The sequence below is a fragment of the Falco punctatus genome (assembly GCF_963210335.1).
Source record: "Falco punctatus genome assembly, contig: scaffold_133, whole genome shotgun sequence".
NCBI lineage: Eukaryota > Metazoa > Chordata > Aves > Falconiformes > Falconidae > Falco > Falco punctatus.
Window position 1 is genome coordinate 141843 of NW_027660265.1, and position 61158 is coordinate 203000.

At 52.4% G+C, this 61158-nt stretch overlaps 1 protein-coding gene across 1 annotated transcript; it reads right to left on the bottom strand.

Moving 5' to 3' along the window:
* Positions 1–14714: 14714 nt before the first annotated feature.
* On the bottom strand, positions 14715–60636 carry LOC308057311 (hydrocephalus-inducing protein homolog; the record flags this gene model as incomplete). The annotated part of the gene is made up of 46 exons (XM_080411446.1): positions 14715–15052; positions 16238–16459; positions 16801–16943; positions 17528–17791; positions 18377–18485; positions 19027–19219; positions 20180–20331; positions 20944–21179; positions 21537–21741; positions 22383–22497; positions 22820–23058; positions 23337–23505; positions 24002–24101; positions 24979–25078; positions 25939–26137; positions 26651–26823; positions 26928–27087; positions 28432–28551; positions 28796–28978; positions 29157–29437; positions 29598–29858; positions 30304–30933; positions 31705–31864; positions 32729–32870; positions 33358–33541; positions 33864–34364; positions 34524–34620; positions 35552–35969; positions 36594–36764; positions 37914–38082; positions 38358–38597; positions 39672–39821; positions 40040–40411; positions 40497–40624; positions 41467–41603; positions 42607–42740; positions 43459–43589; positions 44110–44287; positions 45972–46109; positions 46982–47191; positions 47853–47957; positions 49890–50312; positions 55769–56197; positions 57025–57168; positions 58923–59066; positions 60169–60636. Coding segments are annotated over 46 exons (9792 nt in total), but the record flags the coding sequence as incomplete, so codon positions are not given.
* Positions 60637–61158: the final 522 nt, after the last annotated feature.

Consider the following 61158-nt stretch of genomic DNA (forward strand, 5'->3'; position numbering starts at 1 on the left):
AAGACTTAACCCTAACACCTAAACTTAAGACTTAAGCTAAGACTTAACCCTAAGACTTAATCCTAATACCTAACTCTAAGAGCTAACCTAAAGACCTAACCCTAGAGACTGAACTCTAAGTCTTAACCCTAAGACTCAACCTTAAGACTTAACCCTTTGAATCTATCCCTAAGACCTAACCCTAATACCTAGCCTAATGACTTAACCGTAAGACTGAACCCTACGACTTAACCTAAAGACTTAACCATAAAACTTAACCTTAAGACTTAACCCTAAGACTAAATTGTAAGACTTAGCCCTAAAACTTAACCCTACATATAACCTTAAGACTTAACCCTAAAACTTGACCCTAAGACTCAACATTAAGACTTAACACTAAGACCTAACCCTAAGACCTAAAATAATGACCTAACCAGAAGACTGAACCCTACGACTTAACCTAAAGACTTAACCATAAAACTTAACCTTAAGACTTAACCCTAAGACTAAATTGTAAGACTTAGCCCTAAAACTTAACCCTACATATAACCTTAAGACTTAACCCTAAAACTTGACCCTAAGACTCAACATTAAGACTTAACACTAAGACCTAACCCTAAGACCTAAAATAATGACCTAACCAGAAGACTGAACCCTAAGACTTAACATTGAGACTTAACCATAAGACTTAACGCTAAGACTTAACCCTAAGACCTAAACGTAAGACTTAGCCTTGAATCTTAATCCTACGACTTAAGCCTAAGACTTAAACTTAAGACTTATACTTAAGACTTAAACCTAAGACTCAATCCGTAAGACTTAACCTTAAGACTTAACCCTGAGGCTTAAGCTTAAACTTAACCCTGAGACTTAATTCTAAAACATATCCCCAAGACAACTCTAAGACTTAAACCTAAGACTCAATCCATAAGATTAAACTTAAAAATTAACCTTAAGACTTAAACTTAAGAATTAAACATAAATCTTAACGCTGACACTTAACCCTAAGACGTATCCCAAAGACTTAAACTTAAGACTTAACCCTAAGACTCAAAGCCTAGGACTTAAGATTTAACCTTAAGACTGAACACAAAGACTTAACCCTAAAACTTAAATTTATGAGTTAACCTTAAGACTTAACACTAAGACTTAACCTTAAGACATAACCAGAACACTTAAATTTAAGACTTAACCTTAACACTTAACCGTACGACTTAACCTTAAGATTTAACCCTAAGACTTAAATTTAAGACTTATCCTTAAGACTTAACCCTAAGACTTAAATTTAGGTCTTAACCTTAACAGTTAAACCTAAGACATAACCCTGAGACTTAAACCTAATACTTAATCTTAGAGACTTAACCCTTAGACTTAACCTTAAGACTTAACACTAACACTTATAATTAAGACTTGAGCTTAAGACTTAACCTTGTGACTCAACCTTAAAAACTGAACCTGAGACTTAACCCTAAGACTTAACATTAAGACATAACCTTAAGACTTAACCGTAAGACTTAACTCTTAAGATTAACCTTAATTCTTACCCTTAAAACTTAACCCTAAGACTGAACTCTAAGCCTTAAGCCTTACACTTAAACTTAAGACTTTATCTTAAGTCTTTACTCTAAGGCTTAACCCTAAGACTTCATCCTATCTTAACTTAAGACTTACCCCTGAGACTTAAACTTAAGACTTAACCCTGAGACTTAAAGATTTTAACACTAAGAATTGACCCTAGGTCTTAAATTTAAGACATAACATTAAGACTTAACCCTAAGACTTAACCTTAAAACTTAACCCTGAGACCTAACCCTAAGACTTAACATTAAGACTTAATCTTAAGACTTAACCAAAAGATTTAACCTTAAAAATCAACCCTAAGACTCAACCTTAAGACTCAACATTAAGACTTAAGCCTAGGACTTAACACTAACACTTAACCCTGAGACTTAGCCTTAAGAAGTAACCCTAGGACTTAACCCTGAAACTTAACCTTAAAACTTTAACACTAAAATTTAAGACTTAACCTTAAGACTTAACCCTGAGATTTAACCTTGTACGACTTAACCCTAGGACTTAAATTTTAGACTTCACCCTAAGACTTAACCCTAAAAGTTAACCTTAAGACTTAACCCAAAGACACAACACTGATACTTAATGTTAAGACTTCACCTTAAAACTTACCCCTAAGACTTAACCCTGAGACTTAATCTTAAAGATTTTAACCCTAAGAATTAACCCTAGGTCTTAAATTTAAGACTTAACCCTAAGACTTAAACATAAGACTTAACCCTAAGACATAACGCTGAGACTTAACCCTAAGACTGAACCCTAAGACTTAACCTTAAGACTTAACCCTAAATCTTAACCCTGAGATTAACCTTGAGACTTATCCCCAAGACTTAAAATTAAGACTTAAACTTATGACTTAAAATTATGACTTAACCATAAGACCTAACCCTGAGATTAAATCTTAAGACTTTAACCCTAAGACTTAATAGTAATACTTAACCTTAAGACAAAACCCTAAGACTTAACCCTAAGACATAAACCTAAGACGTAAACTTAAAGATGTAACTATAAGTCTTATCCTTAAGACTTAACCCTAAGACATAACTCTAAGACTTAATCTTAAGTCTTAACCCTAAAACTTAACCCTAAGACTTAACCCTAAGATTTAACCATAAGACTTCACCTTAAGACTTAACCTTAAGATTTAACCTTAAGACTTAACCCTAAGACATAACCCTGAGACTTAACATTGAAACTTAGCCTTGAAACTTAACCCTGAGACTTAACCCTAAGAATTATCCCCTGTTGCGACGGAGGGAAGACACAGTCACTCAATATGAGTGATCAGCAGACTTCATTTATTGTCCCTTACAGTCACCTTTTATGCCTTCTTATAATTAGCTCATACATATTACAAAAGTTAAGCTCATTATTGGTTAGTTGCCTAAATACCAAGCCCGCCCCTAGTTTCTCTTCTGTAGTTACCTGTTCCCACCTGCAACATTCTTTTCCCACTGCAGTCTTCCTGTTATTGTGTAACTTTTGCTTTACTTCAGATAAGCTGAGAGCGATGTGCATTTTTGTCCAGCCAGCTGGACTATGTCTATGAGACCTTTTTCAGCTAGCCAGTTATCCACAATTCCCCCGTTTTTATTTTGGGCGACATAGGCTTGGTTGACCATTTTCAATAACAGTGTTTTAACACAGGAAAATACACAGCCAACTTATAAAATCTCAGTTCAGAAGGATAATTCCAGAAATACTTGAAAAATAAAGTTAGCTTGAAGCTTTAATTTAGATGCTCTTTCTGTTCCAGTGATATAAAAAGTTTTAAAACTTCAAAGGTAATTTTAAAGTTCTGAACATGGACTAATGCAAGCTCAAAACCCAAAAAGAAACCAAACTGATGTTTGACTAGGAATATTTGCAAATATTTTAGTGGAAAATCCCTGACCATTAACAATTTTCTGTCCAAATAACAACTGCCCTTATGCAACCAACCAGTCCATACATTTTCTGAAGAATACCTCATTGATATCAAAGAATTAACAAAGGGAAAAAATTAGTTCTCAGCTATATACATTCATAAGTGGATTTTTCAACAGTTACATACAGATTTACACACTAAGCCATAATGGCTTGTAGGTGATACACACAAGAAGAGTACCTTGCTTATCTGTCTGAATGTCTATGCTAAATTTGACAACTATGCCACAAGCCAAGCCTACATGGGTGCTGTGTGTTATGCACGTTCCTTAACAAACAGAAGTATAATAGACAAATTCCCAAGATCTAGTCCCCAACCTAATTATATTATTTTGTAGCCAATTAAGGAAAATAACACAAATGTGCATATCTACGTGTGCACACACCTTTTAGTTCAGAACCAATCCGTGATAAAAGGCCTTAGCCTTATGGCATCATCAAATCTTAACGAGTACAGTAATTAAAAATGCAGTCTTACTGTAAGTGCGATTTATGCTGACATTCCCTCAAATGCTACACGTGAGTATTTCTCACTCAACTGCCTCAAGTTAAAATAGTAGTATTTGTTAATATGTATTGAAAAATCATTAATTCTCTACAATAGCAGTTGACTTCCATAACACTATGGAAGCAAAAGAGGCTTAAGATGGGTTTTCTGAATACTAACAATTTATTTTAGACTGTCTAAACTGAGGTCTTGAAAGATTTCACTCTGCCAGACATAGAAACACTGTTGCACTCCAGTTGTGATATCCCTTTTCCCAAGTTGTCACATGCACATCTCGCTCAAGCAACATTATTGTTAAAGTTTCTCTTTGCTACATAAATGCATATTGCACTTGTAGATATAAAAGACAGCACCCTTACTTAGATTATTATCTTATTACCTCATAACTCTTAGTATACCTTGTATCTCTGATTTCATCACTTCAAAAATTCACCAGGAGCAGATAAAACCACAGCATGAGACCAAACTACACCTTAACTGCTGATTCAAATAAAGGCATTCTCTTCAGATATGCCTAATGTTTACAAATAATTTTGGCTGGTTTTGATCAAAAAACTATTATTACAATAATGATCAAAAATAATAATCCCGTTTGCAAAATGCCTTTAAGCCAGCCTCCTAGTCCCAACCAATTTCCACATTCAGAATACAGCATAAATACAGAATACAGAATAAATTATCTCCATCAAGGCAAAAAGGCTTCATTTTAAACACAGAGATGTTTGCTAGTTCAAGGCAGAAACCCATTTCTTGTAGAGGACATCTGAAGCACTTTTTTTTTTTTTTTTTTTTTTTGTGGGCTTGTAATCAATTCCGTATTTTTCCTTGAGAAGCTTAAGCTGTTCCTCTTGTTTCAGGAGTGTTTTCAACTCTGATTTGTCGAATAGGTCCGTATTTCCCAAATATATCATACATTTCCTCCGCTGTGATTTTATACGGCAGGTTCCGAATATAGAGGATCCGATTGACCTCTGGGGGCAGCCAGATGTTAGCTCGCTTGGCCGCTTGCATCGCCATGGCGACGATCGGAGGGGGGGGGGGGGGGGCGGGGGGGGTGCCGCCTTGGAGAGAAACCGTGGCCGGGAAGGGGCCTGCCGGGCTGCGCGCCGCCGCTCGCCGCTGCCGCGGGGGTCCCGGATGCTATCCCATACGCTAATAACCCGGGTAATTCCTTGTTACAATCTATGTCCTGCACGCTCCGCTTCTCTAAAAAGCATATGAGCGAATCGTACGTCGCTTGTCTCTCCACACCTTCGTTAGCGCTGCTGCAGCCTTTGCGAGACTTCGGCGACGCGTGGCCGGCGGGACCCTCTGTAGCTGCTCCCGGGCGCGGGGACTGTGCCCTGCCGCCTCCTGCGCTGCTTTCAGGACCGGTACCCGAATCTCTGTCGAACCATGGCTCGCAGGTTCAGACCTCTCTAGGGTCCCTGTTCGGGCGCCATTTGTTGCGACGGAGGGAAGACACAGTCACTCAATATGAGTGATCAGCAGACTTCATTTATTGTCCCTTACAGTCACCTTTTATGCCTTCTTATAATTAGCTCATACATATTACCAAGCCCGCCCCTAGTTTCTCTTCTGTAGTTATCTGTTCCCACCTGCAACATTCTTTTCCCACTGCAGTCTTCCTTTTATTGTGTAACTTTTGCTTTACTTCAGATAAGCTGAGAGCGATGTGCATTTTTGTCCAGCCAGCTGGACTATGTCTATGTGAACGTTTTCAGCTAGCCAGTTATCCACAATCCCCAAGACTTAAACTACGGACTTAACCTTTAAGACCTAACCCTGACTCAACCCAAAGATTCAACCTTAAGTCTTAACCCTGAGATTAACCTTGAGACTTAAACCTGAGATTAAACCGTAAGACTTTAACCCTAAGTCTTAAACTTAAGACTTTAACTTAAGACTTAACCCTGAGATTTAATCTTAAAACTTTAACCCAAAGACTTAACCCTAGGACTTAACCCTAAAACTTAACCCTAAGACTTCACTGTAGGACAAGGCCTCAAGGACAGGAGTCCAAGTACTGATAGCCTGATGAATAGAGACTTGTTAGAACTTGCAGGGCACAAGCCCTGGGAACCAAGGAACAAGCCAACTGCAGACCCCTGAGCCGTTACAGCTGAGGAGGCAGCCAGGCGGACAGAGAAACAAGTAGCCAGATAAGGGAACGGATGGCGCCGATATGTAACTTTGTTAATCAAGAAAGCCGCCTAGAAAGAAACTCCTTAACTTTGGAATAGAAATTATTGCTATGTCAAGATAAACTAATAAGTTCCTATTGTTCTAACGGTGTGCCTTAAATATCAACCAATCAGTGTTTTTTACGCTTAAGATTTAACCAATCAGTGTGTAATATGTAGAAAGTAGAAACGTATACAAGTGTAAGAAAATCACTAATAAACCGACAACTTGCTTGCATCAAGCTGCGTCCCGTCTCTTCATTCGCTGCAAATTGGTGACCCCGACGTGATCTGGTGAAGGATCTGATGTGGAGGGACTCTCGAATCGCCTGACTGAGCAACATGCAATGGATCCCACAGAACTTTGAATGATCCGCTGAAAGGAAGCGGGAGCCGGCCTGAAATCCCTCCGGAGTTGAGAGGTGAGCTGTGGGAAATCCGTAATGGGGAATCAGGTTTCGTCCCCAGAAAGAGACGTTTATGAGCTTATGAAAGGTCTCCCTAACAAACATGAGAAAAGTATTTCTGAGCATGACCTTAAAGCAATGCTTAAGTGGGTGCAAGTAAATATGCCTGCAGTGACTGCAACTACAATTTTCACGCGGGAACTTTGGGACGACACAGGGGTGAAATTGTGGGATTCTGCGACAAAAGGCAATACTGAGTCCCACCATCTGCTCTCTTCGTGGAGAGTTATTTTTGAGACTCTGAAAGCACAAGAAGAAAAGGCAGAGGAAGGAGAGGAGGAGGAGTCGCAAGCTCCTATAGCCCTGTCCTTATCAGCCTCTAAATCACAGTGCTCCAAACCCCTGGGTATCAATGCAGTGGAGTATCTGTCAGAAAAAGATCCCTTTGACCCACCACTGGTAGAGCCTGAACAAGAACCTGATTTATACCCTCCTGATCTACGTGATGTGTGGGCAAAAATAAAGAAACAAGCCTTAAAGGAGGGGGATCTAGAAATGGCTGAAACTATAGTTGCTCCGGTCTTGTATTCTCAGGGTCGGGCAGGGGGAGCACGATGGGAGGCTCTTTCTTTTTCGGTTGTTAAAGAACTGCGCCGCACGGTTACGGAACATGGTATTTCTTCTCCCTATTTTATAAGTCTGTTATCTTCTGTGTTTGATACTTATGTCATGACTCCTCATGATTTGAAATCTTTAGCACGATTGCTGCTAACCCCGACTCAGTACACGTTATGGGAGTCGCACTGGAGAGGGGGACTGCAAGCACTCCTGCTCACGTACGTTAACCATAATGATGCTGCATCAGCTGCGCTGGCAATAGAGCATCTTACGGGCACCGGTGCACGTGCTGATCCGGTAGCGCAGGCTCAACACTGCCCCCGTGCGGCTCTCGAGGCAATTAGAGAAGAGGCGAAAAAGGCTTTTTTCCAGGTCCCTGACGTACAAAAGCCACAAAAAGCTTTTACTAACATCACTCAGGAGTCTCGAGAACCTTATATGCAGTTTATTGATAGACTAAAACAGACTTTGGAACGTCAAGTAGATAATGCGGAAGCTCGGGATATATTGCTAACAAAACTAGCTGTTGAAAATGCTAATGTTGATTGTAAAAGGCTACTGAAGTCTCTTCCCAACCCGAACCCCACTCTGGTGGAAATGGTGGAAGCATGTAACCGAATCGGTACGGTTGACCACAAGTTTGAAGCTATGGCTGCTGCTTTTGCAGCGATGTGTGGTGTGGGGAATTGCTATGGTTGTGGTAAGCCTGGTCATCTAAAGAGAAATTGTCTTGCTCGGGCTGCGGGGAATAAACAACAACCTCCTGGTTCTGGATTTTGTCCGACATGTCAGAAAGGGCGTGATTATGCTAATCGATGTTGACCTAAGTACGACTTCCAGGGACAACCGATACAGGGAAACCGACCACGGAGCGCGGGGCAGCGACACGCGCAGACACAAGTGCCACAGCTGACATTTCAACATCCTTGGAGAGAAGCACCGACACCTCAAGTCTCTGTCCAGCAACCTCAGGCAGCGCCAGATTGGACCTGGCAACCTCACACACAGTAACACTGCTCGATTCCTTGGTTCATTTATTATCAACAAATGTCAAAGGACCATTACCCCCCGATACACAAGCTCTGTTAATTGGTAGATCTTCCACAACATTGTCTGGTCTCTTTGTTTTACCAGGTGTTATTGACTCTGACAGGGTGGACGAAATCAAAATCATGGCACGGACTCCATTTCCACCTTGTACGATACCTCAGGGTAGTCAAATAGTGCAATTGATTCTGATTCCAGCAAGGGTAAACTCCCTTATCACTGATCATCCTCCGCAGAGGAGAGGAGGTTTTGGATCCACAGGGTTACCTCACATTTTGTGGGTACAATCCATTTCTCCACAGTGGCCTATGTATCAGTGTACCCTTATTTACAATGACCAACAAATAGCACTAAATGGGATCATTGACACTGGAGCTGATGTCACAGTAATTTCTCAAGCCAAATGGCCTCCGCAATGGCCACTGACTAATGTCTCTCAGACACTGGCTGGGATAGGGGGACCGGTAACAGTCGTCAGAGTTTGGAACTAATTCGAATTCAAGGACCAGAGGGACATGTGGCTTCTGTTAAACCTTTTGTGCTGCCTGTCCCTATGGTTTTGTGGGGACGTGATATATTGTCACAATGGGGAATGTCCATCCGTACACATTTTTAGATGGGGCCATTGAAGTGCGCGACACCCTGAAAATAACTTGGAAGACTGATGTTCCTATTTGGGTGGATCAATGGCCCCTTCCTTTGGAAAAACTTCGCGCACTTCAAAACTTTGTCTCAGAACAACTGTCCCAAGGACACATTGTACCTTCTACTAGCCCATGGAATTCACCTGTTTTCGTTATTAAAAAACAAACTGGCAAGTGGTTCTTGCTCCATGATCTTAGAAAAATTAATGATGCTATGGAAGATATGGGAGCCCTCCAACCCGGGCTCCCGTCCCCGACTATGATCCCTTGACATTGGCATCTAACTGTCCTAGATCTTAAAGATTGTTTTTTCAGTATCCCGTTACATCCAGATGATGCCCCGAAATTTGCCTTTTCATTTCCAAGCATCACCATGCAAGCTCCATTGCAGAGATATCAGTGGGTTGGACTGCCACAAGGTATGAAAAATAGCCCTACAATGTGTCAATGGTACGTTGCAAAAATACTCAGTCCTGTCCGAAATGCTATGCCTACTGTGTTATTGTATCATTATATGGATGACCTTTTAGTGGCAGCACAACATCACAAAGTCATGGAGAAAGCTGTAGCCCTTGTCACAGATGCCGTGAATTCGGCAGGTCTCTCTATAGCACCAGAAAAGGTCCAGAAGTTTCCCCCTTGGAAATATCTGGGCTGGCGAATAAGAGCACACACTATTGTTCCTCAACCATTGCAGATCAATACCAATGTAAGAAACCAGCATGATGCACAAAAATTACTGGGAACAATAAATTGGGTTTGACCACTATTGGGAATTTCTAATACAGACTTGGGTCCTCTGTTTGACCTACTAAAAGGGGACACTAATCTTTGTTCTCCACGTAATCTTAACTCTGAAGCAGATACATCTTTACAAAAGGTTGCCTCAGCTATCGCTTCTCGACAGGCCCACCGATGGGCCCCTGAACTGCCTTTTTACTTGATTATTTTAAACCCTGCTCGACAGCCTCATGCCCTGATATTTCAATGGGACCTTCAGAACTCAGACCCCCTGTCGATTACTGAATGGATCTTTTTACCTAACCAGTCTACAAAAACTATTTTGACACAACATGAAATGTTTGCCTCTCTGATTGTTCAAGCTAGATCACGCCTGTTAACCTTATCAGGGAAGGATTTTGTCTGTATTTGTCTGCCAATAACAACAGTATACTTACAATGGCTTTATCAGCAATCAGACACCTTTATTATGGCACTTGCCGACTATACGGGTCAAATAACTTCCCATCCACCTTCACACAAACTGTTTAACATTGACTTTCGTCTGATGTTAAAACCCAAAAGAAGCAAACAACCCTTACAGGCATTTACTGTCTTTACAGATGGATCAGGCAAATCACATAAATCTGTTCTCCTATGGTGGGATGATCAACGGAGACAATGGGACTCGGACATAGAGACAGTCTCCGGTTCACCTCAAATAGTAGAACTGAATGCAGTTGTTCGTGTTTTCCGAAAATGGAACGTACCACTCAACCTTGTTACTGATTCCACTTATATTGCAGTTGTTGTTACACAAGCCGAAGCTTCTGTGCTGCGGAATGTTTCACATTCACAACTTTTTACCCTGTTACAGGAACTTATTTTCCTTTTGGACTCTCGATCTGCACCTTATTTTGTTATGCATATTAGGTCTCATACCTCACTACCTGGTTTTCTTGCAGAAGGCAATCGACGAGCTGATCTATTGACGTTACCAGTTCAAGTATTGCCAGACCACATTGCACAAGCTAAACTAAGTCACTCTTTTTTCCATCAAAATGCTGGAGCTCTTAAACGACAGCTTGACCTTCCTTCTCAACAAGCACCAAATATTATTGCTGTTTGTCCTGATTGTCAAAAACATTCTTTCCCATCAATTGCTGCAGGAGTTAACCCTAGAGGATTACAAAGCCTACAATTATGGCAAACAGATGTCACACATTATTCTGAATTTGGTAACCTTAAATATATCCACTCTTCCATTGATACATTTTCAGGTGCCTTGTTTGCCTCTTGTCACACAGGAGAAAAGGCACGAGATGTTCGTAGACATTTAATGCGTGCTTTTGCTACTTTGGGTATTCCCTTAAAGATAAAGACAGATAATGGTCCAGCTTATGTTTCAACAACTATAAAAACCTTTTTTGCCCTATGGGTTATAACTCATATTACTGGCATTCCTCATTCCCCCACTGGTCAATCTCTCATTGAACGGTCTCATCAGTCGCTAAAACATCTATTACAACAACAAAAAGGGGGAATGGGAATGGCTATTCCAGAGGAACGGTTACAGAAAGCATTGTATGTTTTCAATTTTTTAAATTGTTCTTTAATAGATAACAACCCACCGACAGTTCGACATTTTACTGCAAATACCTTCTTCAAGGCACGGGTTAAAGCCCCAGTATTGGTTCGAGATCCAGAAAAAGGTAAAATTATGGGACCATATCCTCTTGTTACATGGGGAAAAGGTTATGCTTGTGTCTCCACAGAAAAAGGACCCAGATGGATCCCAGCAAAGAATGTACGACCTTTCCGTGAACCTTTACCGCAGACAACTGATACCGACACCGACCCTACAGAATGAAATAAAAACTGTGTGAGGATTTCTGTTTTGCATTAATGTCAGGTAACCAAATTCAGGATGTAGCATCTAGATTTCACTTTTTACAGCGCTTGGAACGGACAATATCGCCCTGGATTAAACCACTTAACAAAGGTAATATGTTTGGACCAGTCCAGATCCCCAACGCACTGACGGCACCACTAGCAGATATTATCTTCCGTTACATCGACTTTCAACGACACTGTCATGAACCAGATTGGACAGCGTCTCGATTTCTACAGTTATGTTGCTATGAACATGGACCATCTTGTCGACCGTGGATCAAGGTTCATCGTGAACTCTGTGATCACGATCGCTGGTGAGTTGTAAGACTAAGGGACAGATGGGGTCATTGGATGTGTTCTGAGTGTAATAATCAAATATTAAGGTTTAATCGTATACAGTGGGCTGAACGTTTTATGGGAAAACCTCTTTTGGAATTAGAGGGAGTTACAGGGTTAGGTTCTGAGATTTTGCCAAACTTAGTTTTTGCAAATTTTTTATCATTGATTGAAAGCCTAGAAGTACGGGCTATTGCACGGTTGTTGTTTCAATATATTGTATTAGCAAGCAGAATTTATAATATTAACAAGAACATTACTGTAGGATTAGAGTGTGGACAATCAATTGCAGTGCCTCGGTCATGGACAGTACGACCAGAAGAATGGCTGGTTGTAAAACGACGATGGAAAAAGAAAAAGAGAAACAAGTGTTGTCAGTAATATGGATAATGATGTTCATACCTGGACCTTGGCCTATTGAAGGTGGCTCTTATCCCCCTTTTCTACCAAAGGTAAATGTTTGGGTCACGTTGGCGAACTTGACTGGACAGGATACTCTGTGTCTTGCTATGGCCACTCCGGATCAGCCTTTTCCCACATGTCTTGTGGGCTTACCATTAGATGAATGGCCTATACCTAGGGACCTTCAAAGTCTTTTTCCACCCAAAAACGTATCAAAAAATGTGACAGACAATTGGGATGTATGGATACCCCATCTCCCACTGGCCACTTTGGAACCACAAGAAATTGAACTCCTTGGTTCTGTAAAAATGGATTTTTGCATAAAATTTAACTACATGGGAAAGAATCAATCTAGGGCATGGGACGTTTCCCCTACTCATCCTGTTTTTAGAAATGCAAGTATCTGGTGTAATTACACTGCTAACGACTTGTCTAAATCTAGCAATGCTCTGCTCTCACTACCTGCTGGAGTATTTTTTATTTGTGGTGATAGAGCATGGCCTGTCATTCCTTCTCATATAAAAGGAGGTCCGTGTAGCTTAGGGCGACTTTCCGTCCTGACTCCTAACACATCTATGATTTTACAACATTGCTACTCTCGAAGGACAAAGCGTGGCGTTCATGCATTTGCCTCCGACTGTGATGATAACATGCAATTTTGGTCCTTTGGCCAACGCTTTATTGCATCTCTTCTGTTGCCTGGAGCTGCTGCAGGAAAGGCTCTGGCAACATTAGATAAGCTTGGCTGTTGGCTTGCCAAACAAACTAATGCCACAAGCAGTGCCCTGTCTGGTCTTTTATTAGATGTTGATAGTGTTCGCCACGCGACATTACAAAATAGAGCTGCAATAGATTTTTTGCTTCTGGCACAAGGTCATGGTTGTGAAGAGTTTGAAGGGATGTGTTGCATGAACCTTTCAGATCATTCGGAATCAATTCATGCTAGCATCCAAAGATTGAGGGATGGAGTTTCTCGCCTTCAACAAAGTGATACTTGGGATTGGTTAGATAAACTGTTCAGTGGTTGGGGCATTTCAGGATGGTTAAGAAGTTTAGTGAAGATGATTATATATGCTTTAGTTGCTTTTTTGTTTGTTTTATTACTTATACCTTGTCTTTTACAATGCTTACAAAAATTAATAACTCATTTGATTTCAGGGGTTCTTTTTGTGCAACAGGAAGGGGGAGATGTAGGACAAGGCCTCAAGGACAAGAGTCCAAGTACTGATAGCCTGATGAATAGAGACTTGTTAGAACTTGTAGGGCACAAGCCCTGGGAACCAAGGAACAAGCCAACTGCAGACCCCTGAGCCGTTACAGCTGAGGAGGCAGCCAGGCAGACAGAGAAACAAGTAGCCAGATAAGGGAACGGATGGCGCCAATATGTAATCAAGAAAGCCGCGTAGAAAGAAACTCCCTAACTTTGGAATAGAAATTATTGCTATGTCAAGATAAACTAATAAGTTCCTATTGTTCTAACGGTGTGCCTTAAATATCAACCAATCAGTGTTTTTTACGCTTAAGATTTGACCAATCAGTGTGTAATATGTAGAAGGTAGAAACATATGTAATTGTAAGAAAATCACTAATAAATGGACAACTTGCTTGCATCAAGCTGCGTCCCGTCTCTTCATTCACTGCAGCACCTTACCATCCAGACTGGGTGGAAGCAGCTCCCCAGTGTGGCTCAATGCCCTTTCGTCCTCCACAGCCGCCATCTGGTTGTATTCCAGGGCCACATTCCCCATGTTGGACAGCATGGAACTGAAAAGCAAGAAGGAGGAGTGAAAAGACAATGACCAATAAATACAAAGCAAGTAGAAAAGTAACACTGTATGGTGAGCTTCTGGTACCCCTTCCTTGATGCTCAGGAGTATCTTTGTCCCCAGGCAACTCTGCCACGTCTAGACCACTGCCCTGGGCTACCCAGAGACAAAGTGTTTCAAAGTTTGGAGGTTAAAGAGGAAAGGGCAGGCATGGTGCCCAGGAGACTTAATCCAAGGGTCTTATTCTGGTCTTTACATCTCAGTTTGACATTATTTTGACTGCAAACCTGTCCTCGAGCAGATGAGGACAGGCAACACGCAATGGAAGCAAATCCATGGTTGCTGTCAGCAGAAAGGCATGGCAGAATTGAACCTTTCCTGGCACGCCTTGGCAGGACGGTGGCCACCAACTCCTGCTTGGCTTTACGTGCAGATACGCAGGCCCCAGCACCCTGCCAGGACTTGGACAGGATGAAACAATACATGATTTGTTTAAAGAGAAGAACAGCAGGTGAGACTGAACACAAAGCCCTAGAAGGGACTCGAGTCCACATGTGAGGCATCTCCAGGCACCCAGGATGTGTGGAAGCTGAAACCTCAGAACCAGCAGGCAGCAGCACACACACCCCTGCCCCCACCCCCCGCCAGGCCTAATCACCCAGTTAGAAATTAGAAGAGGTTTATTAAGTGGCCAAACAATAAACATGTCAGTGTTTTATTTTTTTGCCTTTATTGGCACTTTATTGCCTTTATTTTCACCAGACCACGAGTAGAAGGAGAAGCAGAGGCCACCAGAGAGCACGGCACAGCTCCGGCGAAGCAGGCACCAGGTCAGCCCTGGGCAAAGGCAGCTCCCACGCACGGGTCCCTGCCTGGCCTCTGGCTCTCACGTGAATGTCCTCGTCTGGAAGGGCAAGGTCTCCTTGCACTGAATCGTGTCCGTATCCAGCTTGAGCTCAGCGTAGTCGACAACAGCACTGAGGCAAAGCTCCACCTCACGGCTGCTCTCCTCCAGGACAGTGTGAGCTGGTTCTGGGTCTGTCTCAATCACCTCCAAACAGGAAAGGGAAGAATCACTGAGCAGAGCCTAGAAAGCCCGGCTGAGCAAGAGGAGGCTTTTGGCCTCCAAGATCAGCCACGTACAGGGGCTAGAAAGGACCATTCCCATTTATTTCCCCGGGAAGGTGACAAAATTTAACCCTTCCATTACAGTGTTTGTTTCTACCGACTGAACACCATAATCACCACCATGACTGAGAATACACCCATGGGGACAATGACTGGGTCATAGGTACCTGTCCCTGTGTTTCAACCCTGTAGAGTGTCAGACCTTTTTCATGGCCCGCTACAGATCCAGCAGGCCTCTAAATTAGGATTAAGTTCCCCTGTGGGAGTTCTGTGGATGGAGAACCCCAAGACTGAACAAAACCAGAAAGCACCTTTTCCCTCTTGTCTTAGCGGGAGGTGCTTTCCAGACACCATGTGTGGGGCAACAGCCACGCTGGTGAGGGCTGGGGACGGGCGTTTTGGAATGGGGACCAACTCACTAGGAAAGCCTCCGACTGCTGCTGATGATGGGGAAGAAGAAGGGGTTTACAGCTCTTAAAAAGGCTCAGAAACTAGGGAGGAACACGTGCCAGGTACGTGTGTGTGGCACTTTCTGGAGCGATGCTTCTCCAGACTGCTGCACGACTGCCACGCAGCACCTGGGCTGCTCCACAATGAGATATCCCACACAACATGGGCACCACCACCAAAATCTCTGCTATCGGTGTAGGCAGAGCTGACAGCTCACCCACCATGTGCCGGTGGGCTGGCCAGCGCACACACAAGAGCACCAGTGTGGCTCTCCACTCCAAAACAAGAGTCAGAGTGCAGCGCCTTAAACTCCTTGTTGGTGAAAAGGCACTGAAGTCGATGAAGAAATTTTAACACCACAAAACGTGATAAAATCGTAAAATGTGCCCTCCCGTTCAACACAGGTTGCAACACTTCAGCTTTTGGCAGAGACCGGTAGTTTGCATGTGGCTAAACGTGTCTTGTCAAAAGACCTCCCCATTTTGTGTTGGTGTCACAGGTCACTGCATCTGCCTCTCCCCCAAAACGCACTGCGGGTGAACCTCACGGGTGGATTAAACGTCAGGAGGACGCAGGAGCTGCTCAGCCAGCAGAGATGGTGGCCTGCCAGGGTTTTTTTGTAGCAGCTCCGTTAGCTTTTCCTGTTTGCGTTTCTTACCTTCTTCTTCACAGGCCACATGGCTCCTGGGCCCCTCATGGTGGTATCCACCCACTTGATGGTGCGCAGGCAGTCATCCCAGTCTTTAATCTGCTCCGGCGGCAGCGGGAAGGTGATCCTAGCCACCTTGCACTTCACAGGGTGCATTTTGAAGGTGACCGCGACATCCGATTTCAAGGTCACTGTGATGGCCTTAGCACAGCCAGCATGGAGGTGTCCCACCTAGGGAGAACCAGAGAGCCAAGACCTAACTGGAATCACTAGCAAGGGCAGGACTGACAGCAAAGAGATCGATCGATGTGGTGAGCAGCTGTGCCAGGAATCCGTCTCTTACCGTGTATTCATCTGGGGTTTGACAGAGGAAAATACAAAAGATGCCACCTCCCGTAACACTGAGCCTTTTCTGTGGGGTTGACAGCCCCGTGCCAGCTAAGCCAGGGATTGCAGCTCCTTTGTGGCACTGAAACAGGCTCTCACCGGTACATGGTGACTCCCTGCCAGCTCCTGGGAACCCGCCGGGCAGGGCTGGAGCAATGGGAAAAGGCAGAGCCATCCAAACTCACCTTGGGGGAGAAGTGAAATGGGGTGTCTGCCAGCCACTCAAACCGCATCGCCTCCGTCCTGCTGCGGTTGGTGATGGTGAAGGTCACGCTGTAGGGTTTCCCGATGTGACAGTCCCCGAACGGGATGTGATTCACTCTGGCAGCTGCTAGGAATGAGAGCAGGAGGTCTCAGTGTGCCTGAGGTCCATCCACCCTCCTCACATCCACAGAGACAGGCGTGGCCAACTCTTCCTTGCTCCAAGCCTTCCTCCCTGGGGAGACGCAGTTCCCCATCCTACCGCTTCCATGGAAGCACCCTGCCACATCCCTAAACCCGTGGCTGTGGCTGTGCAGAGCCACGCAGCACAGCATGCACTGCCCCTCTGCACAGAGCCAGCACGCTCCCAGACCGCCAGGCCAGGGGGTGACAGCACAGGCTGCGTATATCGAGGGCACAAATCATTAGACACGGGCTTCATCTCCATAGCATACCATGGGCTGGCAGCCCTCCTTTTGGAGATACTCAGCTGAACGCGGGTATCTCTGACCCTTCCCTGCTAGCCTGCAAGCTTCTCCCTTGACAGACGATCTTCTCTTCTGCTCTCAAGCTGCCTCTTAAGCCTCTGCAGGCTACAGAAGGCAGCAGGATCTGGCTGCTAAAGCTGGACCGCAGGTGCGCGGCACAGGGTGAGCAGAAACGTCTGTTTTCCTGTTCCTTGATCCACCTGGGCAGCCTTTCCTCTCTTACCCTCAATTACGTCTTCCTCTAGATTGCCCTCAGCATTCTCCTCCTCCTCACTGTCTGCCACCAGTCCGTGGATGTTATCTAGCGTGAAGTCATCCTCGTAGCCTTCGCCCACCAGCTGAATGTCGGTCTCCTCATACGGGTTGTTCACCACCGACAAGTGGATCCTGCCTTCCACGCGTTGGGCCAGGGTGGGTTTGAAAAGCACGTCAAACTCTGCTAATTCCCCACGGAGCAGGACCAGGAGAGCGGTGTGAGGCTTCCTCTCTGCACAGCAATGAAATCAGCGACAAGTGATACAGCTGTACCGCTGAAATATTTCTGTGGGGCGTAAGGGGTTGAAACCCAGCTACCTCTAAGCACAGGTTCTCCCACCAATGGTGCCAGACCCTCCTCCTATGCTCACAAGGCTACGACAGCACCACGCGTATCACTGCTGAAGTGTCTTAAACACAGGTTAACACCCAGCGCTCACTCAAACTGCAGTCAGTCAGCTCCTGCCACACGTAAAGCTGAGCCAAAGAATGGGTTTGGCTTCTGTTGGCTGGCTGTGGGCTCAGGGGCTGCCTCCATTCAGGGTGCTACTCCCACACGCAGCAAAGACCTCAGATGGTCCGCTGAAGTGGTGACAGCCCCCCGCAACTCAACCCACCATGTCCAGAGGAACAGAAAAAACTTCCAACCACTTTCTAGGAGGAAGCCGTGCGCAGAGTCCACATGAAAAGCTGGGGGTACGGAGAGCCCCAGCGAAGAAACAACATCTAACATTTGGCGGCTGCTTGGCCAAGCCAAGAGCAGGGCACACAGTTCTCCCCTGTGTGGATGACCGCGCTTCACGCTTACTGGATTTACCTCCTGCAGGAGAGTCCTCCTTCACGCCCTCAGCTTGGTAGACGCATTGTGTGGTGGGCCTGGCTTTCAAGAAGAAAACTCCCGCTTCATCCAACAGGTCTATCGTCAACTGAGAAAAAGGAACACAGAGCACAACCACACTGCTGTGGGTACAGGGTGACACGTGGGTTGGCACCGTACTGGTGCTGGTCCAGCACGGGGCATCCAGCATGCTTCCCCGCTTCAAACACAGCTCTTAGCTAAACTTACAAAGTTCAAGTAAAACTAGACAGAAAAAAGAAGCGTTCAGAGGCGCTGGGATACAAAAGTAATGAACAGAATTTTTCATTAAAGTGTAGTAAAATGGGATCAAATACAATCTAATGCAACTAGGACATCACACGTGCCCACCCGAGAATCAAAGCGTGAGAAGAGAGATGGGGGGAAAACACCCCACCAACTTTCTTGCGCTGTATTTAACTGAAAAGGATAGGCTAGTCAGAAAAATTGCATTTCCAAGAGGAACTCTCTTCCTGGAAATTACAAGTCAGTCATTTGCTTAAAAAGAATTTCTGAGAGCTGTTTCCAGGTCTGCCATGCTTCCTGGGACCTTTTCTCCACGAGACAAGCACTTGTTCCCAGACCAGAGCGTTCCCTGAGCAGGTCCTCACCTGGACAGGTAGGGTGCCACCATTATGAAGGACCAGAGGGAGTTTTTGTGAATCACCCAGCAACAGCTTCTTAAAGACCAGCAGAGGGTTCCCTCTCTTACTGTGAAGTACCGGGCGCAGGACTGTCACCCGAGGCAGAGTCCCATCTCCACTGACACGGAAGGTCAGGCTTTGCGCTTTAATTGCTGCAGGGCTGCAGGAAAGGCAGAGGAGAGATCGTGACGGCCGGCACTAACCAATTTCCCACCTGGCAAGCAACAAAGAGGGGCCACCCACTGTGTTTTCCCTGGCTGGTGCTCCTGTACCCCACGACACAGGTCTCCTCCACCCCCCTCCTCCCAATCCAATCAGGGCCATTCACAAGAGCTCTGAAGAGCCAGAGCCTTCCAGAGTAGCAGTTAAAGAACATGTCACTGAATCGAATCATGCAGCACAGCAGGTAAATAATGAGGCGACAGGTGAGACATGGCAAATTCACTGGCTGCGATGATATGAGACACATGCAAAAAGCACGAGCGCAGCATGGAAATAGTATAAAAGCAAGAAGGGAAAAATAAATGGCACCATCAGTAATGATTATTTCCAAGGACGCTAAAAAAGGAATTGCATACTAGAGCAGAAAGCTGACTTGTCCTGACTCAGCCACTAAACGGCTGGGGAAGAGCCGGTCAGAGCCCTGGTACACACGTCCCAGGACAGGGGAACTGGGCTCCTCTTTTAGAAGGGCTCCAGTCGCTCCTTTGACAGAGAATAGCTTAACATACCCCAGGTAATCACATACAATCATCTCATTTTAACAGAAACAAGGAGGAAATAATGCACGCTGGCTGGCTGGCACAGAAACGGCTTCATCTAAACCTTTGTCCTTGGAAAGCCCCAGCTCAGCTGTTGCACATCTCCATTTCTTGCTGATTCACTAACTCCCAGCTGGCTACCAAATGCTGCACTGTCTTCACAGTCACTCGCAGAGGCTAAGCTATAACCCCTTCTCTTTCTACTCTGTCTAGTAGTTACCGCCTCCTCTATTCTCTAATGCTAAGCACTCTGCCTAAGGCTACCGAGAGCATCAGGGTTAACAAGAGGTCGGGGTCCTCCCAGAGGAGGGGCACCCATCAGGCAGGTCCCCCCGCCCAGATTTCACAGGGGGAGTTACCTCGCCAGGACATCGAGGGAAGCCTCAAAAGTGCACTGGTAGCTCTGCATCATCTGTGGAGTGAAGGTCACCGTAGCAAAGGCGTGGGAGCAGCTGGGCACGCACATCCGAACGGGATCCACCTTGAAAATGTCACTGATGGGGCTGTGAAACTTGGGGGAACCCACAGAGCCGTGTTAGGAGGAAACATCCTTCAGTGTTTCGTACGCAGTCTTATTCTTATATGCGTCACCGGGAACAGCCCCAGACAGCGTGTCTCCCTTCCTGCTTGCCCTGGGCAGGCTCCTTCCATCGCAGGGGTGACTCCAAAGCGGTGCTGACCTTGCACAGGGAGCCCAGGAGCGCAAAAGCTGGCTTTGAGCACTGGGCAGCCACCCCAGCACACAAGGGAGGGGGGCACTGCACGGAAACCCCGCAACTAACCTCAAACTGGCCTTTAAAGAGAAGGAAAAGGCCAGGGAGCCTGAGGGAATGGTCTGCTTTGAGCCCAGGCACGTCAGGCCAGTAAAGGCCCCCTCTGAGCGGGCTTCCAAGAGATGTGCAGAAGGGTTTGGGTCTCCCACCAAAGACCCAGCCAGAGCGGTGAGCCAAAGCCTTGCTCGAGACGTGCCAAATTCAGAACTGCCACCCTGGCACTGCTGCTCCCCCCTGTAGCCTGACCTGCACGGAGCTGGACTAGGGCGGGCAAGAGGAAGCAACGAGTCTGGAGAACAAGGCAGCGCAGCCTGTAAAGAGCAACGGTCACCTTGGCCTCTTGTTCTTACCTCACCGGCGATGGGTTTGATGGAAAGGACCACATTGCAGGGGACTTTGTTGACATTGTGGATCTTGAAGCGAGCTGTGGCCCGGTGCCCAACCCGAACGTCGGTGAAGATAAACTTGTTCTCATCTCTGACATACACACCCTTGTCTCGCACCGTCTGCGGGGTCTGGCAGAGGTTGACGTTGCTGCAGATTCGATGCTCCTCAAAGATGGACTCGATGTCATCAACCACAAATGCTGCGGAGCAGAGCAGAGGGAGGGCTGAATGCTGAATTCCTGATGAATTTTTCGGGACCCTGCTGGCCTCTCGGAAGGCTTGATAAACCCTTTCTGCCCAGGTCACTGCAAAACCCAGCCTTGGGCGGGGAGTCGGCTGCGAGGATGGAGCTCAGTCCCAGTCAAGGAGTATTGCTTTCCTTTTATCCTTCCATGCATCCCTCCCAGCCTCTCCCCGCTGGCTGACTTGAAAAGAACTGGAACCTCTGAGGATTTTAGGGTTTAGCTTCAAGGTCAGGGCGCCTCTCTAACCAAGCAAGAAGTTCAGGTGCTGACCAGCAGCAGGTCTGGCTGTGGGAACCTGTGGACGGGGCGTACCTGGGAGGCAGGACTCAGCCAGCAGGGTATAGGGGATGCCGAGGGGATTGTCCTGGGGGTCTCTGTCGCTGATATCGATGCGCAGGTGCTCCTCGCACGTCCCCAGTGATTCCGCAGAGCAATCCACCGTGATCATCTGCTGGCCCCCAGGAGGGATGGAACCAAAGCCAGGGTACACCGTGAACATGCCTAGAGTGAGGCGAGCCTGCAGAGAGTCCCAGGAGAGGCTGACGTCCAGCAGCCCAGCCTTGAGCATCCCCAGCAAGGAGTACGCCACTCCTCAACCTCCAGCCAGGCCGAGCCCCCAGTCCCAGGGCAGGGAGGGATGACTCCACGGCCCAGAGGCAGCCCCAGGACGAGAGGGACAAGCCAGGAGGAGCTGCAGGCCTATCCTGGCTGGCACAGAGGACGGAGTTTGGGTGTAAAAGGTGAAGGTGCTAGCTGGGATCCTCCAGCCTCAGGGGTAAAACAGGAGAGCAGAAATAACTGTGAGAAGTGACGGGAGGGAAGGGAGGGGACTGGGAAGACGAAAACACAAGGTCATCTGGTATCTATGGAGTGGGACTTCAAACAGGAACGTGCCCACATCTGTGGTATTCACAGTCCTATTTTGACTAGCAGCCACCAAAACACGGGACCTGCTCCTCTCTCTTGACCCCACAACTCCAAGTCTGAGCCAGAGCACGGGACTGTCAGTGCAACTGAGCAGCTCCTGCCTCTGCTTGTGGCTGGGAGATGACGGACCTCCATCGTGCAGACCATGTCCCACCCCACGGTGATGAGCCCCCATCAGCGTCCTCCCCCAGCACCCGCAGCAGTGTGTCTTGGGGAGTGGGAGCCACCCACCTGCATGGAGGGGCTGGCAACCTTCTGCAGCGAGCGCTTGCTTTTCTTGGCTGAGGAAGTCCTTTGGTGTAAGTTCTCACTCTTGCCAGAGTGGGCAGATTTCATTTGACATCCACTAAGAGCAGAAAGCAGAAACACCCATCATGCTGAGCCCCCACCCTGCCTTCCTCTGAAGCCAAAGCTGACCTTCCCCTCCCCACAGAGGAAAGCCTCCCTGCCCCTCGCAGCCCCGGCGGCACCTCCTGCAGCTTACAGACAGCTCAGCTGTATCACCAGCTTTGCCTGACACACGGGGACACTGAGGCACTTTTCCACTCCCTGTTCACAAGCAGGTGACGTGAACTGGACAATAACCCAGGTGTCTGGGCTGCCTGTCACACACCAGCCACGCTGTCGTGCCTCCTCAGGCAGGACAGGTGATGCAGGTCTTCTCTCACCTTTTCTCTTGCAATCGGGATGCGTCCTGGTCTGCTCGGTAGATGAGGAATTTAAAGTCAAGGCTGCCTTTGTTCTCCAGCATGAAGGTGCAGGTTTTCCTGCTGCCCTTCACCACGGCACCGAAGTTGATGAGCGAGGCGGGGTGAATGCTGTACTTGCTGAACACAGCTTTCGCCGACACCCTCACTGGGATGACGGCGACGGTCTCGCCTCCTCCGCAGATGCTGGGCTCCATCACCTGCAGCCAGAGGAGGGCTTGGTAAAACCAGCAAAGAGGCCAGCCTCTGACTCTCTTCCCTGATCCCATCCCAGGTCCCCATCAGCTCATCCTCCCTGTTTCAACGCCTCCTCCGGAGCCAGACTTTCAGCTCCGCTTAGGAAGCATCACAATGTTTTCTGAGACATTGCTGTCACCTACGAGAATTACCCAGCTAAAGCCCTCCTTCCAGAAGGCACCTGTCCTGCTCACGCTCCCAAGACGTGCTGTGCCACCACTGCCTGGCTGGGGCAGCTCACCTGGTAGTGCAGGATGGGTTTGTCCTCGATATTCACTTCCGTCTTGGGGTGGAAGAACACCTGGACCTGCACAGGGCGCCCGGAGGCAGCCAGCAGGCCCTTCTGCGGCTGGATAGTGAAGTGGCTTGCCAGGTCTGGTATGGTGGTGCCTGCAGCTTTCAGCTGGAAACTGGGGAGAAAGGGAAGGAACAAAGACCTCTGCAGTTAAAAGTACAAGTGCCACCATCACAGCCAGGACTTGACATAAGACCATAAAAAAATTAAAAGGGAAAGAGTCCAGCTCTGCTTGGGGAATCTCAGATCTTGAGAGAGTGCAGACCATCATGAGTGTTGCAAACTAACCTCGACAGCCAATTTTCTCATCCCCTCCTTTAAAGAGTCATAAAGAGAAAGGAGCTGCCCCTCAGAGGAAGGCAATGGATCTCAGCAGTGAGTGGCTTCAATTTCAGGGCCTCTCCTTCTGGTTCCTGCTCAGCTGTGAAGGACTTCTGGTGTGGGGCTGCATTCTCCCTTAAAGTCTTTGAGATTAGGGAGCCCGGGCTTTTTATTTAACCAGACCACGAGGCAGCCAGCACGGGAAGCGGTTCTAGCCATGGGCAGGAGGAGAAGGCAGGCCTGGGCAGATGGTGGCACCACGCGTTCACAGACCAGGCAGCTGGACCCACCTGTACGCAATCTCGTACTTCCCCTTGTTCCTCAGAGTCAGCACTTGCTTCGCATCATCCAGGACTTTCAGGACTCCAAAATCCACGGTGCCACCTGCACCTGCAGAAAACCCGCAGAGCCAGGCAAGAAACGGGGAGTATTAGTGAGCTGCTACAGACCACACCAAGTGACAAGACAGATATTTCAACACTTCCAGGCCAATTTCAATTGGCCTCTCAATACTGAAATGGGGCTTATAAGAAAGGTGGGGACAGGTGTTTCCTGGGGGGCTGTAGTGACAGGACAGGGGGCAATGGCTTTGAACTGGAGGAGGGGAGATTTACATGAGCTGTTGGGAAGAAATTCTTCACTGTGAGGGTGGCGAGGCACTGGCAGAGGCTGTCCGGAGCAGCTGTGGCTGCCCCACTCAAGGCCAGGTTGGACGGGGCTTGGGGCAACCTGGGCTAGTGGAAGGTGTTCCTGCCCATGGCAGGGGGGTTGGGACAAGACAATCTTTGAGGTCCTTTCCAACCCAAACTGTTCTATGACACCGGGAGTTCTCAGGCAGCCCAAAACCCTTCTCAGGAAGTTTCCGTTCTTGGAAATTTTCTTTAGCTACTTTGCTGCCCTTGCTCTTCTTACTCAGAGAATATCTGCAGGGTTTAGCAGGTGAGGAGCTGGGTTTCTGTCTTCTTGCTTCCAAGCACTGATCCAACAACCTTATGTGCCCTGCTGAGCCCTCAGGAGCTGCCAATTGCTCGCTCACATCGCTGTGGTTTCTAAGCCCCCAGACCAACCTGCACACTGCAAAGCTCAGGGGCGAGAGACTCGAGGCTGGCTGTGCCCTGACAGCCCTTCACTCCACTCAACTTGCAGGATACGCGCTTTATGTGACCGGGCCACGCTTGCATGCTACCCCATCCCAAGCGCTTTGGTTGCTCACCTGCCAAGGCAAGGCAACGCACCCAGACTGCTTTGTTTTGGGGCATCCACTGACCTTTAGGAATGTTGATGATTGGAGCAACATCATAGCCCTCTGCAGAAATGAGGATATTTTCAGTCTGCACAATCCCCAGGATGTTTTCTGCATCTGAAACCTGAGGCAGCGAGAAACGAACAGTGCTTAGACCGTTCTCTTAAATTCTTTTGGTAGACAACATACGAGTCCTTGTCTCTGCTGGCTGCTTCCACCATGGCCTCCCCTGCTTGACAAGCACTTGTAGATTCCCAAACTCTCCCAACCTGCTCATCTCACGGGCTGACCCAGCGAGATGCTGCTGCAGTAAGAAGCCCTACCAGCCCAGCTCGGCACTCCTTCAGCAGGGAGTGCTGCCGCGGAAGCACCCGGGGAGACACAGCGATGGAAAAACAATCTCAAGAATTGTGAGGTGTCCCAGAGCAGGTGGCATTGACCGTCAACCCTCTCCCCTTCAATCACCCAGCATCCTCACTGAAGTGCAGCCCCCAAACACGGGGAACAAAAGCCCAGGGTGACAGCTTGTTGCTCTCCGTTAAGAGCCCCGGACAGGCTCCAGCATGGGCGCAGGGAGCACGCCGAGGTCTGGACAACCAAACAACAGCATTCAACCACACACAGCGGCAAGGTGGCTGTAACGCGGGCTCAGGACACAGCGCCTGGCTGTCTGGGCTGACGCAGATGCTCAGGGATGCACCATGTGCTCTGGTGAACCCAGGCTGAGGCAGCAGAAGTTGGGGTCACAGCAGCCTTGTGTCCCTCAGGTGCAGCTCTTCCTGGCCCGGCAGCACACATGCCCCCTGAAGCTCAGCTATAAGAGCAAGTTCCTTGCCGCTAAGGGCCTGCCCCCCCGGCGATGCGGGTAGAAAGGAACCTCGGGAAGGCTCATCCTTTGTCCCCCTCTTTGCAGGGAACCCTTCAAGCACAGCCTCCACCCCAAAGATCTCGTTGCCCTGCCAGGGAGGGCACAGTCCCCCTCACCTCCAGTCGGATCTTCTTCTCAATGTTGAGAGCCTTTGTGGGCTTGAAATACAGATGCACGTCAAACTCCGTGCGCGGACCAACGATGCCCTCACGTTGTGACACGGAGAAGTCCTCGCCCAGGTTTTCCAGCCCACAGAGCCGCCAGGCCACAGGCAGCAGGGTGCTGTTTTGCAGGACCAGGGTCTTGCTGTCCTCCCTGCAGAGGCAGAAAGACACCCTGCACCAGCTGCTCGATGGTCAGGATAGGCCTTGCAACTGAATGCATCTTGGAGCAGCCCTATGCATTAGTTTATATATATATCTTTATCTATACACATCCAGTATTTATAGTATCCATAACATTAGTTAAGTGTTTTCTCTGTGTCACAAGTCTCAGAGGTGAGGTCCTGGGGAAGGGCTGGGTGCTAACGGTGTATCCAACAGAAGGGACATAAGGAGGAGCAACTGCACTGCTCTCCGAACCAGCAGACGAGATACAAATGAATCAAGATGCCCATTGCACCACGTTGCTGGGGGGCTACAGAGCTTGCGGCTGTCCTGAGAGAACCAAGCCAGCAAGCAACGGTGAGCAAGAGACCGGGAACTGCTGGCAGAAAGAGGGACGCCAGCCCAACATCCAGCCTGAAGGGCCATGCAGCCAGCCAGAGAGGCTGAAGGGGAGCTCACCGACAGCACCCGTCCCCAGCAGAGGGGCCGCGGGATGACTGACCTGTGCAGAAGCAGCCTGTTGAAATGCACGCGCTTGGGGCTGACCCTCAGCTCCACCTTCACCCCCTGGCAGCACAGGGGGAAGACCACCGGCTCTGGGTTCTCCTTAATGCGGCAGACGAGCTTGTCTTCCACCAGACCAGCTGAAGTGGGGTACGCCCAAATGCTCAGCTTCTAGCCCCGTCCCCGAAACAAGAAATACAGAAGAGCACTCAGTGAGCAGGAGGAATGGCTCCTGGGCACTTACACCAGTGCCTGCCCTACCTGCTGTCCCCTACCTGCTTCTCGTTCGGTTTCAGCCTCATGCTGGGAGGTTCTACAAGGAACGTGTCCACCTTGAGAGCGCGCTCAAAGGAGAAATGAGCCTCTACTTCCAAGGGGGTGACGTTGAGGATGGTTATCGTCTCACAGTTGCTGGGATAGTCCAGTGCCTTGTACCTGTCCGCAAAAGGGGAGAAGGCTGCAGAGGAGACCGTCGCCTTCATCCCACACCAAGGAAAGCGCCATGTCCTGGCAGCGGGAGGCTGCACTGCAAGACCATGTTCCAACAAGCAGGCCAAGAAAAAGGATCATTTTCAGGGGCACACTGGATGCTATGTGTCTCCATCCTTGCGTTACTTTGATGTCCACCCCTGTACTTGGTGCCTCCAGCCCAGACACGTGATGATGCACAGGCCACTTAAAGAGCATTTTACAAATTAGAAATTCAAAGATGCCTGGAAAAACAGAGGTACTGCAGGCACGTGGGTTCTCCCCCTTTCTTTGTTGGGTTTCCTTCCCTGCAGGGTAGAAAGAAATGCTCTTGGAAAGAGCTTTTAAAAATAGTTTAGCTTTTGTCTTCCAAAACAGTCACGAGATTGCCTTGTATTTCACAGGTTAGCTCAAAGCCTGAGGGAAGGAAATAGAGAGGATTCATTCCCAAGAGGAATGCTGAATTTAAAAAAAACGTCCCTTCCCTCGGGTATGGAGCAGATTTGGGAGTTAAAGGGTTAAAAAGCACAAACAGAAACCCAAGGCCATGCAGCAGCCTGACTAAAGATCCCCTTTTGGTTTTTGAACTGTTTTGATTTCATTTGCTTGGGTTGTCAAAATACCACTAGCTCTCCAGAGCTCCCATGAAGAGGACAACTTAATTTCTACTATTGAAAAAAAAAGCTATGTTAAAAATAGAAATGCGCCAGCAGCTACAATGGCAACTTTTTCAGGCAGACTTTGTCCAGCATTGAGGACGGGGAAACAGAATTTCCATTTTCATTCCTCTGCAGATCCCCCACGCCCCCATATCGGCAGGTCGAATCATAAGGCCTTACTAATATTACAAACGGATGAATGTTTTACAAAACCATCAGCAGAGTAATTGCTTGTTCAGTCCACCTGTAGAGCTCAAAGCACTTTTAAAAAACACCATAAAGTTCATTTCGTAGGTGGCGAAGCTGAGATGTGGCGGGGGGACACAAGCTGCTCCAAGTGACCTTCAGGCTGGAAGCAGCACATGGCTCTGGCCACCAAGGCACCCACCAGGGAGGAAGATCAGCTCCGTCTCTCCCCTGCTCCTCCAGGACTCACTTGCCCATCATCTGCTCAAGTTCACACATCTGTGGCCCTTCAGCCCCCTGCATCTCCCAGGCAGGTCTCCACCTGGGCCTGCCCTGAATTGTGCCTCTGGGACGGCTCGTCCCCAGACGTGTCCGTGACAGCACGAGGCCCTGGAGGTGCCATCCCAACGTCCCATGCTGTGCAGGCAGCACATCAGGATGCTCGCTCAGGGCGGGGAGCACGTACCAGTCTCTTGACTTCCCACACAGCAGCGGTCCAAAGTGGAAGACACCCGTCTCCGTGACATACTGCTTGAAGACAATGTCATCGTCTCCCTTGCTCTTCCTTCGGTGGGGAAACACCAGCCTGGGCAGAGAAAACAGGGAATGAAGAGCTGTGAGATGCTCCAAGTAGAAAACCTGGTCAGAAAGCCGTAACCCTTACTGGTGGCCGCGGTACCAGTACGCCCAGCTCCAGGCATGGGACAAGATGCTGGGCGGCTCAGGCAGCACGCTCTGCCCGAGCCAGAAGGTCACCGGGGTACAAGGGGCAGCCCTGGCTCTGAGCCCAGGGGGGAGCAGCGTGGGAGGCTCCCAGGGGCAAGCCTTACCGTGGGTCTTGGCTGATGGTGGGGTACAGGCAGGTGCCCCTGCAGGGCAGCTGGTACAGTCGCTTTGTCCCCAGGATCTCGAAACGCAGCGTCTGCTCAAACTGGCCCAGCACCGTGGAGCTGAAGTGGACCTTCAGTTCCACCTCGCCGCGGGCAGGCACTATCCACCGGCAGCTGCTCAGCCTGGCAGTTAAAGAGAGGGCTTCAGACACGGCTAATGAGCAAACAAGACGAGGAGGAGGGTTGTGGACTCGCCATCCCACGGAGGCACCAGCAGAGGGGCCCTGAGGAGCTGGGGATGACAGACCTCACTTGACAGGGTGGCCGCGAAGCAGAAGGATCTCCTCAGCCCTCAGCTCACCTGACATGTCTCGGCGGGGATGGGACCGTGTCCTCGCCGCTTTGGTGCGCCCCAGGAGAAGATACGGGTCCTTCCCTGTCCAGCCCCTGGAGACATCTCCTGCCCTGACTGGAGCTCTGCTTCTCTCTCGCAGCCTCCCAGCTGCCCGCAGCTTTCTCCTCGCTCGACTGGCTCCTCACAGGGGCGACCTGCTCCTCTGCGGTCTGAGCCACAAGGGGAGGGAGAAAACAGAGAGGTGAGACCTGCCCCGAGACATCCCCCTCCGGGAAAGCAAGCTGTGGGTTTGTTAACAATTAGGGGAAGCACTAAATAAACAACCACATCTGCCCAGGGACTTGGTCTTCCTCATCAGGTTTAGTTTTGCCTACAACACTCTCCTTGCCCAGGACCTCAAGGCAAGGCGAGGGCTTGAGGGGTTTTTTTAAACCGTTATTCTCATCTTACAGACATCACAGTGATCCTTCCCCACCCACCCCCCTGCCCTGGCACCTTCACTTCGGGCACAACGGGGGCATCCACGAGACTTACGGCAGCATTCTTGTCTTCTTCTGCAGTGGCGCCTTCTGGCACAACAAAGACAAAGTGCTTGAGGGCTTCTCCTGCTGCAGGGGCCATCCGCTCTGCCGGGTAGTGGATCACGGAGTAGAAAGCAGTAGGGGGAATGGGAAGCCCGGAGGGACCCAGTCCAAGGCTATCCAGGACCTAAAGCGTAAGAGAAAACCCTGTTTGTACCCCTGTCACCTTCATCCTCACACTCACTCCTTAAAGGCACGGAGCTTTCGGCAATGTGGTGGGGCTTTATTTATATGGGGCACAGCGCTTCTTCATGCCCAGTGGAGTGGGTCCAGAGCAGTGCCAGGACCTACAAGTGGGACCTCGAGAGAAACCTCTCCCCGGAGTGACTCAGCTGAAGGAAACCTGAGCTGCCCTGCCCTGGGACCATTTGCAATGATTTCCAGGCTGGGAAATTCTCTCAACAGACGGGATGCTTGTACAGAGAGCACTCCTGCTTCCCACCCACCTGAGGGATGGTGAGAACCTCCCCAGCCATGGGGCTGCTGCGGAGCCATTGTGGAACATCATCGGTGGCCTGGACCGGGGCCCAGGAGCACGGCAGGCTCAGCCTCCGAGCCTCACAGGGCTCTACCTGCTCTGCCGCTGGCAGCTCGCTGCTCTCCAGGATCTTCCTAGTCATATCTTCTGAGCCCAGCACCTGGATGTCCAAGCAGGGCATCCCGACACCCTGGCCTCTGGCTGACCCTTTTGCACCTTCCCCTTCCAGCTGAGGTATTCTGGCATCCTCAAGAGCCTTCAGTTTTGCCAGATGCTCTTTCTCCAGCCTCTCCTGATGCTCCTTCTCTCTGTCCCTCCAGCTCCTGGGGCTGGATGCGTGCTGGGGCTGCTCTTCTGCTGGGTGCCGTGCGTCCTCGTGGTTCAGGGGGAACAGCAGGATACCCTGAACCCTGTCCCAGGATGCCAAAATACGCGCAACATCCCTCTGCGACGTCTCGTAGATATTAAACCTCAGGGCCAAGTTCTCGCTGTCACTCTGGGCCTCATTTTTTGTTTCCCCCTCTTCCAGGTCTGTGGGGTGTGCAGCCGCTGCCAGGTGGGCATCCATCAGGGTGACCTTGCTCTGCTTTTGCTCATCTTCCTTTGTGCAGCGTGCAACAGAGCCCAGGCGCTTCCTTACAGATCGTGTCTTGACCACCCCCTTGGTGACCTCCGACCTCTGGCTGTTGGATGTGTTGGTGTTGCTGGTGGGACTGTTCATGCCCTGGGCAGGAAGAGCAAAAAAAGCAGGGAGCATTTCAAAGCACTGACTCAGGTGCTGTAGGGCAGCAATGATCTTTACAATAGCACCCCAAACCTCGCTCCAGACCTGTGCTAGGCACCCTACAAATCCCAGTTCAGAACATAGCTGGTACCCAGTTTAGCTCAACAAACCAAACTCTTCAGTGTCAGACTGATGAGGGGTCCTGCAAACCAGCTGAGGAACAGAACAGGTTCCCAAACCAAGCAGAGAACTTAAGACACCTCCTTACTCCCGTGCAGTCCTCTGGGTTCATTTCTGGTGCGCTGAGCATCCCTGTGGCTGGCTGATTCTTTGCAAAGTCTGCCTGCTTCTTTGCAAAGTCTGCCTGCTAATGAATACCTAAGGCCTGGGGGCATCTCCTGCCAGACATGTAGGAAAAGACCCCACATCCCAGACAGATCATGGCTCACAGGTGTAAGTCACAGGCAGAGTGGGAAGAAACGCTGGACTAAAACTACCTAGGGCTTCAGTAGTCAATATGTGGAGTTACATGAAGCCAGGACTCAAAGGCAGCATGATCTTAGTAGAGCAGCTCTAGCAGCAAACCCATGGGAAGACACCCCGGTGCAGCAGCAGCACGATCAGACCCCGGTGGTTGTTTCCCAGCGCAGCCCCACATGTTGCTCCTGCCAGGTGCTCGTCCCCAGCACTGCGTGGGGCTCCCTGAGGCACGGCGCAGCTCCGTAGGAAGGTCCCCAGGGCTTTCAGTCATCTCTGTAAACAACCACGCACCTGCCTGACATCAGGCCGGCTTTCCCTCCTCAAAGCATTCTCTTGGTCTTTTCCAGTCTTTCTCTTCCCCTGCTCAGAATTCTTCAGCTCTTCCTCCTTCAAGCGTTCCAGCTCCTGCTGACGCTTTTCCTCAAGCTCTCGAGCTAGCTGCTCCATCTCCCTTCAGCAAGCCAAACAGAAAACACGCCCGAGAGTCACCACCAGAAGTCTGGGCTTGCCGCCATCCCAGCTGGTCCTGCACTTCATTCCCTGACCCTGAGGCCAGGCAGAACCGTTAGGCCATCTCTGTGGACCTCCCTCAGCCTGGGGAGGCTGGGAATATCCCAAGTGAGGAGAGGTGGGAGGGGACCTCCAGGGCCAGCCAAACCTCAGCCTTGCTTCATAAGGGCAGCCTGGGCTGAACGAAGTGCGGAAACACACGCTCGCTTTAAGCGGGTCCCCCTCCCAGTTTCGGACTTAGCCTGCGCATCCTCCTCAACCCCTGCGGCCTCCCCTCCTGGGCTGCTTTGCTGGATCAGAGCTTCTCCCAGGCTGACCTGCTGCTGCAGCTGAGGGTGAGCCCAAGAGCCACCGGCTTCTATGGCCGGTGTCGCTCAGGAAGGAAAAACCTGGGAGATCAGCAAGGACTTCCCCTACGGCAGGACTGGGATCTAAACCAAGCCAGCACGGCTGTGCCTCACACCAAGCCACACCACAACCCCTCTGGTGTGGGGAAGAAGGGGGTGAAGATGAGAATCAACGTAATTAACTTAGAGACACTTCTAAGGAGCAGCGGCCAGGCAAGCCCAGAGCCCAGGTGCCGGCAGCCACCGTCTAAACCCGCGGGCTCCCCGCTCAGCTGGAGAGAAGATGTTCTCTCCCGGGAGGAAGGGCCTTCCTCTGCTGGGAACCTGGGGGTGGAACTGCCCACTTGGAGCAGACCCTTTCGGGCCTTCGCTCCGTGACCCCTCTGAGCTCAACCGAGGTCTCCGGAGCAGGAAAACCCTGCAGGGGCACCCTCCTGGGGAGTTACAGGCGCACAGACCTCTGCCTCCTCTTGCGCTGGACTTGGCGTATCTGGTTATGAAGCTGAATTTTCTGCTCCGCAGTGAGGGCATCATACTCATCCTCGTCCATCTCCCAGAGACGTTCTCTCTCCCTGCGGGCAGCTTCTTCCTGCTCCCGTCCTTCAGCCAAGGCCAGAGGAGAAACCATTAGCAGAGCTTGCTGTTGGGGGTGAGCTGCCAGGATTCACAGCTGTGTCCCGAGCCAGCCGATCATCCTGCCAGGAGGTGCTGGGGAGCTCACAGCCCTGCTCCAAAATTCAGATCAGCCCCTGAACTATCAACAGTTCACGGCGAGTTCCCGCGCCTTGCCTGGCTCCTGCGCACCAGCGTGGCGGGCAGCTGCTGCTGCTGCTTCGGTCCTGAGCCACAACAGCTGGCACTTGTGCCCAGGCTTTCACGGTAGAGACCAAGGGAAGTCTTCACAGCCTCAGCTCTGCTCTGCTGCATTTTAAGCAACTGTGAGCTGAGCGCTGGCTACACCCAGGCAGAAGGTGGAAGGATTAATAAGACCACTTCTTACAAGCCCTGCTGGTAACCCAGATACACACAGATAAGGCTGAGTGCTTGACAGGGAAGATTTGAGAGGTGCGGAGATGAAAAGTCTCACCTTCCTGCTCTTTTGCAGCTGTCTCCCTGGCTTTAAAGGACACATAATCCTGGAACAGGTTCACGACATAGATGTGAGGCCGATTTCCAACAGCTTTGAGCAGGCAGAGGAGAGCAGATGCCATGTTGTGCGCAAAGAGGGTTTCCAGGCCATCAAACACCACGCCCTGGTAGCAGTCACTCAGCTGCGAATAAAGTTGAAAAGGAACAGCTTTTCTAGCCAGCTGTGGCACACACGGGGCTCTCAGCCAGTCAGTAAATGTCCACTGTCAGCAGATGTCAAAGGACACCAGCCATCGTTGTGTCCAGCGCATCGGCCCAGACAAGCTCTGATCTTTCCCCACGTTCTGCCACCTTGGGGCATCTGCAGCTTCCCCCAAGGATCCCTGCGTGCAGCTCGGGGCTCCTCCGAGAGCAGATACAGACCTCCTCTCCAAACTGCCTCGCTGCCTGTCTCTGCGGAGCAGGAACGCAGCATCTGCCCCCACCCCACCCCACCCCACGTACCTGGAGCCTTTCGGAGAGGATGGCCACCAGCAAGTCCTCGGGCAGCACGCAGCTCAGACAGCCCAGCCCTCCCTCTGTGCTGCCACCGATGCTCAGCCATCGCTGCGCAGGGACGCAGGGAAGGGGAGGGTGGAGATGAGAAATGGAGGAGCCCTGCAATGTTGAACGCCACAAGTAAACCAAACCACTTGGGTAACCCCTGAACAGTTCCAACTGCTGGGCTTGCAGCCAGGGTTTCCCACTAGCGGGAGGCTCGAACCAACCCTGCAGGCCAGCAGCTCCAGGGGACAACCCTGGAGGACACATCCCGTGGCTTGCAAGCCCCCGGCACAGCATCCCGCAGCTTTGCCCACTGCCTGCGGCCACATTAGCCAGGACTGCACTTTGCCAACAAACTGTTGAGGCCCAGTCGAGATTTCTGCCAGAGCACAGGGGTTTGTTCCCACCCCAAGCATGCCCAGCTGGCGCTCTGCACCACACACCCACACACCAGCCCCCACTCTAAGCAGCCCCTTCGCTTCTCAGATGCAACAGAAAGGACCCAGGCATTACCCAGCGCAGATCACGCTTCACCTGGCAGCTTGTCGAATCCCTTCGATGCTGTTCCCGGGATTGGGATGCACGGCCATGCGGCTTCCTCTTGCTTGCTGCAGTGCTCACCGGCCTTTGGGAACTCGGGGACTGCAGGCTGCCGTCCTCCTCAGAGCTGGACTGGCGCAGCGCTGAGCTGTGCCCGGCCTTGGCGCGGCACTGCACGCTGAGAGACACATCTGCATTGTGACCTGCAGAGGGGACAGACGGCTCAGCGGGGCTGGCGATGGGTGCTGCGGGGAGCAAGCAGGCACCTTCCACCCCTGGCAGGGACACAGCACTTGTCCCCCAGCCTGCTGGGCACTAGCAGCGCTGCTCTCCAGAAGCAGCTCCTGCCCTGCTTCCCTTACTAGCACGATAAAGCTGAGAGAGGACGGAAAGGCCAGAGAGTTTGTCGTGCACAGCCCCGTGTCCCTCCTTAATAAACATGCACACAGGTGACACTTTGCACAGCAGCTCCCCTATGGATCAAGCCAAAGATTCGTCCCCCAGCACCATCATTTTCCTACCTTGCACCCATCCTGCCTTCTCCCGTGGAGACTGTAACGGGCAGCCCTGCCCCAGCAGCATCACCCATCTCCATGGAAGCTAAACCCTCTGCCTGGGACAACCCCACCTGGCACCCAGAGCCTTTTCCCTTCCACCAGCTCCCAACCACCCAGGTTCAAAGCTGAGCAATGTAAAACGTCCCCTGCCAAGGCCAGCGTCTGGCCTCACCCTGCAGAGCTCAGGGCAACAACTGCCCAAGAAAGTTTCCCCAAAGTCTCCAGTCTCACATGGAGCACAGCACAGCACGTGCCAGCTCCGCAACCTGACAGTGTCAGTATAGGGGGAAAAAAAAATACATTTCCAGAGAAAAAGAGCTCATCTGCAGTGCGTCTCATCCAAAACTCCTCCAAGAGGTTATTCTTCCCTTCCTCTCATGTCTGTGAAGCCACACTCACAGTCAGTCACCTAGAGCTTAATGAGCCACTTCGGAGGGTTATTCCTTGTTCAAGCGGGCAGCAGTTCTGCCTGATGGCCACAGGGAGCAAGCTGGATTCAGCTCGGAGAAAATGTGTTTATAAAGCTCTGAGAAAGGTATGGGTGTGCTTCACCACTCCCAGAAAAAGGAACGTGTGTCAAGAAGCCCAGAGGCAGTAAAAATGCCTTTGTCTGACCCCTCAAAACAGAGCTTCTTATTCACCCGAGCTGTGTTATGAAATGGCTCTGCATTTCTACACGCTTGCACCCGTGCTCCCCAAGAGACCCAAGGGCTGCCAAACTCCTCTGGAGCAAGCAGAAGCAGGTGGCCATGGTGGGTTTCCAAAGCGCCGCTCTGCGCCCAGTGTTCCTCCTTACCCTCATCCTCTGTCTCCTTGTGGCTCTGCTCAGCGGCAGCCCTGATGCACAGCTCCCGGGCACGGAGCCCTGCCGCGCTGCTCCCGTCAGAGATGGCTTCTGTCACCACGGCGTCGATGGACAAGCAGGCAGCGCCGTAATATTTGGACAGGGCGACCGCTGCCGCTGTCTTTCCTTGAGAGAGAGAGGAAGGCGGCTTGGTGACATTTGCAGGTGAAGCATTCTCAGCGACAGGCTCTGGAAAGCCCCCCCAGAGGCTTTGCAGGTTTCAAGGACGTTCAGAAAGCACATGTCCCTTTAGGGGACACCACGAGGGAGGCAGCTTCAGCACGGTCAGAAGCGCTGAACTCCAGAGCCAGGTGGATCGCCTCCACCTCCGGTTCAGCCCAGGACTTTGTCCCTTGTGGTGTGACCTCAGCCCTGGGCCAGGACATTGTTTCGAGCCCTGGCCCACCACCACCGTTCGCTACCCTGTGCTGGTGGGTGCCAGCTGGGCGCAGTCTGGGGGTCAGCATGGGCTAGGGGCTGCTCCCATGAGGAAACACGGGCACCAGGCAATGTGGTCCCATGCAGCAAGAGGGACATGGCCACCCCATCTGGGGGGACAAGAGCCTAGCTATAGGGACACAAGATGAGCCACAGCACTGGCACCAGCTAGGCAGAGGCCTGGGACCGTTTCACGGACCAGCAGAGCTGTGGCTTGCCTCGCTTCGCTTCAACTGGCCGACCAAGCACCACGGCCCACCAGGATAAGTCTCTCCTGCTTCCCGCTCTCCTTGCAGCCAACAGCTCACGCACCTGTCCGAGGTGCCCCATGGACGATGATGACGATCCCTCTGCGGCTTCCGCCTGTGCGCCGTTCGGCAGAGATATCGATGCCCAGGTGGCGGGCGATGGCCCTACGGACAGGGCTGTCGGCCAGCTCTCCTGCAGCCTCCTTGCTGCTGCTGGTGCTCTGCTGGTGCTCTGCTGTGTAGAACCAGGTAGAAAAGTCAGCCTCCTGCCTCCCTGGGACCCTGATCGCCCTCCCCATCCCCTCAGACCCTGGGAGAGGAGACTGCTGCAAGCAATGTCACAGCCCAGATCTCATCGTGCCCGTCCTCGAGGCTCGCGCAGATCCAGCTGCTGGCGAAGGGGCCTGTTCAGAGCACAGTAAGTGGGGTGGCAGGAGGAGGAAAGAGCATCTGGCAACACCCAGGAGGCCTGGGCCACATCTTCCATGAACCCTCCCCACGGTGCTCATGGGAGTTTGGTCCCGGGTCCTGGTGCCTAAGGGGGGTGACAGGTGCAACTGGGCATTGGGAACAGTCCCGAGGGAGATGGCACCAGGCTGCAGTGAAGCAATGGAGGTGGCACTGAAGTCCACCGCTGGGGCCCTTTTGCCACAACGGACAAAATAGGTGAAGAGCTTCGGGTTACCACCCGTCCCGCGTCTTTCCTTAACACCTTCCTCCTCCTCTTCCCCACATTCAGATTCTGAATTCACCCTGTTGGACTGGCTTTCATCGAAAAGGGAGGGGGGAACGACCGAGCTACGGGCTGAGGTGCTGCCAACAACCCCAGCGGAGTGCTTTCTGCCCCCATCTGACAGGTGCCAGGCACCTTCAGAGCTGGCCGAGGAGGAAGGACGTGGGGAAGGAATGGCAACCTGCTCTTGGCCATTCCCACTTTGCAGGGCCACAAGCAAAAGCAAAACTCTCCTAAGGAGGGAGACTCCCAAGGCACCGAGGAGCCTGTCCAGGGGTATTCTGAGCTTGTGCTTGTGTTGCCGCGAAGGAACAAATCTAAACCAGCTCGTTATATTAGACTTGGTCCTACAGGCTGAAGAACTCATCTGAGCCTGCTCTTTGTGGCTGAGGGACACAAGGGGACACCCTGATGATTTCCCCAGTGTGTGGCAGTAAGATATGAGCTTGCTTTAGCTGCACTCAGAGCTGCGAGAGGATGCGTCTTACAAGCCACAGGTTTTCACCTAGCAATTCCTCCACCAAGCTGGGGAACAGGCGGCTGCTAAAAGCACGGGCTTTCCGTGGAGAATGAGGTCATGGAGAACTCAGGGTACGCAGCCTGGACTCCCTGCTGTGTCCACACTCAGGACAGACCATGCCAAACCCTCACCCTTGTCCTGGTCCGCTGGGTCCCCAGTCTTGGGCTTTGCTTGATCATCCTGCAGCCCCTTCTGGTCCTGAGAGTACTCCAGCACCTCTGGGGGCAGCTTCTCACCCGGGCCACGCAGAGGCAGCAACAAGGTGTTGCGGCTGTCGTAGTCTTTCAGCATGCGCAGGACCTGTGCGTGGAGGGACGAGAAACCACATACAGGAGGGGTTTCTTGACCACACGAACACACTGCCCAGCCAACCAGTCTTCTCCCTCATGCCTTCCTCCCAGCACGGACTACCCAAGCACCCCCCTCGGCCTGGCAGCAGGGCTGGCTGCCCCTCAAGTGCCACCAGGCTGTGCCCTGGGGACTGCCTCCATCTCCCTGGCGCAAGCCCGGGAATGCCACCACAGCACTGTGAAGCTACGGCAGCACGCACACGGGGACCAGACCTTCCCGCTCACCTGCTCCTCCTCAAGGTACTGCTGGTCAAACTCCAGCGAGTAAAACTCGATGGGAAACTCGCACGGGTTCTTCACCACCACTGTCCCCTCCGCCCCATGGCTGTATGGCAGCACCGGTCCCAGCTCAAGCACTGGGGGGCTGAACTCCAGCTGCGGCTCCAGACCTTGTCCCGAGACCTGCAGCTGGAAGTGCTGGCTGCTCTGGCAAATGTTAATCTTCAGCCTCCTTCTGTAGGACTTCTGAAAAGAGAGAAGCACAGAAAGGTCCTGCGCTAAGTCCCAGGTGACAAGGGCCTGGAATTCAACCCTTGCCCCAAGGTCAGCGGTGTCATCGGTACCTCTAAGGTGAATGGAAAACAGGTATTTAATTATAGCAGAGGCTGCAGCACCTGCATGCTGGCTCCAGGTAACTGGGATGGATCCTGGGTGAGGTGTAACTGGCTGTTTGGTGTCAGATCTGAAACAGTCTGCCACACGTTTTCACCCAGTCACGAGGGAGCGCAGCGCTCATGAGAAAGGTCCTCGGGGTTACGCTGCCCAGACACAGCTGTGGCACTGCTGCATCAGGCAAACACCAGCCACGCAAGAGGCAGATGAGCTCTCGCTGGCTAGAAATAAGGGTCATCTTCTCTGCTCAGCGTTTGGCTCTGGCCAAAGCCCAACACAAGCTGGCTGCATCCCTACTAGCAATTATACCGTCCCTGGGACTGTTCCCAGGCATGGAAGCACTTGTGTCCATGCTGTCACACACTGCCAGCTTCCAAGTCACTGTGGCCACATGCAAACTGCCTTTGGGAATGCTCCATCGCTTAAGCTGACTCCCAGACCATGTGGGAACACGCAGGCAGGTTGGGCCAGAGCCACAGAGACTGCTGGCAGTGTACCGCTACAGGTGACAGTCCCGCCGTGCCCAGGAAGGTGTCTGGCGGCTGTTTTGTCTGCTGGTACCGGCAGCAGGATTAGCCCAGGTTGGCCCTTCCAGGGTTGTCCCCCGCGAGCATGCCAGCTGCTCTGCGCCGGGGCGTTGCAGCCTGCAGATATGCCCACACGAGGTGGAAGGTGAGGGGAGACAGGTGGATCTCCTCCATGTGCCGAGAGGGAGCCACACCGCCGAGCCTGGATGCTCCCTGTGCAACTCCCCGTGGGGATTCCAAAGTGCTTCTCAGAAGTGCGCGCTACAGGGGAAACTGGGGCACAGTGGGTACGGGGCTGGCAGAAAGCTCCATGCGGAGGCCAGACCTCATCCCCTGCGCTGGGCTCTCATTTCCACACTGCCCTGCCAGACCTCCGCGGGGTGACACCTGCCAATCTCACCTCTTCCACGGGTGAAAACCTGACTCGCATGTTGCATCGCTGTCCGGGAGCGAGGGTTCCGGCCGAGGGCAGTGCCTCAAAGACACGGGGCTTGGCTTCCAACTCCTGCAGCAGCTTCCGACGCATGCTCGCTGACAAGCATTTGTCCACCTGGGCACAGAAACCAGGCGTGTGAGGTGACCTTTGTGGGGACAGACTCTTGGTTCCTGCCGTGCTCTGAGATACTGCCACGGTGCGAAGAGCACCCACGTCCAAACCAGACGTGGCCACCATAACCTGGTGGCACCATAAACGGGAGCAAAGATGTGTAGGCAGGGCAGGCAGATGGGGAGGCACTGTCCTCAGAGGAGGAGGAATGGGTGAAGATGGCAGAGAAGTGAAGCATCAGCTAACGAACAGGTCCAGGCGAAGCAGCCTTGCCCCGTACCCTCAGAAGCTTCCTCAGCCGAGCTGTAGCCCAAGCGCCCCGGCAGCCACGGGGGCAGAAAGGGCAAGAGAGGCAAAGAAAACCCAACCAAGAAGTTACGTGTCACACCTTGTCTGTGCTTTACCTTAACAGGCTCGTGCACGGTGACGAACCATTGACAGGGGACCTGGAGCTGATTGTGGAGCTGGACAGTTTCTTCCCGGCACTGCCCACACTGGACAGCGGAGAACTCCAGCCTGTCCCTGGAGAGGCAGAGGGACGGCACAGTCACGTCGGCACGGAGGCGGACATGGAACGTGGGGCCACCTGCTACCTAGTGAAGGACAGAACATCCAGCTGAGAGACCAGGTGACATCTGCTGCTGTGTCCAGCCTGCTGCCTGCCCCAAAAGGTGGTACCTTGATGGGCAGGAGCACGTCCACCTCTCCCAGTGGCAGGTTGGCGCTTTGTGGGTCAAAGCGCACTCTGAAGGTCTTAGTCTTGCAGCAGGGCAGGCACTTCACATGGTCCAGATCCACACTGAAACCTTGAACAGATGAAAATAAAGCAGCTGAGATACATCTCATGTCGCTTGTGTGTCACAAGCACGTTAAGGCCACGCAGGTGTCCTGGCTGGCAGCTCTGCGAAAGACCCCCTTGTATCCCCGGAGAAGCCTGCTGCTCTTTCTCCCTTGTCACCGCCCAAGGAGAAAGCGTTTTCACAGCCAGAATCCAAGGTCCACATGGTAAAAATGAAACCCATCAGGCTGAGCTTCAGCAATTCCTTCCTTGGGCATCTCAGGGAAGGATGCACAGACCTCCCCGAAGGAGAATTTCCAACGAAGATTCCCCCATGCTGCGGTGTTCCCTGGACAACAACTTAGAGAAGACACCTGACCACCCCTCAGACACAGCAAGTCACCGTTTGATGGGACACAGCCTTGCCTCAGGGCCTGTCGTGGAAGCCTGTTTTGATACACCAGAGGATCTCACAGGCTCTTTTCTCAATAAAGGCTCAACTGAAGGGCTATGACATCATGAAGTCTAAACAAAGCACTTCCAAACCACAAAGGGTCCCGTCCGTTTGCAACACGAGCCCACAGAGAGCACAAAACCTCGGCTGTCACTCATGGTAGCCAAGAGCAGAAGATGATGAGAGGTGACCAAGGTGATCAGCCCACCTAGTCCCTGAAATGAGGTGTCAGGGCAGTCCCAGGCAGACCAGGTCTCTGGGCACTGCTGGCCAGGAGAATTCAGGCTCTAAAGCACCGAGCAGGGGGCAGCCAGGAAGAAAAAAGCTGTACAAACAGGCACGCAACACGCCCCCACACACCCAGTGACTTAAGCTCATCTGTCAAGCCCACGGGAAGTCCCTCCAGCACTGGTTACCTGTGCCACACAAGGCACGTCTATCAGCGAGGAAGGACACAGGCAACCGCCCGGGGTTGGTGATCTTCACAAGGTGCGTGCGGACGGTACCAGGAATGACACAGCCAAAGTCCAGGATGTACTCAGGCAGCTGAACTCTGAAAGGAAGAGAGACATTCCTTAAACCACAGCCCGGCTACATCTCCAGGTGGACAGAAGACACAAATAAAGTGGGTATTTGCTGCTGTAAAAACCCAGCTCAAGCCTGTGAAAGCCAAGGCCTGACCACCTGGTAGTAACACTTCGGTAAGTCATGGAGGGTGCAGGTCCTAGGTTTTATCAGCTACCATTGGGACCTCAACACAAAATTGTGTTGAACTGGTCGCAGCTCCTCGGCTACAAAGAGCCACTGTGGCTAAGTCCACCAGACCTCCACTGGCCTCAGTGGAACTGCTAACCTGGTGTACAGCCCAAGCCTGAAATCGCTTCAGGACCTTGCAATGAGATTTGCCTGCACAGGCAATCTTCCCCGCTCTGCAGCCAGGTCTGTCCCCAGAGCAGCCCCGGGAAAGGCAGGAATCGGCACCGACAGCGTTCAAGGGCAGCTCCTTCTCCAGAGCAATCCCACTCGGGAAAGCGCATAAGTGGTCTGTTTTGCAGAGCATTTTCTTCCTGAACTGGAGCCTACCGTGCCCCTGCCTCATCAGGAAGGAGCAGAGGGAAGGACCAAGTCACCCAGGCAAGCCCTATGGTCCCACCAGCATCTACAACCCCTGCTTTAGGGTTTCTCAGACCGTGCGATTCCCTGCTGGCTTTGCTTAGCGTGGCCTGTTAGTTGGAACAAAGATGCCAGCTTTGAGTTGCCTCTTTCAGAGCTGGTCAGCAGGGACGGTGTCTGTGCTGTCTGGAGGGGCTGGATGGTCTGCACTGGACCCCCTCAGCACTAAGAGCAGAACCCAGCATCTGTGGGGAGCTGAGCACCCCAGGGTGGCACTATGAAGTGAGGACACTCGGCTGCTCACAAGGAGCACGTCAAAGCTACCAGGGTCAGACCCTTTCTGCAGTGCCCAGCTACTGCCAGCTCTGCAGACACCAGGAGCTCTCGGGAGCAGGGGTGCACTGCTGGGTGTCACCCTCGGGGCACCTGGAGTCTCTACTAACTTGAGAAGCCTCCGACGAGCACGCTGGTCAAAGGCCGCTTCCTCTGGGGGACCGGAGCTGAGAGCTTTCTGCTGCTCCAGGGCATGTTCCTCTATCAGCAACTGCTCCACCTGCAGCTGCAGCTGCGTGTCCCACTGAGGCAAGGAAAGAGAGCGGCTGGTTAGCAAAGGTCCTGCCCAAGGCACAGGCTTGTCTCTGAGAGAGGATCCCACCCTGATCTTGTTGAGAGGGGCGATGGAGTCCCTCTGCCTCGCTGCTCAGCGTCTGTGACACCTCCTGCTCCCTTAGTCAAGACCTGATCTCAAGGGAAACAGACTCCAGCACCTTCGCCTGCCCAGTCACTGTCATAAAAGCTGATCTGGCCAGACAAACAGACAGGCAGGCCAGGAACCTTCCAGAGCTCCGAGTATTTGCCTGCCCCCAACCAGTGCCAGAGCAGCTTGGACAGCAGCTCTCTTGGAAAGGGAGCCACAAGAAAGCTGATGCCTCTTGGAGATGACCGCTGACAGCACAGCCCCAGGGCGCAGTCAGGCTGCTGCTGGTAAGCTGGGTCGTGAGCAACAAACCCCTCAGACACGACCCGCAGCTCCTTCAAAGTGCCGGGAACTCAGTCACTTGAGCACGGCCTTCAGGAGCTCTCCCTGAGGCAGTCGGGGAGCTGGTGCATCTGCTGGAGGGACAACAGCCAGAGCTGGGCAGCCCCTGGGGCAGCGCTGAGCTGACACATGCTCGTGGCCAGGTGCGGGCAGGGAGGTCCCAAGTGCCAGCAGGGCCCCAGGAAGCCTGCTGCGGGGTGCCCAGGGCTCGAGTGACACAGGGGCAGGGTGGCACATGCCAAATGGGGCTTCTCACTGCGGTGTCCGCGTCGTCCCTGGGTGGCTCCGCGGCTGCAGCCTCCCCCAGAGCAACTGCTTCAGCTCTCTGGCTGTCCTTTGCCATCTTCTCTTTGGCCTCTTTGAGGACCTTCTCGTATTTTGCATTTCCTGGAGGAAGAAGCGATCCACAAATAGAAGCGTGGACGCCGTGCCAATCCCACTTAAGCTGGGAAGCCCCACTCCCCTGATGCTGGCCTCTCCCAGAAACAAACTCCTTGAGCAATCTATGGGAAGTGGATGCTGCTGCTCCTCTCTGAATCCTGACGTTCACTACCACCCACCTTCCCCCCTACAGAGGAGCATCCCATCCCCTGCAACGCGATGGCAAATCCAACCCTGCCAACATCCCTGCCAGCCCGCGTTACAGCTTCCCCAAGCTTTTCTGCCCAGCCGCCACCTTCCCAGGCCTCCGACAGATATGCTGGCAAGCTCTGCAGCGTGGTTCCTGGGGCAAAGCCCACATGGGCTCACCTGCTAGAGACCCAGGAAGCAACCCGAGGGTTGAGTGTTGCTCTGACAGCCCTGAAACCTCCAGGCTCGGTGGGGGTGGGGGTGAGCTGCCCTGTGGGCATATGGCATGGGGAAAAAGCCAGGGGACCTTCCCGCGGAGCAGAGAGGCAGTGCTCACCGCTGATGTTCCTGGGCAGGTCCAAGCAGATCCTGGGAAGGGTCCCTTCTCCTCTCAGGGTGATGCTTGCTGGTTCCAGGTGACCCACTTGAATCTGCAAAGCCCTGCAGAAGACTCCAGGCACTCCTGGCAGGTAACAGACTTTGAGCACTTGCTCCTTGCCAGGTCCAATGTAACCCTGCAGGGCATGGGAGACAAGAGAGGGAATGCACCAAAGAGCGTTTGGTGGGGGGACGGCTCAGGCGATAGGCACACTGAGAAGAGAAAACAGCTTCTCCTATGGAAGAAAACGTCAGACAACACGGCCTTCTAGCTTTCTCGTATCCTAAAAGCTCGAGCCTCCTACACCAGGGTGCAGTATGTCCTTCAGAGGGCTCGTAAGGCTGCATTCCCACAGCACAGACCGCCCTTTGCTCAGCGGGAGCGCAGCTCTGCTGCTCACAGTGCTTACCCTCTGCTAGCAAGAGCCAGACTGAATAAAGAAAAGCTCTTTTACCAGCTGCTGCGGAAGACGAGCTAAGGCCCATGCCCTCAGCAGGGCCAGCAGCTCCTCACACTGCACGTCAGCGGTTGCCAGGCTGCTGCTGAAGGGCCTGACTCATTCATCATCCCAACCAAACATCTCCTGCCTGCGTGGTTACACCAGGGGTGCGTGAGCCCATCCAGACTCACAGCGACCTGCAAACATACATCTCTGGAAATGCAGGAGCAGACCAGGACAAATTCTAGGGAAGAAGGTGTTGCTGGGAAGGACATCTCCTCCCTGGGCTTCCAGAAAGGCTCTCCAAGCCTCAGGCTGGGCTCACACCAGCCACATTGAGAGCACATGGAAGCAGACAGCAGCATGGCTCTGGGTGACCGGGCACAGACGCAGATGCCTTTGGCTCGCCCTCTGCACGCTGGGCTGGACCCTCGGCTCCCCGCTCCCCTGCACGCTGCAGGGGAAGCCGCTGAGCGGGACAGCTCCTGCCACTTGGTCCCCTGAGCCCGTACTCCAGCGCACAGCACAGCTGCAGCAAAGGTGAGCCCTGCCAAGCTGCCAGCACCCACGCTGCTGCTGCAGCAGCTGGCTGCACGGGTCCAAGCAGAGCTGCGTCTTCGGAAGCCCGCGGGAAGAGGGCATCAGTGTGTCATCCCTTGTAGGAGACGGGCATGAAAACAATGTGAAAGCCATTTGGCTTCCTCTTCCCCTTGCAAAAGGGACAAAGATAGGAACGCTGCTTCAGCTCAAAGACATCCACGCGGGACTAAGAAGCTGGGGCGCTGGGATGCTGCAAACTCCTCTCCTGGCTGTTCCAGCCCCGATCCACCCTGACCCCCTCGCTGCCCCACAAAACTGCTGCAAAGCAGCAAAGCTGGAGGAGGGACCAATACAAGGGCTGCTAAAATTTCTGGCAAAGCAGCTTCATGCCCAGGCAAGACAGTATTTCAGCCCTGCTTAGTGCTGGCAGGGGGCAGGTGGGGTTTCTTACAGGCAGGGACAGGGAGTACGTCCTGCTTGACCACACAACCTGGGGAAGGTGACCCTCACAAGAGCCTGCACCGTCTGGCTCCAGTGTCGGCACAACCACAGAGCTCAGCACTCGGGGTCCAAAGAGCTACCGAAGCCCTCGTGCCTCCCGCCGGCGGCTGCTGCAGGATGCCAGAGCCACCCACCAGCAAAGGCCATGAAGGGGCTCTAGTAGGACCGCGCTTGCTCGACCTTCTCTGCCACCCAGCAGCAGTTGCTTACAGCCCTGGCTCTCCGTGCCGGTTTTGTGGCTCTGTCTTCCTTTTCTTTTTTTCCACTCGCCCCACCACCTTTTTTCCCTATAACCCTCTCCTGGGCAGCCTGGCCAGGGTGAATCACTTGTGCTACTCACCGTGCTGGGCACGGCCAGGGGCACGCCGAGCGGAGGGCTGTCCGCAGCGGCTGCGCTGGAGCCGAGCACCACGTAGGTGAATCCCACCTTCCCTCTGTTCTGCAGGGTGACCTCCGCTTCCTTGACTTTGTTAAACAGCTGGAGAGAAGACAGAGGAGCGGGAAGTTACAGACGCAGGTCTGCTGCTGGGAGTCTCCTTCCCTTTTCCCTGGCTTGAAAGCACATGAACACAGCGCAGAAGCAGGGAGCACAGGGGAGGTACAGGCACTGCGGTGTCCTGGGTTAACCTGGGCGACCCCCAGCCACAGGGTACCCCTTAGCCCTACGCAGGAACACTATCGACGGCAGCACGTAGAGGTGCAGTAATAAATAAACCAGGGGATACAAGCCCTCTGCTCTTTAAGGTGTCACCTAACAGCCAGCTGAAACAAAAGAGGAGGCATCGAGGCATTTCAGAATAAGAGGCACCTGCATACAAGTATTTGCAAGCAAAACAGAAGCAAAAGTAGAGACAGACAGGGCAACAGCCAAACAGGGCCAACAGCTGGAAGGGTCTGTGGGGATTTTAACTGAAAAGAAGTGCCAATTGTTCTGGGACATTCTCTCCAGCTGCAGTGACTGGAAGCCCAAGTTAACTTCCTCCCCAGTTTATTTTGTTGATTAATCAAGAGCATTAAAAGAAAGCATCTCCTTGGACCTCAGGCTTTAGGAACGGATGGGCGGATGAGGGTCCTGGGGACATGTCCCTTTGGAGATCACCACAGGGTCCTTGCCTGTCCCGGGAGGCAGCGCTCGTTACCTTGAAGAGGAGGAAATCCCAACTATTGGGGGGTAGAGATGGCCATTAAAAAACAACTCTGATGCAGAACGTATCACCCAAAGGCAGTACTTCCAAGCGACAGAGCCAACAGAGTAGCTGGGAAGGGAAGAGCGCCCTAGACCTAGGTGGGCAGCAACGCGCCGGCGACAGTTCCAAGACAAGGACCTCTGCCAAGAGAAGCGTGCGGTACCTGCAGCCCGCAGTCGATCTCCGTCACGTCAAGGAAGTAGTTGATGAGCGAAGCCTCCCCACTCAGCGCAATCTCGTAGGTCGGGCCTCCCTCCACACTGCACAGCGCCGTGACACGGGCAGCAATGTTTGTGCGGCCAACGAAGGTGAAGGTGACGCGCTGGCTCTTGCCCGGCGGCAGCACGCCGTACAGTGGCAGGACATCAAAAACCTGGAGGCAGGGGAGGAGAGATGGAGATGTCGAGCGTGGAAATTGATGCAGTAGAGCAGCCGTGGCTTGGAGCAAAGTACAGATGTGGCTGGAGGGGCCTCTTCATCACAGGCGAGATCACCCTAATCTCATTCTGCATCCATTCCACTTACCGGTGGGAGAGACCCTGGGAAAAATCTTCTCCCATACTAATTAATGTATTAATACACTAAATTAATTTGGGATGTCTCCTGGCAGCAAGACATTCTCTCAGCTGAAGAACTTGCCTTTAAAAACACTTTTTACTGCCTTCAGAAAAACACAAGACTTGGAGATGAGAGCCCTTGGAGCTGGGGGTGGACTCCAGCCCAGCTCGTCTAACTCCTGACACTTTTCACTCTCTCTCCGACCCGCACACTGCTCTCGCAAAAGCTACTGCAAAAATTTCCTACCGAGCACCTGATGAGTAACAAGACGAATAACACCCTCCACAGGCGCTGCACAGGCAGGACCCTCGGTCAGCCCTACATGGCCGGTTGCTTCAGCAGCGCTGCGCAACGTGCTGGGAGGGATGCGAGGCCACTCCGTGAGCAGCATCGAGGGCCACCAGTGGCAGCGGGGGCTACGTAACTGCTTGCCACGCTGGGAGCCCAGCGGGGAAGTGAGACAGATGCCCACTTACCTCCTCCGGTCCCGAGGGGAGGGGCTCCACCTCCACAAACCGCATCCTTTCCTGGGTCCTCACTGGCCTCCGACTTTCCAGCTCCACAGCAGCGGACGGCAGCAGCTGGAAAACAAGCACCATGGGCTACAGGAGGCAGCTGGCTGGGCTGAGGGGGATCACTGTGCTGCAGGCTCCACCGCCTCATCGAGCCAAGAGCAGCTAAGATGGGACACAGGCACACACCAAGTACGGGGACGCCTGTGCCATTAGCCGAGTGTGGGTCCAAGACCCGTGCAGATGAGACACGAGGTGCAGGTGGAGCCCGTGTCACACCGGCAGGCGGGCTCGGACCCACCGGCTTGCACGAGGAAGCGGGGTGCTCCCAGCACCCTGTCCTGGCAGGGACCTCGAGGGAACGTTGCACCCTCATGCCACCCCAGCTTTGCTCACTCCTGCCCAAGAAACGCACCAAACACCCCACCCCTGGACAGCTCAGGTTCTCCATGACAATAATAGGAATGCAGCTGCAAGCGAGAAGTGTCAAAAATGGGAAATAAGGACTTCAGAAGTCCTTGGCACAGCTGTCCCATTTCAGGTGGTGCTTAGCTTTCCCCTTGTGCACTCATCAGTGCTGGAGGGCTGAGGATCGCCATTTCTCTCGAATAACACCATCCTGAAAAAGGTAGCTGAGATGTTTTTCTGTCTTGCAGCAGCTGAGGGCTGGTGTTTAACCTCAGAGGTGCATCCTTTAAACGGAACCTCGTCCCTGGGCTTCTGACCCCTATTTATAAGCAAGGGCTTTGTGATTGCTCTTGAAGTTTAAGAATACCTGCTGCTTCGGTAACATGAAGGAGGGCTTTGCGCTGGGGCTCTGACATGGGCAGGGTATGTACAGCACATCCTCAGACCTAACCAGAGGCTACATCTCTCCAAGGAGATAAAGCACTGGGGAGGGCTGAGCCTTCTCACATCTCAGTGCTCTTTCTGTTGTCTCCACATCTTCCAGCCTGCAAAGCTTTGCCAAGGGCATATTCCCAAAGACGCTAACCCACATCTTTCCCAGGCTTATGGTCTCCCACCTCCCCAGGAAGGCTACATGGGCATTGCCTTGATACAGTGACACAAGCAGAAGACAACGCTGCAACCCAGATGTATCCTTTGAAGCAATTTTGGATCCTACCTAGCCATATCCCCTTGAATTTCCCTGCTTTATCTGTGTATACATGGCAACAAAGCAGGGCACAAAAATGATTTCATGCTTCTATCTGAAAACATTCAGCCGCGCTATTCTTTATGCCTACCGGGTATCCTTTTTCCTGATTCAGAAAACACGTGCAGAGCTACAACATTAAAACCACTGATATTTAGATGTCAGCAGGTGCGACCCCCCTCCTTGAACTTAACACCAACTCCGGCACTTTCAGAACCTCCTGTGCTCTCCTATATCCTTTTTTATTGCCCCAGGAGCAGCCTCTGTCCCACGTGATGCAAAAGGCGCCATCAGCTCCCACTAGCACCGAGGCCAAGCTCCAAAGCACCGAGGCTCACCAGGAAGGTCAGCAGACCAAAGGCTGTTTTCCATACGAAGAGGAAAAGACAGCAACTTTGTCAAGTCTCCATTTATAAAAAGGCAGCTCTGTGGCCATCGCTGCAATACCAGGGCTCGGGCGAAGGCAGAGACGTGACAACGGGTGGCTCTAGCTGGGGCTGAGAAGGTGGCACATGGAGACCAGTACTGGGCAGGGCTTGACACGAGGAAGGAACCTCCACATCACGGTGCAGGTAAAACCCCTCCTTTCACAGTGCAAAAAAAACCCAACCAAAAAACCCCAACCTCACCATAGGTCAGGAGGACCTGAATGGGCTTCTCCAAACAACACTACCCTACTTGTCCCTCCCCATAAGCCCCGTGTCCAGCTGCTGGCCCTGCTGCCCAGCCCACTCTCAAGGCACATGGCAGCAGGGCAGCAAAAAAGGGACGCTGGCACCAGCACGGCTTTTTGGTGGCAAGCTGGGGGAGGCAACGCAAAACAGTGAGTGTACAAGAAAATCTACCTTTGCTTCCAGGGAGTCCTCTGCATCTGCTGGCTCTTGGGCAGGATCCCCCACTGCTCCCAGGGCTTCAGCTGGCTCCTCTACGCATCCATCAGTGACACTGCTCTCTGCAGATGCCGAGTGCTCCGAGCAGGCTCCCTCCTCCTTTGGTGGCTGGGGTTTGATGAAAGGTTTAGGTGCTGGAGGGCTGAACCTGGAAGAAACCGTAACTTCAATCATGAAGCTGCAGCAGGAGGGAGGAAGACCTGGAGAAGCAGTTCTTTGGCAGGACGTGGCCCCTGGGTGGGCACTGGTGCCGCCAGCCCAGGAATGGATCCGACCTGGCAGCTCCAGAACCAGGATGCAGCAGGTCAATGCTGGGGGCTGCCCAGGGACAACGCCGGTCCAGCAGTGGCAACTGCTTGCAATGAGGAACTGCAGATATCAGAGGTGAACACCTTGCAGGGAGACAAAAGGACAAACTGCACAAAAAGGTGGGACTGAGACACAAAGGGGCAGATCTGGATGGTGATGAGCCAGCACAGACCCAGTGCCGCAAGGAGGTTTTCAGCTCTTCTAGGTATTCACCCTGAATTTTCCCCTGGGCGGTTACGCACAGCTGCGGGTCAGGACCAGCAGTGGCGATGGCAGGAGCAGGGACGGAGCCCGCCGCCTGCTGTGCCTGAACCCCGACGGAGCCGGCACGAGCCCAGCACGGGACGCCTTCGCACACGCAAGGAACACGGGAAGACACGTCAAGCGGCTCCAGGCAGACTCACAATTAAACAGCCCATTGATCCCCGATGAGCACCAAAGCAGCCGCGATTAGTGCTTTGGGGAAGGAAACGCTGGTCATTTTTAATCAATCTATTCCAATCGCGACACCGAGATTCAGCTCCCTGCTGTGCCGCAGGTACTCCCTGGCTGCAAAACAGCAGCTCGAACCGCACCTCGCGCCAAAAAGGCTGCAGCTCTGCTGAAACGAGCTTCTAACCGGTGTGGCACGTCCTGATGCCATCATTACCTCCCCAGCATTTTCTAAACACAAACTGTTGGAGGACAAATTTGACAAACGGTTCAGCAAAGCAGTTCAACCGCTCGTTTTGCAAACAGAGCCGAGTTTATCCTTTGAGCAACAGCAGCCAGTAAAAAGCGTATGGGTTAACGTTTTCAGAATTCCCAAATGACTCCAACTATGGTCCCTGTATGAAATTGCAGCAGGTGCTCACAGTAGCTCTGCTTGGATTTCCAACGCCACGTGGAGGGACGCGCTCGGGCCATGCCTACCTGCCGCTGTTCCTATTCGTAAACGTTCCCCCCGCAGTCAAACACGGCACATTTTTTACAGCTGGGAATTCAGTGCCTTGAACCACGGGCTCCAAACAAAGATTTGTCTTTAGTATCTAAGGCTGGTTTTCGTTTCTGGATTACAGGCTCTGCTCTTCACAACATGGAAGAGATCCCGCCTGACTTGCCCTCCCTACAGCGACATGCAAGAACACGGCTTCGCCCAGGTGAGCCCCTGACAGCCCTCCCTCCGCCTGCTGCTGGGACGCCACGGGGACCCCGAGCAACAGCTCGGCACCATCCGTGGGGAAGAACAAACCAGGGCTGGAGGGGATGAAGGCGCTCGCTCAGCCCTGCAGCGCATCGCCCACCTACGGTCCCACCCACGCAACCTCTGCTCCTCTCAGCCCAGGCACCCGGGTGCATGTTGGGGGGCCCTGATGGGCGACCAAACTGCCCGACACCTCCAGCGGCCGCTGACTTGGGCAGCTCCGTAAGGATGAGATAAATCCAGCTCAGCTGGGACAGTGGTGCTTTTGGGCAGCCTGCAGCTGCACGCTACCTTTCCCTGGTGGCAGGGGAGATGCCCACAGTGTCGGGCCACCAAGAGGAGCACCTCAACACCCTCCAGCCACGCACCAGCCCACGCACCCATTGGGCGCCTGGGTCCGGCCGTCATCGCGGCAGCTGTCCCAGAACCGCTCGCTACGATGCACATGGTGAGGAAATGAAACCGCAGCTCTTAGAGTGGCTCGTGATAAATAATGCGGCTTAGTAACAGCTCCCGAGGAGAGGGAAACCCCCAAGATGGAAAAGCCATAATCATTTATTAAGGTACCTCTAGTTCTACAGAATGGTTTGAGGCAACTTCACCAGACCGTGGTGCCTAGACAACAACAGTATTTTTCCCTCTAAAGTAGAAGCCCTCCGGGACCCAGTGCTGGGAGATGATGTGATTAGCAAGTCCTGCTGCAGAGAAGCGTGAAGCAGCACAGCCAGGGACTCTTTCCAGTGGGGGAAAGTCAAAAAGAACAACAATGAGCATCACATGAAAAGGAAGGGAGTGAGGAACCCGAGATGTCAACAGAAAGCTGACCCCAAGGACACGACATCTTCCTGGCACTGAAGGAAAGGGGGTTGGTCCTGGGAAAGAAGGGCAAGATGATGAGATGTTCGGCATCAGCCCAGGCTTGAGGTAACCCTTTCTCAGAATCGGGACCTTCTGGGCAGCCTCCAGCACTTTCAGAGCAAGGCTGTGAACGCAGGGATGAAGGCAAGGAGCAGAGAGCGGCTCCTCCACCTGCAGAAGGCACCAGCCCCAAAGCAGAGGGGCCAAAGGGCTGCGGAAGTGCCTCCACCAGCACGCTGGAGCGGAGATGAGGAGCCTCCTGACATAAGCAGGTCAGCCTGGGGCTGGAGGGGCTGACAGCAAGGTGTTAAACCCCCTGCGTCCATCTCACCCAACCTGACCACCCGTCAGATGAGACAAAATGGATCCAGGTATTAACAGGGGGGATTCAATGGCAGCACAGGCACACTGACAGCAGGGAGAGAAGAGTCCTTCCTGCTAGGGCCAGGACAGCCTTGTGCCACCCACCATCCAAACCGCTGAGACATTAGGAAAAAAAATCATCTCAGCCTGTCTCTTGGTTTCTGAGCCTCCTAAGGACACAGCTTCACACCACTCCCCACACCCACCTCCCAAAATAGAGGAGCCAGAAATCACACCGCTTCTGCAAACCGCACGTGAAGATTCAGGCAGGATGACGTGACCTTGCCAGCTCAGGCTGTGCGAGAGCCACCACCAGCAGGACAGACACCCCAGAATGGTGATCGGAAGGCCCGAGGTCCCTGCAGGTCCTGCCAGCACCAAGGACACGTGCCAGGAGCCACCACCCCTTTGCATTAAATGCAGGAGTTTTAACAGCGCTGAGGCTGCTGCCCTGGTGCGTGGCACCCACACGCCCAGCATCCTTGCCCAGGCCCCCAGGAACCACACGCTGGTGCATCCCTTAGGCACAGCCGCAGTACTGGGGGAAAACAAGCCCCCCAACAAAGCCCCAGCTCTGTCACAGGGCAAAGCACCAGAGACCATGCGCCCCTGAGGCATCTAAACAGGCTTATGGACCCCGACGATGCACTTTGATTTGTCCTGCAGGCCAACAGACGCAGATTGAAAAGGGACTTTGGAACAAGCAAGACAGCTCAAGGGTGTTTGAAACTGAAAACAAAACAATGTGATACAGAAGTAAACTCAAAACCTGCCCAGTGCACCCTGTGGGAACACGCGGCTTGAGCTGGGCCACCTGGCCAGCAGCTGGGGAAGGTGGTGGTGATGGTCTGCCCTCGCCAAGAGCAAACTCGAAACTGCATTTTGTCCCAATGCCCCGATGCCTATTTCTTTGCTAGGATAAATTCCTCTGCTGAGCTAAGATTTGTGCATTTACTGAACCACCCGTTGACATTCAGACCAGGCAGCGCGGAGACAGAGAAGCAACATCATTGCAGTGAGATCCGACACCTCCAACTGTCACTGTGCGCGCCCTGGAAATGACTAACCGCACAGCAATGGCTGGACTGTGTTGCTGATACGATTGCTCAAAGTAGCAGCAGTGACTAAAGAGTAAGGAGGAAAAAATGGGTTGAGCAATTAGAAGAAACAAAAAAACCAAACCCACTTTAAGCACAAATAGTCTTGTCCAGGCAGAGAAACAACATTTTTCTCTCCTGGCCAAAATAAATGTGTGTGTCTGATTGATGCTGGGAGTCTCTGGCAATCAGCTCCAGCAAGGTTAGAAGTGTGGACGCTTCAATTCTATCGATCTCGCCTTCACGAGACCTGATGTTTGATTCCCTCGATGTCAGACCGAGTTAGTTTGATCTGATAATTTAGAATAGCAACAGTGCTTAATGTAGACCAGAAATAATATCTGACATGCTGCCCTTCTGCTGGGCTCTTAATGAGCAATCTGAGGTGTTAATAGCCTGGAGACCATCTTCATTTCCAGCCCTGACATGGAGAATCACATGGTGTCTGCCGAGGGACCCAGAGCGAGCACATTACTGCTTAATTAACATGCAGAGCAGAAAAGGGAGCTGTCCTAACGTCCACAGCACTAACGAGCCAGCAAAGGGGCTATGCCAAACCCTCTGGAGCAGGGGCTGCTATCCTGCCAGATGCTCAGGACCCTCAGCTGCTACCAACTCAGAGCTGGGTGACTCAGCGTCTGCCGGAAGAACCTGCAGGCTCAGGTCCAGCAAAGCCAACTTAAGTGGAGATGGGGGAATTAAAAGCTGAAAACTGATTCAGCAGTCACATTTCCAAAACCCTAAAAAAAAAAAAAAAAAAAAAAAAGAGTCGATACAAACAGGCAACTGGCCAATAAGTGGCCCCAGAGGAAATTCATTCCACACAGGCTTTGCTCCAATGTGTGTGTTTCTCTGTTATCATAAAATATATGCATTGTTCTATCATCAACGTTAGATTTTTCCCTTAGCTTGTAATTAAACCCTAATCTAATTTACCAGGAGATGACAGGGGCTTCCGAGCAAAGCTTACAGCCCTGTTACTCTTTCCCTGTCCACCTCCTTGCACCTGCTTTTGCAGACTTTCCCCTGCATTTTAGGGTCTGTTCTTGAAGGCGCCGCGCATGAAGGGCCACACCAGACTGGCCGTTACCTGGTAAGACCCCGCTGTGAACGGGCTACCCCAGTGTCCACAGCTTCTCCCCCAGCCCTCCTCACCGCCATAGCTAATGCCAGTGCCCAGTCTCCTCTAAGCCAAATTCCAACTCCCTAAACAAAACTGTTTATTTATGATCTCTGTTATTTGCAATAGCAGCACTTCAATGCGCAGTGGTTAACTTTGCTCGGTTTCCCAGGGCATTATGGAAAAACCAGTTGCTACTGTCATTAAAACCGCCCAGACTAGGCTTCTGTACTACGCAGAGAGGCCACAGCGGGAGGAACTGCTAGAAATGTGTTTATAGATGTGCTGCAGCACCACTGCAAGAGTGCTCTTGGGCTTGGAAACCACTGACCAGGGCTGGATGCCCTGCCTCCCAAGGATGCTCAGACAAGCGCTCCCACCGACACCTGCAGCTGGACCTACAGCCCCAGCAGAACCTGCCGTTTTGGCGAAAAATGCTGAATCAACTGCACATCGCATTCACAAAACAGCTAACAGACAAAAACTCCCTTCTCCAGGGTGGTGTTTGCCTCAGGCCACCAGGGTCTGCGAGCACAGCTCTCCACAGCAGCTTTCCTTCCCGGGGAACCAGTACGGGGGCTACAGCAAAGCAGCAGCAAGGGACCGGGGCAGCAGCAGGTCCTTCTGGTGGCAGCGCCTATGTAGGCTCTTAGGATGAAATGACAACGTACAGGGTCGGCAGGGATGGAAAACCGGTGATGTTACCGTCCACGTGCCTAAGCGTGGCTTTGTAGCTCCAGAGGCACAGCAGGACTCCAGGGTATGGGCTAAGCAAAAAGCGTTAGTAGTGTCATACAGCCCCAGCTTGGCTGGAGAACAGGGTCTCCCCCCCAGCGTCCAGCCGGCGGAGATCACCTTTTCCCTGAGCATCTAGCCTGACCACGGCTGGCAGGTGTTATTCCCACCAGGGAGAGCTGACAGCTGCTTGCCAGATCCCAGGCAAACAGCCTGGGTCTTCGCCAGGTACAGACAGGACACTAGGAAGAAGAGCTTCAAGGAGAGGGCAACGGTGCACATACCTCAGCTGGCTCGCGTGGCCGCCCGTCAGGAACGACCAGTGGTACCAGACGAGAAGCGGGCTGCAGTTGGTCATCTCAATGTAACGCTCCACCTCAGTGTCATTCAAGATGCACCCAAAGTCCACGGCCATAGTCTGGAACTGGAGATTGGGGAAGAAGACTTCTCCCCGAACAGTGACCTGCTCCTCGCGAGGATGCTCGAGCAGCTGTATCTTCAGAGCCTTCTCTGCCACCCAGCTATGCAGATGCTCCTCGTGAGCAGGGTTAAATCCGATGGAGAAATGACGTTCCTCCCCTACCTCCAGCTTCATTGGCTGCAAGGAGATTAAAAAGATCAAACACCAGCGTAATGAAGTCCAAGGCTGGATAGCATGGAACATGTCAATGTCTTAAAGCATGACCTCAGCGTGGGCTTCTCAGCCCACCCTGCACGTTCTTTACAGCGAGTGCCTGACTGCAAGCACCACGCTCTCCTCAGACTATTGCAGGCTCACGTTTCTGTGCTTTGCATCGATACCAGGGGGAAATAAATATTGTCCTACTGAATTCTGGACCCACAGAGGCTCTGTGCTAAACACACAGACGAACCAGCACTCCGGCAAGCCAGGGCTGCTGCCCTGACTCCAGCGAAACTCCTTTATCCTCACAGCACAAGTGCACCGGCACGGCAGCCTCAGCCTCGCAGGGGCCAGTCACCGGCACGGCACAGGAACGGTGCCCGCACCTCCACCAGCACGTGTCCAGCACAGCCCACGTCCAGCACCTTCCACCACCGACAGGGCAGGTGCCAGGCGATAGCGGGAGGAGCATCCTCAGCCTTCCCGAAGGCAGAGCTGCCCTCACAGAGAGCAAGCTGCTCTTGAGGTTGGCTGAGGATGGCTGCTGCAAGTCCCAGGAGATACCTTTACTCCATGGCTTGCCCAGCCCTAGGTGCCTGCTCCCTTCTCCTCATGGCTTTGAGCCACGAAGTATCTTCCCGACTCGGGTATTTTTGTTTCTTCCAGCAGCTCACTTCAGATCTGATTGAGTTGGGGCCAGGCTACTGCTGACTCTGCAGAAGACACTGCCAGAGGACTTCCCAACACAAACGCACCGCCACATCCCTCCTCCTCAAAGCCCACCGCGGGAAGGTCCTGCTCACCTGGACATCTGCAGGGAGGGGCTGCTGGGCCGCATCACAGACTCTGAAGGGTTGATCTAAGGCCAGGACGACGCTCAGCGGCAGGGAGGACATGTTTTTTAAAGAAAGAGGCTTATGCTGTAGGCTGAGGACGTCACTGGGTAGCTACAGAAAGAGGAGACAAGAAGAAAACAACCTGAAGTGGCCACGCACCTCCCTTCCCTTCCGACGCATTTCAGAGTTTTCAACCCCAAAATTGCACACATCTCTTAGTCACTGTCTGTATTAGTTTCTACCCTTCTACAAGGTTTTTCTTTCAGAACGTCAGGTGCTTTTCACGTTTAGAAACCAGAGGCATCCCCCAGGGGGCAGGGAAACAGTCTCACATACAGACGAGGGAACAGCACCTTGAGAGGAGGCAGCTGCTTGACCAAGGTCAAAAGCAGAAAGTGAACCCAGAGCGCTTGTCTCCAGTTTACCCTCTCTTGGGCAGAATGGCACAAGACGATTTTCACCCCCAGTCATTTCCTACAGCCTTAGTGGCTCCAGGAGCCTCACAAAAGCAGGGATGCTAGTCAGAAGAGAAAAGCAAGCAGGATTTGGCCTGGAGCAGAGAGCCTGCAGTAGCCTAAGGTGAGCTTGGAACATTTACACGCACAAACAGCCAGCTAGAAACCTCAACGGTGTGGTTGCAACGTGTGTCCTGCTGTCCCTGCTCCAGTGACAAAGTGTCTGTAGCCTCACAGTTAAGCTCAGCCTAAGCTATTTCTTTCTGTTTATGCATCGCTCTGGCCTTCCTGCAGGGTTCACATCAACTAGGCAGTGGCTGGGAAACTAGTTCTGGATGTATCGATATCCAACAGCTGCAGCGTCATAGCACTCGATAAACTAGAGCACAGGGCATCAAGCAGAACACAGGCAGACATCAGGAACAGCTGAAAAGCTTCTCATTAAGTGTGAACCACCCGCTCACAGGATTTTGTGCTTCTCTGGAAGCCTGGGAACCAGAGGAGAGGCCTGAAAATACAGAAACTAAATAATGAACCATCTTCTCTGTTTCAGACACCGCGTGGGAGAGGGAAAGATGATGGAGGAGTCAGGACCCAGAGACTAAAGGGCTCCTGTTTTGCATCGGTGTTGTCATCACTGCAGCTGAGGGATGACTGCAGGTCCTTTGAAGGAGGTGAGGCTGAGGGAAACGCAAAGAGCCAGCATCCATGCCAAGAGCAGGGAAGGCAGAGAGACAAAAGATGACAGTTTTCCTTCACCAGCCTGAGGAATTGGCAGGAAGCTCCATTCTTCTCAGCTTCCCTGCAGGATCGGTGTTCAGACATCCCCATGCCTTGGAGGAGCCTCAAAAACCTCCCTTCATCTTGACTACACAAATGCGTGTCTCTCTGCAAGTGGCTACGATCCCCCCTCAGCACAGCAGCTGCAATCTCAGCGTTACTTCGCTGAAGTCAGAAAACCATCTCATCGCTAAGAACATCCTCACTTACTTCACAAAGCACCTCAGGAAGGGCGAGGAGGGGTTTAGCATCGCTCAGCTGCAGCGATCGGCTCTCCCCCCGGCAGCCCCAGCGCACAAGGCGGCTGTGCAACGGCCACGCTGCGCTCGCGGGTCCCACTGCCTCACCTGTGCCCTTGGCGCAGCAGCTCCATCCTGCCTCCACCTCGAGAAGGGCAGAGCTGTGACTGTCCCCGACCCCAGGGCAGCAAAATCACCATCTCGGCGGTAGAACCATCTCGTGGTAACGGCCAAAGCTTGCTCTGGCTCGAATCGATAGCTGAAGCCCCGTGGACTTGGGGAAGCGGTTTAACCGTCCCCATCCCCCCCGTGTTTAACAGGCACGCACACCCTGCAGGCTTTCGGCCATCAGCCACGCTCTTCAATGCCAGGATGCAATCCTGAGACTTACCTTCTCCACCCGGAATGCGATTTCTCTGGTAGACACTTGCAGAACGGGATCAACGAACTCACACGTGACGTCCATCTGCATTATCTGTGCCTTCCCCGCCTTGCTCCCCACCACGGCGTGACACAGCAGCCGCTCCTTCACCACCTGCATGCAAGAGTCACGCGTCACCCAAGCAGGTGCTGGCAGGGCATCCACAAAACACGCTGCAGTTGCTAGCCACCCAACCACGGACCCTATTCCTGCCGCAACTTACAGCCACTGCCCTCCTCAATAGCCCCCTCCTCTTGTTATGCTGCATCCTGTTTATGAGGGCACTCAGCTAGGTGAGCGATCAAGCCTTCTGCAAGCTGCCACTGAGGCAACCCTTGCAAGCACCTTTCAGATCATTAGGAACAGCAGGAGCTTCCTGAAGATTCATTCCACATTTGCTTAAAGGCCTGGGCCCAGCGGTCCCAGAGCCAAGGAACGTACACCAGGGTTAGCTGGCAGCTCCTCTGCAGAGTGGGATTTCCCCTGGCCTGGAAAGAAGGGCCCGGGGGGGAGAACACCCCGTGACCCTGCTGAGCTGCCACCCAAGGGTGCTGCCAGACCCGGCTGCCCTTGGGACACCAAGGCTGGCTGAGAGTCTGGGGTGAGCTGGTATGGAAATACCGACAACAAGTCAAGCTGTCAATTATAACGGTCCCTGGGAACACTTTCCCACGTGGATGAACGTCACTCTGACCATCAGGGCTGGCACGCACTGTTTTTCTCCTCCAGGACTCAGCGCTAGACAAGCCTCTGCCCATGTTTGTCTGCAGAGGAAAAATGATGCTGCTCTCGGACTCTCCCTCTCTTCACAGGTTTAGTGCTTGGGTTTTTTTAACTCACTCTTTTCACCACATCTATGACCTCACATGTTTTCATTTATTTACAGCCTCTGCTCCTAGCCTAAGTGTAACTTATTTTCTCCGCCCTTCCTTTCTGCCTCAGCACATGACACCCTGTAACCTGCCCTCTGCTTCTGAAGCAGCAACATTCCCTTCAGCCAGCATTTTGGTACCAGCGAGCTGGGTTTATGGTGACTATGGAAACACTGATGGTGGCCAGCAAGGAAAGCAGCCGGTGCTGCCATGGTAACTTGTGGCATTAAAACAGTTTCTGGAAAGCGCTTGCTCCTTTTCCCAAGGCAAATGTCAAGGGGTCGGAAGAAGCCCCAGCGGAGGTGACCTGGTGGGGAGGGCGCAGCCCTCGTGGGGCAACTCACCTGGGGAGTGCTGGAGGAGCCTTCCAGCACCATCTCCACAGTCTTGCCCGGCATCAGCTCTGTCCTCAGCGGTTGAAGCTTAAACACAGGGAAGGCAGGTTTGGGGGTCTGGAAGGAATCTGTGCCCTTGGTGTTACTGACGGCACGGAGACGGTCACGATGGCTGAACATGGGGAAGCCTTCTGTTGACCAACACAGCTGGTGGGTGCGTCGTCCTCTGTTTGTCACCTTGAAATGGTAACAGCAGCGATCAAAGCTAGAAGAAGAGATGGAAAACGTTATGGGGGCTGCTATTTCCCAGCGGTCACCCAGCTTCAGCACCCCAATGGCGTTATCTGACCGCACGCTCAGCAATAAAACCACCTCTGAAAAGGCTGACCTAGCTCGAAGCTTCAGCCAAAGCCAGACCCCGGCTGGCCCTAAGTTCAGCAGCCAGCAGCTGGTCAGTTTGTGTACAGCAAGGAAAAGCTTCGCAAAGATCCGTCACCTCAGGTACTCGTGAGCAGAGCATCACCCTTTGGTGCTCAGCACTCAGAGGGTTTTCCCAAGGTGCGTCCTGCAGGTCTCCCTGCACCAGGCACGAAGCTGGTCTGACCTGGCTGCAGGTGGGTGGACGAGCAGCTCTGCTGCCATTTCACCTGCTCCTGGGGAGCTGCTGCCTCAGGTGGCTTCCTCTGAAGATGCTACTGGGGAGCTGGCAGGGTGCAGAGACTCATCTGGAGATCTGGGCACCAGTTATCCCACCGCCGGGGCCCATCTTACCCCCCCCCTCACTCCCCCATCTCTTAGGGAGCATCCAGCTCTCCCTGCCCCCAACGCATCAGCTGAACAGGGCAGCTGGTTTTGTGTCTTAGGAAGGTAAATGCACTGTGAGAACGCAGGATCAGCATAAGCTTCCCCCAAGACAAACACAGCAACAAGACCCGGTCTACCAGCTGAGGGAATGGAGTGACAACAAGAGATTGATCACTACAGCTAGATATAAACCGA